The following is a 55824-nucleotide window of genomic DNA, read 5'->3' on the forward strand; positions in this document are numbered from 1 at the left end:
TTAATAATTAATCGACCGTCTCCATACCCTATTTAGTAATGGGCACCAAATATTACATCGCCTCAATACCCCATCCGGTATGAGGGTAAACCATATCTCCCAAACTTTTCCGGTGTGAGACTTTCCAACCCCGTCCATCCTTTTCCTAGGTACCCAGTAAATTTTCACATAAAGATTTTTATTAAGCAAGACAACCAATAAATGCATACCAATATCTCATATTATATTTACAGATCAATTATACTATATTTATGTAGACGATGTAGCTTATCATAATAGGGATTGAGTAACCGAATAACAGAATAAACAAGATAAATCGATAAGACAATTGAAACTATAAATTAAGAACATGCACAATACGATAACAAATAAATAGGACAGTACATTAAAATAAACAAAAAATTAAGACAATTGTGAGCTAACCAGTTCTGGCTCCCCTAGTGACCTATAATTATTTTTAAGATTTTTTTTTTAACTTTTCATTAAAACACAAAATGATATATCGTTAAGCCTCAATTTACCGTAACGGAGAGTAGAGTGAGGAATCCTTATCTGAATCGGTGTTTTGGAACGTCACACTGTCTACTACGTCTCTTAATCGAATTTTCTGAATTTTTTATGCGGAATCCAAAACAATCATTATGTATGTAAAAATACTCTAAAAATCTAAAATCAATGTCCAAAACTCTTTCCGACTAATTTTGAGGTTCCGGCACAACAGCAATTAGCCTCGACTAGGCTAGTTTCTACCAGTTTTTACCTATTTTACACGTGTCCCTGCAAAAAATGCATTAGAGCGCATTAATTGGCCAAAAAATTACAAAAAAGCCGAACCTACCAGCGAGGGGGGGGGGGTCTCTGAATGCGACGGCTTCGCCGGTCCTCCTTCGCAACTTGGGTTCATTTTTCATCTAACCTGCACACAAAAAGATGGTGAACACAATGATAAGAAAATCGCATGAAATGGGAAGCAGAAAGGGGTTCATCGGAGGGATTTTTGAGTTTTGTCTACGACAGCTTTCCTGGGCTTTGCTCGCGGTTTCCAGCTCACCTATCGTCCCTCTTACTTTGATTTGGCCACAAAATGCTCAGAGTCGAATTTCAAATGGGTAGGAAAAAATTTTATCTTTTTTGGCAGTCGCGGTGGCTCTAGTGCGATGGCAGTCGGCGGTCAGTCTCCTTCTCCGGCGCCTGGTTTTTCTTCTTCGGTGGGGGCTGGCGGCTAGGGTTTGGGTTCCCCTGCAATACAAGGTATTTATACATATCCCGCATCGATCTGGACCATTCATCACAACTGTTCTCATTCATCCAATTGTGGCTAAGGAGAAAATGAATATGAACTGTTCATTGCGATTGATTTCGTCTATCTGATAGCACCTAAGAAGGGAATGAATCTGAGTCGTTCACGCACGCGGGATCGAACCTGGACCATCAGATCGTTAGGCAAGTGGATCGCCTGCGTGGCCTCTCACGTGGCGCCAACATCAGCGTGTTTTGACATGCGGCGTGCTCTAATTCGTCGAGGCTACTGATTGAGCTATCCCACATGGCTGAATTTTCCCTTTTTGTACTTTAATATCCTGTTTCTAACTTTTCTGTCAAAAACATCCCACCGACCTCAAATTTTCACCCGTTTTTTTCAAAATTATTTTCAATATTGTCTTTAATTTATTTTTTCTCAAAATTTCTATTAAATAAAAATAAAATAAATAAAATAATTATTTTAATAAATAATTTAATAAGAAAAATTATCCCGGGTTGCTTTTCAAATCTAGGTATTACAACTCTCCCCCCTTAAGAAAATTTGGTCTCTCAAATTGGTCATTCTCTCACTCAGTCAAGCAGCTAGGAGTATTGGACCCTGAAGCTTGATTCCAGTTCCCAAATGGCATCTTCCTGTGTATGGTTTTGCCATAGGACCTTGATAAAGAGAATTTCTCAATTGTGAAGTACTCTATTTTTTCGGTCTACAATACCTACCGGTACTTCCTCATAGGATAGATCATCCTAAAGTGAAAGGGGCTCGTGGGCAAAGATGTGTGAGGGGTTCGAGTTGTACTTGTGTAGCATGGACACGTGAAACGCTTTATGAATTCTAGATAGCTTTGGAGGTAGTGTCAGTTTGTAGGTGATGATACCAATTCTGTCTAAAATCTCAAATGACCCAATGAACTGGGGATTTAATTTTCCTTTCTTTCCAAACCTACTGATTTTGTTAAAAGGGATGACCTTGAGGAACACTTGATCACCCTTCTTAAACTCTAAATCCCTTTTCGAGGTGTCCACATAACTCTTCTGCTTTCTCTGTGCCAATTTGAATGTTCTTCCTGATTTTAATTATCTTCGTTGTAGTCTCCTCCACAAGATTTGAACCGAACAATTTTCTATCACTCACCTCTTCCCAACAAATCGATGATCTGCATGAGCGGTAATACAATACCTCCTATGGAGCCATGCCAATACTTGTCGGATAGCTGTTATTTAGGTGAACTCTATTAAAGGTAAGTGATCATCCCAATGGCCTTCGAAGTCAAGAACATAAGCTCAGAGCATATCTTTTAGTGTGCGAATTGTCCTCTCTTATTGTCCATCAGTCTGAGGATGGAATGCGGTACTAAGAGACAATTTCGTTCACATAACTTGCTAAAAACTAGACCAAAATCGAGAAGTAAACTTGAGATCTCTGTTGAATACTATTGTTACTAGTACTCCATGTAACTTAACTATATCCCGGATATACATTCTTGCTAACTTGTTCAAAGGGTCTATCATCTTGATAGCTAAGAAGTGAGAAGACTCGGTGAGCCGGTCAATAATTACCCAAATGACATCATATCACGAAATCTATTGTAATATGTTCCCACTTCCACTCTGAGATCAGTAATGGTTGAAGTAGTTCGTCTGAATGTTGATACCCTGCCTTAACTTGTTGACATAGTAGACACTTAGAAACAAAGTTGGCTACTCTATTTTCATCCTGCTCCACCAAAATCGGAGTCATATACTTTGATATATTTTAGTACTTTCGGGATGTATGACAGCGTTGAGCTATGAGTCTATGTCATGATGTTCCTTTTTAGTTCACTGTTACTTGGAACACACACTCTGTCCTGAAATCTGAGTAACCCATCAGCAGAGACTCGAAATTCTAAATTTAATCTCTATTTTGCATCATTCCTGAGAACTGTTAGGGTGGAATCAGTGGATTGGGCTTCTTTTATTCTCTATATCAATTCGGGTTGAACAGTTATGCGGGTCAAACATGTAACTCTGTTCAAGACCTGATGTTGTATATGTTGTGCAAGCCCTATTACCCTACATTCAGAAACTATTAGGTGAACTAACATACTTGTATTTTTTCTACTGAGGGTGTTGGCTACCACATTGCCCTTACTCAGGTGATACAAAATGTTGCAATTGTAGTCCTTAAGGAGCTTTATCCAGCGCCTCTGATGCATATTGAGATCCTTCTGAGTGAATATGTGATTCAAGCTCTTATGGTCGATATAAATATCAAAAGTCTTCCCATATAGGTAGTGTAACCAAGTCTTTAAGGCGTGGATAATAGTGGAAAGTTCTAAGTTTTAAGTGGGGTAGTTTTTCTCATGACTCTTCAACTGCCTGGACCTATAGACTATGACCTTCCTATCTTGCATCATAACACAAGTTAACCCTAGGTAGGAAACATCACTATAAACTGTATATCCACATGTCCCACTAGGTAAATCCAACACGGTTGCAGTAGTCAACCGCTTATTGAATTCTGTAAAGCTCCTTTTCGCTGTTCTTGTTCTACTCAAACTTAATGTTTGTCTTTGTGAGCTGGGTAAAAAGAGCGGTTAGTCTAGAAAATCCTTCCACAAATTTGCGGTAATAACCTCTCATTCCTAAAAAGCTACGAATCTCCTTGACTGAGATTAATTTCTCCTAACCAAGCACTGCCTCAACCTTTTCGGGGTTTACTAATACTTCATCCTTTGATAGGATGTGTCCTAAGAAGGTAGTCAGCTCGAACTAGAACCCACACTTGCTCAATTTTTCATACAACTTTTTCTCCCTAAGAACTTGCAAAACCTGAGTTAGGTTGTGAGCATGTTCCTCTCTGCTTTTTGAATAGAGTAGGATATAATCGATAAACACAATGACGAACTAATCCAAGAATTGTCTGAAAATCCTGTTCATTAAGTCCATAAAAATATCTGATGCGTTGGTTAGTTTAAATTGCATGACCAGGAACTCATAATGTCCGTACCTGGTTCTGAAGGCTATCTTGGGAATTTAGTCAGTCTTGATCTTTACTTGATGATAACCCGAACGTAAGTCTATTTTGGAGAAAACCTGGTAAACTTACAACTAGTCAGAAAGGTCATCGATCCTGGGGAGGGGATATTTGTTCTTGATCGTGACCCTGTTCAATCCCCTGTAGTCAATACATAATTTTAACGTCCCATCCTATTTCATTGCAAATGTAACTCCACTATCCCAAGGGGATACACTATGTCAGATGAACCCACTATCCTACAATTCATTGATCTATTTCCTCAGCTCTTCCAACTCAACACGACTCATGCGGTAAGGGAAAACCAAGATAGGCTGGGTGCCAAATTGAAGATTTATGGTGAACTCAACTTTTTTGTGTACTGAAAGTTCAGGTAGTTAATCCAGAAACACATCCGAAAAGTCTCGGATTACTGGAATCTCTTGAATGCAAATTTTTTCCTTAGGTTTGCCTAATGTAGAGAAAACAACCAAGTTGAAGCATATTGTAATAAGGAAATTGCCATGAGGGAAAAATATTTAAAATTTTTATTAACTTGTAAATGAATCTTCATTAAGAGGATTGAATACAAGTTTTTTGTGGAAACAATCTATGATGATGTGATACGTCGTTAACTAGTTCATTCATAGGATTACATCAAAGTCCTCCGTGTCAATCTCTATCAGGTTCACACTCAATTTTTTATTTACTATGTCTATGATACAAGCTTTGTATATAACCTCTCCTAGTAGTGTCTTACTCCCATGAGTAGACACAAATAACACAGAATCAAGTTTTTCAAGTAATACATTCTAGTTTAGTATAAAAGTATGTGAGACAAATAAATGTGAAACACCAGTATCAATAAAAATATGTGCAAAGTGATTACAGATAGTGTACATACCCTGTATCATATATGAGTTGGCTTTAGTATCTTGTTAAGTGAGGTGTAAGCTATGCCATGGATAGGAGGTCTACCCTAGTTCTGATTTCAATGGCACTCTTTCACGTAGTGTTGGGCACTCCCACATATGCGACAGATATTGTTGAGGCGTAATAGGGTTGGTCCTCATGATCCTTGCCACAATACTGTCAAGTTTTACCGCGTCCTATTACCAAAGCCTGAGGAGGAGCTGAGTTATTAGCCTAAGTCTCTTGTTTTGCTGAACTGGTATAGTGGATGCTGGTTTGTAGTGTGAAAGTGGGGGTCTAGGATTTTCTACTACTGGAAAAAAGATGCGAATGTTCATCTTTACTAGCTGTGCCTTGGCCAGAATGACTGAGTAAGTACTGAGCTCAAATAAGAACAATTGCTGTCTAATCTTAGAACGGAGGCCCAATTCAAACTTCCTTGCCTTCCTGCCTTCATCCATCATGCTCTTAAGGGAATACCGACCAAACTCTAAGAACCTTTGGGTATATTCTGATACAATCATATCATCCTGGACTGGATGTGCAAACTCTATTTCCTTCAAATGCCGGAAGTGCTCTGAGCGTACTCTGCATTAAAGAAAATTAGGAACTATTCTTGAATGATTGAAATGGGCAGGGTGGCCTGCTTGAGCTGCCACCAGTGACCTGCCTCTCCCATAAGCATATAGGTGACAAGTACAACTTTCTGTTCGAGAACCACCCTAAGAGTCGCGAATGCCTCCTCTGTCTCAGCTAACCAATATTTGATATCTTCAAAAGAGGATGCCCCTGCAAAGGTAGATGAGTTTAGTCTTTTGTACATTTTATTATAGTTTGGGTCCATCATGGGTGGCATTGGGTTCCGTAGAAGAGGGACTGGATTGTGTTGGGAAGGGACCAGGTGGTCATGTGGTGGTGCCGGATGATACAGTAGAAGTACCAAATTGTATTATAGCGATGCTGGATGATGCAGTGGAGGCACCGGATTATACTGTGGCTGTACCGGATGATATGGTGGAGGAGCAGGGTTATATTGGGGTTGCTCCGGATTTTTTTACTGCAAGGGTGGCTTAAACTGTGGCAGCGGAGGAGGGTTAGACAACTCTCTCCTTTCTTTTCAGACATGTTAGGTAGAGATGACTTTTTTCAGCATCTTAAAGTGTAATGCCCATTTTTTTTTTCTTTCAACGGCGTAAGATAAAACAATCCTATGATCCAACACACAAATCCCATGCCAGTTTAATCACACATAAAGGAAACTTATCCACATTTCATTGTTCAAACCCAATGTAAACTTACAATTCTACATATACATCAAATGACAAAATCATATCATACATCTCCAGCAATCAGTATCCATACTAAGATAAAATTTTACATACTACAACCCGCCATAAAGAAAACCCTTTTCCTATGGTGTTAAAGACTAGGCTCAGCAACCAGCAACTCAGATCCCAGCTCCATTCCTACTTCATCTGTTAATGATAAGAAGTGAGTTCACATAACTCAATACGATAAAAATCAAGTTGCAGGTATAATATGCAATGATAAAAAATTCTGTATGTCTATTTGTATTTCTCCTACACAACCCAAGTCATTCTTTAGAACCACCCTACAATTAGCTGTCATTAACCTACCCCGAAAGACCAGTTATGGTTATCAATAACACATACAACAACAGCAAATCCAGTACCCCCATAGGTACCCTATCTATACCACCTACATCCTGCCTTAACACTACCCTAGTACAACACCAACCCCACCTATCCCGGTAGGCTATTCGTATTGCATATCAAACGTGACCCCCTGCCGAAGTCATATCCTGAGTACCCCTGTTCACATTCATCACCAATCGGTGACCCATACTCAATTCTCTACCTCTCGACCCTAATAGGCCACATACACACACAGATACCATTATCTCACATCACCAACATCGGCGACTCATACTCATTCCTCTACATCTCGACCCTAATAGGCCACACACACACACACAAAAATACCATTATCTCACGTCACCAACATCGGCGACTCATACTCATTCCTCTAGATCTCGACCCTAATAGGCCACACACACACACACACAAAAATACCATTATCTCACGTCACCAACATCGGCGACTCTACTCACTTCCTCCACCTCTCGACCCCAATAGGCCATACACACACACAAATACTATTATCTCACGTCACCAACATCGGCGACCCATACTCACTCCTCCACCTCTGAACCTTATTAGGCCACACACACACACAGGTACTATTATCTCACGTCACCAACATCGCCAACTCATACTCCCTCCTCTACCTCTCGACCTTATTAGGCCACACACACACCCACATTTCACACATACATCGGCGATGTTCCCTCGCAAACCTTTAAATTTACAGTAGCTATACCGACCTATATCCCCTCCACACACTCACACTACACAACTACCAACACGCCCCTACTCCCCCACCTTAAACCACACCTTACAATCCCCTCCTGTGCCATCCCAATCTCTAACAGCTACACTCTCCTCCCCCTCTAAACCTACCTCTCCCTACAGTTATAATACGCCTCTTCCCTCACCCGAATCTCTTAATACACACTGATCTCCTATTTCACAGTCCACTCCATCGAACAGTCCAGAACTCTCCTCTCCCTCACAGCCCTCACGCCCCGCTTCCCTTATTCTTCTGCCTCTCAAGGCCTGTTCGAAACATCCCGACTCACACCGTCACAATCACCAACACTCATCCCTTTCACGGGACAATCACTGAAGACACTCTTTTTTCTCTCTCCTCTCGCGACTCCCTCCGCTCACACACACAAACTCTCTTTGTCATATCAGATCTCCCATACACACCAACTTCCTCACTCGCTCTCCCAGTGACCTTCCCTATGTGATCACACTCACCTCACACAACCTCCACTCTCTCCCACGAATCTCTCGTACGCCCCAATGTCGCCATCCTCTCCCTTCCCGCGGCCTCCTCTGTGAACTTCTCTGCCATTTAAGCTATACTCTCCACCGCCTACCTCCACCTCTCAGTTCCGCCACACTACATACTAACTACCTGGCTCCCTCAACCTACAACCAATATTTCAAATCACACAACACCTACACAACCAAAATTTTTGCCATACCTCCCATTTCCATTTTCCTTCCTCTTGCCGATCGCACTGTCACCGTCTGCGGTCTTCTTCTCTCTCCCTTCTCGCTCCTCTCTGCTCTGACTCCCCTCTCTCCCTTTTTGGAACCTTCTTGTCTCTCTTTTTTTCTCCTTCCCACTCTCTTCCTTCTCTGTTTTTCTCTTTTCTTTCTTTTTTTTCTTATCTTTTCCTTTTTCTTTTCTTTCTCGACCCCTATTTATATCCCACTAGCTTCCTCAAAACAATGTCGTTTCTCCATTTTTAAAACGACACCATTTTTCCCTCTTCAAAACGGTGTCGTTTCCTTCATTTTTTTTTTCAGTTACTACATAAAGAGTCGGTCAACATCCTCTCAAAGTGAACCATCCCGGGCTACTAGGTTTAATTGGAGCATTCCTTTCCTCATTTTTTGTACCTTCATTTTATAAGGAATGGTTGAGTGATAGTTCGTATTTGGTTTTTAAGTCTCTATGTAAGGAATGGTTCCGAGGAACACAACTCTGATACCAACTGTAGATACCTGAAATCTTAAAGGAAATGAATTCATAATTTAAATGCAGAAGCGAATAATAGAGTTAGGGTTTACATTCATTACACAATAATTTAGAATACCCAATAAGATTACGGGAATGTCTCTTCTAAAAGTAAAATAGTAATTAAAAAAATGAATAAATAAACATCTAAAACAACCTTCACTAGCACTTGAGGAAATTCGAGTTGTGAACTACTCACAACTCTCTTATTGATTGGGATATGAATCTTAGTCTTTTTGATCTGAAATGATTAATGAAACGGTGAACTACACTAATCCAATCAGAATATTATACTAATCACATATATGAAAAACTGAAGATTGGTAACAATTAGAAAAAAAAATAACTAATGGAGCTCCCCCTTACAACCAGTCAAACCCAAGCTCTGTTGAAATATTGTTTTAAGCCCAACCTTCATTCCTTTGTATTTCTCTTTGGCATGGGCTTTTGGCCTTTTCCCCCCAAAACTGCAGCGTTTTGGGGAAAGTAATTAAAACCTTCCCTATATTTGGTTATTTAGAGATTAGTCATATATTTTTTTAAAAAAAATATTTTAGATCAAAGATTATATTAGATATATATATATTGATACTGTATCAAATTTGTATTAATGAACTGACAAAAATATTGATTTAGTAATTTCACTAAATAAAATTACTTTATATAATGATTACATATTGATAGAGTTTCAAATATGTATTAATGGATTGACAAAAATATTAGTTGGGTAATCAAATTCACTAGACAAATTAATTTATATAATGATTACATATTGATATAATATCAAATTTGTATTAATGGATTGATAAAAATATTGGTTCTAAGTAATCAAATTCACTAAACAAATTACTTTATATAATGATTATAGTATCAAATATGCATTAATGGATTAACAAAAATATTGGTCCAAGTAATCAAAATCGCTAAATAAATTACTTTATATAATCATTACATAGTGATATAATATCAAATTTGTATTAATGGATTGACAAAAGTATTAGTTTAATAATCAAATTCACTAAGTAAAAAATTCCAATAAGCTAATTAATAATAAAAATAAGATACGAAATAAAATATTATATTGAATATTTACATATTGTTAACAAATATATGTATCTGATAGAATCCTATAAGATAGACATTCTATAAAATTTATACATACACTAAAAATATAGATCATATATACATGATCCACATATGTACTTACATATAAACTATATTTGTAATGTATAGATTTAGTTACTATCCATATCTATATATGTCGCATATAGTGTATACATTTATCATATTGTATGGATGTATGCATAAATAATGATAACTTTAGTAAGATATAGATTTTTCTTTCTATTTTTAATTCGGATTTTATTTCCACCTTTTTAATTCATAATCACTATATCATTTTTCTTTCTAAAAATGCAAGAAATCTCCATTGATATCTCCACGAGTTATGCATATAAATATATGACATTGTGTTTCGAAAAAATACATCAGTAATTCAAACAGCCAAAGCGATTTACTAGTCTTCTTTCAAAGGTCACAACAATTTTAAATATCAACGAAACTATGGAGAAAGCTTTTAAATGGAGTACTCTTTTCTTGATCATGTGCTTAGTCATCCCATCCTGTAGGTTTTCCTCTCTCGTGTATTAAGTATTATCGTATTTACATATTTTTATTTATAGTTTACTTTTTTATAAATTAATTTAGTAATTATTTTAATTTACACAATTAATTATATTTTTTGATTGAGATTTAATAATTAAAACAATACTTTCAGATTTGTTGATGGAAGGTGAGGCAAGAGAAATCCCGACGAAATGCAATAATCATGGCGAATGTCAAGGATTTTGTTCACCTGGCTGCCCAAATTGTATATGTGATTCCGGTCATTGTACTTGCTCAAATGCGAAGCTATATGTGCCAAACATTGTCATCGAGAAATGCAGTATCGATAGCCAATGTCAGCGTCCTTGTGCGCCTGGATGCCAAAACTGTATTTGTGAAAATCACATATGTGTTTGCTCACGCAACAATCCACCTGTCGCAAAAACTATCCCTATAAATTGAAGTAGTAACAGCTGATGTCAAAGTAATAGTGCAGCTGTTGATTGTTGAGACTATATTTGCTACAATAGTTATTGTTTGTCCAAAAATTGAAATAAAATATTTTAATTGGTATATTTATTTTTTGTTCGAAGTGGATGAAGTATAATAATAAATTTTTATAAAAAAATAAGAATTTCTATTTTTTGAATATCAGTTAGCGAAATTAATACACTCAAATATAAAAATAAAAGATCATAAACTAGAAATAACATATTCGCCGTTACAAGTAATATAATTAAAATTAAAATAAGAATATGAACAAAAGACGCTTAAACTAAAATCGAATGATTCTAAAAATAGAATAATTAAAAACAAAATTAACACATTCAAATAATAGAATAAAATTGTAAAAATAAAATAAAATAGATGAAATGTAAATTTGAGCATTAAGAAATTTCAAAATTAAAATTAAAATATTTTTAATTGAATATTAATTAACACTAATATAATAATATTCAAAGGAAAAGACATGTCCTTTTCTTGCATGGTTTTTTCTTGGGCTTTGCTGGTCGCATGGCTACTTTTATCGCTGCATCAAACACGGTCGTCACATTCTGAGGATATCAAACAAATAAGATATTAACCCAAAGGCATATATATATAGCATTTCATTTTATATATAGGAAAAATTTATTCTATTTAAATAAAATTGTGCATTATTGTGGTTAATCTTTAATTTTTATAATTTCTAAACTTTATTAAAATCAAAATTATAGGTGAAACATAAATAATAGGTTGATTTTTGTCAAAATTTTTATAATTTCATAAAAAATTATAAATTGAAAATGATTTTATAAATTTTAAGTAGCAAATTATAATTAAAAAATTTAACCAAAATAAAATATTATGAATAATCAAGATTTAAAAAATAATTTTCATATTAATACAACTGGTCTAAATTTATGTACCTGCTGAGTTTTGGAACTGCATTCAACGTACGTAACTGCACCTATAATTTTCTTCAATTCCTCACCCTATCGTAATTAATTACTAAATCTCATCATTAAACCCACACTAAACATATTATATAATGCACAAATTAATCTTAATATATAAAAATCATAGTTTATTCATATTATAAATTGATAATTAATGTTGAGAAATTAACAGAAGACATGCCTGTGCAGTTGTAATTGGTGTTACTCCAGGATGCTCCGACAAGAAATGTTTATCCTCTCTTAAATCTGCATTTAATTTACATTATATTATATTATATTATTCTTATTTTCATTATCATTATATACAAATTTTATATAAAATAATTTATTAAATTAATTTACAAACACTGACACCATTATAATTTAATCTTTAATATTTTTTCATTACAATTTGGTTTTTAATATTTTTATATTTCACATGTTTAATTTGTTTTATTTCATAACAAAAATATATATATATAAAATCATTGGATCGTGTTTCAATATTTTAAAATATTTTTTTTAATAATTGAATTAATAATATTTTAAATTAAATTATAATAAATGTCAAATATTTTAAAAATTAATTTGATAATTTATACTATATTTAGATATTTAGAGGAGGGGAAAAAATATCTTACCTTGTTTGGTTCCAACAAGCACGATTGGAACGTTTGGGGCATACTGTTTTAGCTCGGGGACCCACTATTAATCCACCCAATTTAAATAATTAATTACTATTAATCACCCAATTTAAATAATTAATTAGTTAAATATACATATATATATATATATATATAGAAGTTTAATTATTAGTGTAAATAAATTTGTTAAGATGAATGTAAATTACCTTTTTGTGGATATTCTCATAACTAGGCTTACTAATAAGAGAAAAAGCTAAGAGAAAAACATCAGCTCCTCTGTAACTTAAAGGCCTTAGCCGATTGTAATCTTCTTGCCCTAAAAATTCACATCAACAAGATTAAACTTAATAATTAATCATACAATTCATTAGCATTACATATAAAACAAGACATATGCATATATATATATATATATATGTAAGTAAGCTGTACAAAATGATTAGCAGAACTTATAAATACATATAACCAGCGCTGTCTCAGATAACCCATTATTGAATTGAACTGAACTGTAACATTCAGATCATAAGTTAAAATTCTAACAACAGTATTATGTATATATAGATGTAGATATCGATATACCAGCAGTATCCCATAGGGCAAGGTTGACAGTGCTACCATCCACGACGACATTGGCGCTGAAGTTGTCGAAAACAGTTGGAACATAATCCTGCAACGATAGAAATCAATGTTTATCATTATAAATATTTAGATGAAAACTGATAATATATAGACACAGATATATATATATATGTATATGTATGGATATATATATACTGTAGGAAAAGTATTGCTGGTGTAGGAAATGAGCATGCAAGTCTTGCCAACAGCTCCATCTCCTACTGTCACACACTTGATAAATCTTGCTGTGCTCATATCCCCAGAATGTTGTTTATTCTCTAAAACTTGCGAGTGATTTTTTGGTGCATGAAAGATATGTATCGTATGTGTGTGTGTGTATATATATGTATGTATATATGTATATGATCAAACTGAGAATGATTGATTTGAAATAGAGGTGTTTCTTGAAGTGCAAGGCCAGGGGGTGGCTGTTGGTTGGTTTAAGTGTTGGAGAAGGGAACGAATTGTTAGTGGGAACAGGGTGTTTGCTTAATTAACCAACATATAATGATGGAATTATACAGCAAACCATATAAAAAAATATATATATTATATTATAGTTTTCTGTATAATTCCATCAACAAATAATAATTTTATTACCATTATGGTTTAAAATTGTTCATTCAGTACAATTTATAAAAAATAAAAATTCAAAATTTGCAATTAATACTTTATTTTAAGTGTAATTTTTAAATAATATTTTGTTTACTTTTTATTAAGTTAAAAGATTCCACTGCTTTAAGCATATGTCTTTCAGAAATTTCAAACATTAACTAACTTGTGGTAGTGCTTAGTTATTATTATTATTTTTTTTTTGAAAAAAGTAGGTTAAATATACAATATGATATTATCATTAATTAATTATATTATTATATTTTTATTTTGAAAATACTTAATTTATAAATTAATAAAATAAAAAGTTAACAAAATTACTTATCAAAAGTATTATTTACCACCTACAATACAATTTATATCTCAAGAGCATCTATTTTTAATTTTTAATTTTATTTTTATCAAAAAATTAAATAGAAAGTTGGTTGTCGTTGAAAATTATCTGTTTTTTTTTAATCCCAATTTCTAATTTTTTTGTTTATGTATTATTGTTTTTGTTTGATTAATTTTGTGTCAATTTACTTTTTATATTTTCAAAAAACTACACGAGTAATTCATCTTAGTTATCGGACTTCGATAGCATTTATATTTATTCTACCTAACTATTAATGTAATCATATAACTTAAGTTTTTTTAAAAAAAAACATTCATGTATCAACCGCCATAATTTTCAGGTGACATAAATATACAATATAATTTTTAATTATTTTATTAAAATATAAAAATAACTATTTTTTTTTTTTGTTTCGTTTCAACATGTAATTACGCTTCAACGTTCTTTGTTGATGAGAGAGTTATTTTGAGCGAACTCACTTTTTTTTTTTTGGAGTCTTCTCTCTATAGAAGTCTCTCTTCTTATTTTTCTCTTTCTACAACTTTTCTTTACCTTTTTATTTCTCTCTCTTAAGTGCTTTCTATTTTGAAAGAAAATAAGTGAGAATAGATGAGTTAATGCTATAAAGATATAAAAGAAACCCATTTGTCAAGGACTTAAGCCGCTTGACAAATGGAGGTTACAAATTTAAGTCGATTTATCTGGGTCTTGTCTTGACTTGCTCAAACAGGCCAATATACTACTGACTCTTTTTATGTCCATACGGTTATTGCGCGAAGTAGAATGAAGGTTGCTTGTATTGAAACTAAAGGAGAATAAAATAAGAATAAACTCAAATGAGAGGCAAAGTAGATGTTGATATGAATTTCTTGATCTAAATTTTCGGCTAATATATCAACTTTTAAATAAACAAGTTATAGTAAAAAGATAGTCATGAATTCTTGTATATTAAACTCAATATTTATTGGCTTCCCCATATAATAGGTAAAAAATCCGTATGTATTATATCCGACATTTATAAGCTTTGTAGATAATAAGGTAATTCAAATTAACTAATACGAAATGTAAAAAACATGCAATTTTTTTCAACATTCTCTCCCTCAAACTAAAAACTTTTAGATTTTAGTTTATATAAGTGCAACTTTTTCATTAATAAGAATTTTTTTAAGTGTAAAACACCCAGCAATTTTTTCAGATTTTTTTTTTTTTCCTTTTAAAGAAAAGAGGTTTGAGAAATTTTATAAATATATCAGTTACTTGATCTTTACTCCTACAATACTTCAAATAAATTACACTGTCATTCCTAAGAACTCTTAAAAAATTATAGTAGCTCATTTTTGTTTGAAATTCAACACTTCATTAATTTCCACTTTAATTCTCTTCATTAATTTCGGGTTTTTTTTGTATTTGGAGTAAGTCGATTTCATTTCAAATTGCTATAAATTATTGTACATATTTTAATATCAGTATGGATGAAATAAACATATTCTTCTTCTTGATTTTCAAGTAAATTATGGGTGATTTATATTCATATTTTATAAATTCATGTAAAGTTTTATAATAATTATCATAAAATTTTTTGAAATAATATATATAAATAATATTTTAACAAGAACACGCCGAAATGTAAACCCATTTTTCTTGAATTTATAATAATCCATCTGTTCGTTTAAACAAACAAACTCCAACGTACATATAACTTTTCCCCCTTTGCATTTGAAAAAGAGAGGCAATGGGTTTGAGGCATGCTCCGCGTCTCCCCTTCTCCACCTTCCTCAATGCACTAATCATGCCAAGTACCGTGTTTGGCAGCCATTGTCGTGTCTCAAACAATTCAAACTGATATCTTCTACTCTCCATAAATTCTCATCCAAACGAGTCCTAAGGGCAACTCCATTCTTACTTCAAGCAACAAATTAAATCTTCTCAAAAAGAAAATGCAGGTCAAAATTACGGACACCTCTCTCGTCCTCCCCTCCGTGCCACCGCCTCTCTCTTCTCCCCCACCTCGACAATGACCCCCAACCTCAACGTCACTTTCCGCTATCTCCGCGCTTACGTCAGCAATGAAGCAAACTCTGGTGACCTCCTACCCTTCGGCGTCATCTCCGCCGCGCTCTCCTCCGCTCTCGTCTCCTACTATCCACTCGCCGGCTCTCTCCGCCGCCGTGCTCTGGATAACCGCCTCTAGTTAACCTACGAGATCGGACAAGGCATCTCGCTGGTCAATGCTACGGCGGACTGCACGATGGAGTCGGTCAACTACCCGGATGGCTCGGACGTAGATTTGGTTGAACAGCTGGTGCCTGACCCGAGCAGGGAGGAGGGAATGGCTAAGCCGTGTATTTTACAGCTCACTGTGTTCGAGTGTGGAGGATTTTGTCTCGGCGCGGCGACACAACACGCGCTTTGCGACGGTTTAGGGGCCAGTCTGGTTTTCAACGCGGTGGCGGAGTTGGCCCGTGATGCGAACCGGATTTCGGTTGAGCCGATTTGGGAGAGAACGAGTTTGTTGGGTCCGAGAGAACCGGTCCGGGTTCTTGCACCGGTAGGAGAATTTTTGAAACTCGATACGGGATTTGAACCGTACAATGAGGTAGCTGGATGGGTTGGTAGAGAATGCTTTCATGTAGAGGAGGAGTGGTTGAAGCGGTTGAAGAGTTTGTTGTTTCAGAAATCTGGTTTGAGCTTTACCACGTTTGAAGCTCTGGGTGCATTCATTTGGCGCGCAAAGTGAGTTAATTTAAAATTAATTAAACAAATTATGTTAATTAATTAATTTAATGACAGAGTTGGAGCTTCGAGGATTCAAAGTGAGGAGCAGGTGAAATTTGCATACTCAAATCAACATCAGGAAACTACTTAATCCACCATTACCGGCTGGGTACTGGGGCAATGGTCGCGTCGCCATGTATGTCTCGCTCACAGCCAGAGAATTAACAGAGCAGCCACTATAGAAGACAGCAGAGTTGATAAAGCAGATTAAAAGCAATTCAACTGATGAGTATGTACGGTCGTTTATCGACTTCCAGGAGCTGCATTACAGAGATGGGATTAGTGCAGGGAAAGAAGTGAGTGGGTTCCCGGACTGGAGACACTTGGGTCATTCCACAATGGATTTTGGTTGGGGAGGTCCTGTGAATGTTTTGCCACTCTCGACAAATCTCCTTGGTAGTATTGAGCCTTGCTTTTTCTTGCCTTTTTCGTCTTCGTCGGTTGCAGGGAAAAATGATAGCTTTAAGGTGCTGGTGACTTTGCGCAAAACTGCCATGGATGGTTTTAGGGAAGAGATGGAAAAGCTAGGAAGGGGAGAGCTTGTGTTGGACTGATATCAATAGTTTTTGGTTGGAAACTGGGAAACCGGAGAGCTTTTCAATTGCTAGTAGAGGCTAATGAATAAATCGTTAATAAGCTTTCAAATGCTGGTTTGGTTGATTTTCAGAGAGAACGCCAAAATTCTGGAATGGAGCTGAACCCTAAACTAGAACCCTAGATTTTTGAAGTGGGATTTGCTTCAAAAATCTTTTTCCTTGGTTTACTTACCTCGTACATAAAACTGTAATTCCAGAATTTTCTATGAAATTTCAAGATAGAAAATAAATTTATAAACCGTCTCAAGGCTTCAGTTCTGCTACACACTCTATTCTTGCAGGCAAGTTTGCTTCTTTGAAGCAAGAACTAAATCCTGAAACTGGTAATTTTTGCAGGCGAGGCTGCTAAAAAATGACAAAGAAAAATCCTGAGAGGCCGGGGCAATCTTCAACTACTAACAAGGGGCTTGTCATGGATGTTTGAAGCCAAGGTAACCCATGATAGGCTACGAATCTTTCTCAGAGAATGACGATCTACTTTTCTTCTGTAGAACATCGAGGGTGAGGGAAAGTAGAGTTAAACCCCTGATTAAGTATATAAGAAGAGCAAAAGCTGTGAAGAGAAGTGACAGGAGGAGGGAATAAAGGGTTAAAAGGTTGAGCATCAATAAGAGATACCAAATGCTGCATCCATATCCAATTTCTCTTCTGGTTTATTAGAAGTCTCACATTATCATAAATCAAGGAAGTATACTTAACCAAATGGTAACATGAATATTGTCTATATTTGCAAAAATTGAGTGGAGTAGGAGGAGATCAGCAGAAAGAAAACCAGTTAAAAGGAATTACACATAGACCAGCAAAAATTGCACAAGTCAACTCTCTTAACTAAAAACCTCATAAAATTTCTCAATCACAAGAAGACCTGAGTCAATTGACTCCAAGGGATCCTTCCGGAGACGGTGTCTCAGACAGTTCGGAATGACAGTAGCAACATCTTCTGCTGTTACCTTATCTCTGCCTTTCAAAGCAGCAAGAGCTTTCGCAGCCCTATTAGTCACTATGTCTCCTCTCAATCCATCCACATTGAGCTCCGCACAAACTTTGGAGATTTTCACTTTTAGATCATGATCAATCTGCACTGAAGAGAGAAAACTTCTAGCTGAAGCAATTTGTTGCTGGAGCTTCTCTTGTTCAGCCTTGTAAGAATCTCGGAATTCCTTTGGATTTCTGTCAAATCTTGCTCTCTCTTCAACAATTTTCACTCTTAGTTCTGCATCCCTTACTGTCCCAACTTGTGCATGCATTCCAAATCGATCAAGTAGCTGTGGCCTGAGCTCCCCTTCTTCGGGATTGCCTGACCCAATTAGGATAAACCGGGCAGGATGCGAGATCGAGATACCTTCTCTCTCTACTGTGTTCCATCCTGAGGCAGCAGAATCCAAAAGAACATCCACTAAATGGTCATCTAAAAGATTAACTTCATCAACATAGAGAATTCCTCTATTAGCTTTAGCAAGAAGGCCTGGCTCAAATGCCTTTACACCCTCAGTTAGGGCTTTCTCAATATCGATTGTGCCACAAACCCGGTCTTCTGTAGCACCCAATGGCAAATCAACCATGTTGATCTTGGTCAGCATCACAGGCAGTTGATCCCCTCTCATAACACTCTCTCTAACCTCCATACCCATCGATTCTGGGTCTTCAGGATCTGAGTTGTAAGGATCACCAGTTACTACCTTGATTTCAGGCAGTAAATCAACCAAGGACCTCACTGTTGTGGATTTCCCAGTTCCTCTGTCACCCATGATCATAACACCCCCAATCTTGGGATCAATCACGTTTAGTAAAAGGCATAGTTTCATCTCATCCTGTCCTACTATAGCGGCAAATGGATAAACAGGTCTCTGGCTTTCCTTTGCTGAAGTCTTCTGGACCTGAAAATCACCAAGTCATAAAACCCCACTATTCTAATATCAAAACTGATTACTTATAGTTCTGTAAAACCATATATACTCATTGCTCAAGCTCCTCCAGGAAATCTATCCTCAAGGGACAAATTTCATTTTCTTTTCAAGTGACTTTACATGGTGATGATTAGTTGCATTTGCAAATTTAACAATAAACCCACATCAAATTAAATTTCAACAAACATCTAGAATAGACCAAATGCAGTCCAATCTGATGCAAACACCACAAAACTACTTAGTCATCAAGAAAACATTAGGGCAACAAACTATTGTTAAATCTTAGAACAATAAAAAAGATTACCCAAAAAAATTATCCAAAAATAACTTGAAAAAATTGAAATAAAAAGCAAAAGCGTCCATACCTGTTCCACTTCTGTTGCAACGTTGGTAACTGCAACATGGAATGGAGACCTCCCCTTTTTACTCTGTATCCCAATGGCTCCATAGAAGATTCTCCCATGGCACTGCCCTGCAAAATCACCAAACAGGGATGTCACCAAAACGATATTAACTATTCACTACCCCTTCTTGATATTCATCAACATCATCCCAAAAAGAATGGTGTACAACGGTGAAATGGGAGCAATGTACCTGGGCAGAAGGAGAAAGAAGAAATGGACTGCTTGGAGGTAGGAGAAGAAAGTGAACGAGAAGCTAAGATTGCAGTCGAAGAAGTTCCCAGTATGGACGCCATTGACATAAACTTTGAACGGGTGGCGTTCGGTCTGTCAAAATTCCATGGAAGTAAGTTGTTGGGGAGCTTAATATGGTTTTTATTGGTCTGTTTGGTTGTGGATAAGAGGATAGATTTCGGTCCCGTCTCCCAAATTATCTTTGCTTCTCTGCTTGGAGTTGGCGTTTTCTCTTTCTAAAAAGCTTTTAAATATTAAAAGAAAAAGGAAAAGAAAAAAGCAAAAGTAGCGGCTGAAATGAAAGTAAAATATTTGATTTTTGTTTCAAGGAGAGTTATCATATAATTGCAATTTTATGTTTATAAAAAAATGTTTGAAATGTATTTGAGTAAATTATATAATTAAAATTACTTATAATAGCTCAGCTTTGCATATTATTCCTCGTACATTGTTATTTATATATATTTTTTACTAAAAACTTTAGATTCAATCGTATATATTACTTAAGATAATAACGAGAGTTGTTATTTTTATTCTTTAAAATTGAACAATTTTGATTTAAAAGAAATAATTTAACAACCTCTCTCATGGCATACTAACTTTGAAAGAGTTTCTATTAAGGATTTTTCACTATCATACCATTTTTCAATAGCATGAACTATAACCATTTAAAGTATCTAATGAATATATATATATATATATTATCAAGAAGTAGAAACATGTGGAGTAATTTTGGATGGTGTGAACATCCTTATGGACATAGAAAATTGTGTTCAATTTCTTAAAACTCATAAGAAATAGACTAATGAAAAACAAAACTGTTAAACTAAAACAAAGGCAACGAATATGAGTTATTGCACTTCAGAATCGAAAAAGTATAAACACATCTATATGTATGCAAACACCAAAAAAAAAATTTAAAAAAAACTTTAAAGTAACATTCAAATGGACAATTTAAGTAAAATAATGCATAATGTTGAACATTTGGTAAATAACTATAAGTTGTTCAAAATATAGGTAAAGAAAAGTATTAAATAGATGTTCTAGGTTGACAACATAGTCAAAAATTTTAAATATATAGAAGTCACAACTAAAATATAAATTTAGTCCTTATAGTAATAATAATAATAATAATTACATAATTATATACTTTTCCATTATTACATCACCTAATTTTATAATTATTATTATATATCATTATTTTTACTTTTCTGTTTTATTTTAACCGAAAAAAAATAAATTAAGGATGAAACTGAAAATAATTTTGATAAAAATATGTAGAAATTTGGGTTCTGATGGTGTTTTTGAAAGCAAAATTAGAATAGGAGGGTCATAGTGCAAATAAAGAAAATTTGGCGACATAGGACCGCCCAGTCAGCAAGCACGAAAAATCAGAGTGCGCCATGTGGCAAGGCATGCTGACTCGGTGCCACGCGGGAGGTCACGCTGGTGATCTGCGTACCCCACGATCAGACAACCCATGAGCGATTCCGCGCGCGTAAACGGTCCAGATCCGTTTCCTTCTTAGACGCGATCAGACGGTCAAGATCAAACGCAATAAATGACCCATATTTATTTGTTCCTTAAGAGCGATCGGACGGATGAGATCAATCACGATGGACAACCTAGATTAATGCGAGATGGGTATAAATATTTTGCATCACACTGAACTCGAACCCTAGCCGTCAGCCTCCAGCTAGAGAAGAAGAACCAGACGTTAGACAAGGGAGTCGACCGCCGATCTTCGCCGTACCGGAGCCACCTCCGACTGCCAAAAAAGGTAAATATTCTCCTACCTGCTCGGAATTCAATTGCGAGCACCCATGTGGTCATATTGGAGCAAAATGAACGGTGGATGAGTTGAAAACTACGGGTAAAGCCCGGTAGAGTCGCTGCGGGCAAAACTCGCAACCTCCTCCAATGAGCCCCTTCTTGTTTCCCATTTCGTGTGATTTTTTTACCATTGTATTCATCGTTTGGTTTTTTGCAAGTTGACCGAAGAAGGAATCCCAGCGGAGTTGTCCCACCCGGAAACCCCACCACTGGTAGGTTTCTATTTTTTGATTTTTTTCAACCAACTGAGGTCCCCTAACATATTTTTCCGCAGGAATATGTATAAAGTCAGCTGAAACTGGCCAAAATCGGTCGAAAACAGCCTGGCTAAGGCAAACTGTCGCTACGGCAGTGGTGCCATTACCAGAGCACGGTGATGCCGCCGTGCTGAAATCTTAAAATTGGCCAAAAATAATTTTTAATACCGATTTTGAGTTTTTAGGATATTTTTAGGTACGTGAAACATGTTTAATCTCTACAGAAAAATTCAGAAAATCCAGAGACCATCAGTAGATGCAATAGAAATTTCAATATTTCATAGACCAATTCGGGTAATAATTCCTCACCCTATTTCCTGTTATGGAATTGAAGCTTAATAATTAATAATATGGTATTTTGTGAAATTTAAAAAACTTTGAGAATAATTATATGCCACTAATGGAGGCAGAACCGGTTAGTTATTTATTTATCATGTTTAACTGATCATTTAATTTTACAGCTTTAAATACATAATAATATATTGAAATTATTAAATGATTCAGTTGTACTTTCTTGATGTATATATCGCTTGTCTTGCGTGATTTACGGTTGATTTGTGAAATATGAAATTAATATGCAAATGAAAAATTGTTTGATTATATGATTAATAAATAGTTGTCTTACTGGATATCTTGAGAGATGGTGGACGGATCGGGTACTTAGGGAACCCTATCGTGAACGTTACCTCATACCGAATGGGGTATCGAGGGAATGTATTTTTAATGCTCATACCAAACGGGATATGGGAACGGCCCGATTCACCATCACATCGGACGGGATATCGATGGATGGTAGTTTTGACGCTCATATCGGACGAGGTATGGGGACGGCCGGTTAGTTGACAAGTTTGAATATTGGGTTTACGCGTAATGAGACATCTCTATGGATCCCCAGAGATACCAAAAAGCAGATAAAGAAAAATTGTTGTTCTTACTCACTTGAATATGATATCATAATGTTAATTGAGTTATTGTCTCTATATGTCGATTTTGAAAATCTTGTAATGGTAAGTATGCAATAAATAGTTTTCCTTATGATAAATAAACTTATTTAAATTAAGAGTTCTATTAGTCGTTTTATGATTTTTACCAACCTTTAATTTCTGTATCGGTGAGTAGTGTGATATTCTTATTGGGTTAGTGCAGCTCACCCCCTCCCCTATTAACCATTTCAGATCAAGATTCAGATTTTAATCAGTAGGAAGGCTGTGAGTAGGTGTCCCCCCCGCATCTTATCAATAACTAATGAAAGTTAACATCCCTACAACATTTATTTGCTATTTTATAAACTGATATGAAAGAGATATTTCTGTACCCTTATTGGGCATGCTAATTTATGTGTAAGGAATATAAACTTAAACTCTATTGTTTCTCTTCCGTATTTAAATTATGATTTTATTTTTATTTAAGTTCCATGTCTCTACATTTATCATGTCAAATAATAGAAACTTACCTGGTAATGAAAACTTATCTATTGAGTCTGCTTATTCTTTTCTTACTACTACTAATTTTTCAAGGGGTTGCTCTTACCTCCTCTCCCTAGATCTCCATTTTAATCCATTTTAGTTATGTATATCATATTTTTTAATTTATGTAAAATTCATTTTATATCTATTTTAATTACAAAATACAAAACTTATATATAAAATGATAAAATTGAATTCATAAAATACCATATCCTCCGCACTCCATCAAATTTGATTGACCTTGAAATACATTATTCTATTCCATATTAAATTGCATATGAACTCAATTTCCATAATCTTCTAACAAAACTTGGGATACTTCTAGCTTTATATATATATATATATATATATATATATATATTTACAATGTTTTGGGGTAGGCATCTTATACTCTCCCATTTTATATATTCTCTTTCTCTCCAATAAAGTAATTCTTTTATCCAAAAAAAAAAAAATTCCAATATTCTAGTCTAAATTATATCCAAGTAAGTCTACGAAGAACACTAAGAATTTTATCTATCCCCCTTTACTCAGATTTCTTAACCAGTGAAACAAGGCAATAAAATATACAAGTAACAATGAATCACCCTCAAAGAAACTCAAGAAACACCAACCAAGCTGATGATGCCACAAGTTTAAAAGAAAAACCAATTCAAAGAAAACATAACATTTTCATAAATGACTTTTTTTTAAAAAAAAAAAAAAAGATTGCAATTCCCAGTTCCACTTCTGAAAAATCAAATAGAATACAATTACTCAAATTCATCAGAAACACCATCACAGACTAAAACTTCTGTCTGTTAGGTACAGGCAACTTGCAGAAGCCGAACGCCGAAGTCAGTTTAACCGAACACGTTACAACTTTCTGTTTCTACATTCTCCCCTTAATAACCAAACGAAGAGACTTAGTCAAGAATAAGTTCACTCCAGATGTTGGTAGTCAACAGATCCAAGCTTTTACCATACAAAGTCAGAGATTTATAAAAATAACAAACTTAAAATTGAGAGTTAAACATAAAACAGAAGATTTGGGATCATTATATAATAGAGGGGCTGACCTGGTGAAGTAGACAGCTCCAATGATTTTACTTGCAATTTTTTTTTCAGCGAAAAATTCGTTGAAACTTAAAGCTAGATGTCTCCCTTTAAGACTGAGATTATCTGGCTTTTTAGTTTATGACATTTTATATATTTGAATAGGTTACATTATTTTTACAGGTATTGAAGAGTTGAGTCTAATTCAGAAGATTAATCCCAAATAATAGATAAAAAAAATTCAAGGTATAACAGTATCTTTGCTTACAACTGTAGGGAACTTGAACTTTGGATTCTGCTCCACGAAGTCAGGCGGCCGCTGGTAAACCACTGATGCTGCCCTAATTAAAATTCCAGCAGTTAAGCCCCATATCAAATACTTCTTATTCTCTGTTTCATAGTCAAAGAAGTGAATGAGATACTTTTCTCCCATCCACTCTCTCTCCTCTGAGCTCCTGTTTTCATCCTGCACAACATTTTTCATCCAAAATCTCTTTTAGAAAAGTGAAAAAGGTAACTAGAAGAAGGTGTTAAGAATTCCTCAAGAAATGTACTTAAAGCAGTATTTCTAAGTAATTCTTTAACATCTGAATGCTGATTTTAAAAAACAAAAATGGATAATTGGGGTTGTGAAAGAAATGTACGTGAAACACTACGTACATAAAATAACCAAGAACATCTAGGTGCTGATTTAGAAAATAAATGGATGTATATGATCAAAGTAGACCGTAAAAATAATAAGTATATGGTAGTATTTCTGCTGCATATATGAATGACGGTGCAAGAAACGTAAACATTAGAGATGTTTTTTTTAGATAAAAGAAAAAATATTATTAAAGAATAGAGAAAGAAAGAATACAAAAATGAGGATAAGATATCATCTAGGACTTCCTGGAAAAGGATAAACAGTAAGCATTAAACATGTTAAGAAGATAAATTCTTTAGATCAGTATACAAAAGGTTGGGAGAGATGCGTTTATTATTTTACTGCTTATAAGCACACAATAAGTAGACTAGCCAATGGATAATCACGCAAGTAAAATTGAATAGGGTGCTTATAAGTTGCTTTTAAGTGAAGCCAAAATTGTTTAAATAAGCCAAAGAGAAAAACCTTAATAAACATTTCCAAGGGTGCATCGAAGACTGCTTCTACTTCAGCAGGATTTGGGGATGGCCTGAATGCACTCTTGTCACTTAATATGCCTATTACAGGGACGACTCTCAGGAGATGCTGCAATGAAAAGCAGTGATTTGAGAACTCGTAAGCACACTAAACAAGGGTTGAATTCTAGTTATAAGGAGATACAGATATTTGATATTGCCCCGATGTATTTTTTTAGTTACAATTCCCTATTCAAAATTCTTATCACGTCTCAGACAGCTGGAAACAAAAAGCAAGTTTAAGTGCTTTATTACATTCAAGCATGACAACATGCAACAGAGAGAGAAATTCAGTGCTCAAAACATTCTTTCACAAACTACATTACGTTTGCAGCTGAAGAGCAAGTTTGGGCTGCATCAAAACAGTTGGGATGCCAAAGCTGGAGCATCTATTAGTCACAGAAGATCCCAAAAATATATTGCTTCTGGAAAGATCAATTGATGGGGTTAGTGCCCCTCGCCTCGATCTTTTCCTAAGATTTATAGATTTTTCGCGAGACATAATGCTCCAATGGCTTCTTTCTTTATTACCACAATGAGTAAATTTTTCTAGAAACCTTTTTCTTTTCAGAAATCCAATGATCTTAAACCATTAGAATTGAGATCTTTGATTACTTGTTAGACTCTTTTCTTCCCAGTATGATATCTTTCATTACTTGTTGGGCTCTTTTCTTTCCAATTCTAGTCCTGATTATAGATCACAGTCCATTTACTCTTCAGGAGTTTATACTTGCAAATCTTTTTTCTCTTTTCGGTTTCTTGCCTTAGTCCTGCCATAAACAATTTTGACTTTTGCCCTTCTAAAAAGTGAAAGTTCTCTTTAAAGTGAGACTGTGATTGCCAAATCAAGGTTTTCTTCTGTATGTTCCTTGTTTCTTTTTCGTGAATTTGACTTCTTTCCTTTCTAGTTTACTTCATTCCTTTTAGTTTGACCTAGAAATTCAGTTTCAGTAGCTATTGTTTCAGTACCACTTATCTTCACTTAGCTTTTCCAAATGTGACATGATTTAATCAAAAGATAGAAACACAGAACTAAATAAGAAAGCAATAGAAACGGAGTCCCCAAAACATTCCCTTTATGAGGAACTCCTCTTTACAGTAAAGGTAGGGGTTGACAGAAAATGTTCCTAACACGCTGGAAACCAGATTCTAATAAAACAAAATGCTTGTGAGCTTTTCCTTCCAATGAAAAAAGAAAGTATTACAAAGAAGAGAGAAAGGTACAAAAGTAGAGGAGAAAAGCTTTCCTAAATTAATGCAAGAAGAAAAAAGTAAAGAACAATGTAGGAAACAAAACCCAATACACCTCCTTCAAGGCGCTCTACAAAATAGTCATAGAAACATCCCCAAAGAACCAATGAGCCTTAACCCAGAAAAGAAATATGGAAAACCAATATCCCACAAGAAGACAAAGAAGTAAAAATCCTAGACAAGTCTAACACAGCACTCCATCTAACATCTATAAACCAACAAAGAAAACTCATCTTCAAAGAACCTTAGCTTCCTTAATTCGCCCCAAGCCCCTGAGAAATGTAGAGAGGGAACACCCAAGGGAGAGGGAAACAAGGAAATGATGAAAAAATATCAAAAACTTAAATCAAAGTCTCCATACCTCCTTATAATGCAAAAAGAGATGGCAACAGGACTCGGCTTCCCTAAAGCAAATCACACCCATACAAAGAAAGATCACAATTAAGTTTGCGAACTTCCACTAAATCATTAGTATTGAGTTTGTTCAGAGCAGTAGTCCAAACAAAAACCTTAATTTTAAAGAGAGTTTTAGCCTTCGGAAATACACTAGCATAAGTCTCATTATGAGTATAATTATGCTGGCATGGGTAAAAAAGGATATAAAAGTGAGCACTCAAAGAATCCAATGTCCAAATTCTATTATTGGGTTGTTAAAAGAGAGTAAAAGGCTCAAGGATATTAGTGAAGAGGGAATAACATTATACTCATGATCATTAAGATTCCTGAATAAGAACAAGTTTGAAGAGGTTTGTAAATCAAGTTGATGGATAAAGTTACAGATAGGAGTACTCGTAAAATAATAGTTTATGGAGGCATAGATAAAGGATAGCAATGGATAACCAATCCAAACATCTTTTCACAACAAAATATTGGAATTGTCTACCACTTAAAGGATTGTTTTTAATTTTCTATTACTTGAATTTGAAAAAAAAAACAATCAAGTTAGTATGAAATAAATGATATTTTCCATTATTCTATTAATTGTTTGACATTGTCAATCATATCTAAATAAGTAGAGCATTCGTAATTTTGCCAAACTGTATTGGTCTTACATTTTATACACATATCAACTTTCTCTGAAAGATTTATTCCTAAGAAGGGTGTTGAAATTTAATTTTAGATTTATTTTGCACTAACTAATTAGATAAGTTCATAAAAACTAATTAAGAAAGTAAATCATGGATAAACTTGAGTTGACATGTATGATATAAAACAAATGAATTTGCTAAAAGAACTAGTGTCAAATTTCTAGCTCAAATTCAGCCTACCCGAAACAATATTGTATATTATAGTGATGAGGTCCAACTAGGAACTATTCACTTAATAAACATGTATACTATTATTATCTGTAATTTGATATATTATGGTGTTATTTATGTTTCCAAAAAAATATATTATGGTGTTATTCAGTCACCCTTTTCCTTAACTGTTATATCACTTCCTCTTTTCGGGAGTTGAGGAAGAGGCAAAGGTGCTCTAGAGAGGCTTTCTATTTGTTGGGCTATCAGTGTTGTACTTGGAGAGAAACATTCTGCTTCCTAAAAATAGTTTTCAAGATTGTTTTTACCTCTTCCACTTCTTCGGGATAGATTGACCCTCTTGGCTTTTCTTTGGACTAAGGCTTGCAGGTCTTTGGGTATTTTACAAAGAAATGGGCCTGAGATGATTGTATATCGATGGTATATCTTCTTTTTGTTTCTCTTTCCCTTTAAAAAAGAATAATTGTTTAAGAGCATCTCTTACTTGCTGATGTTGTTCTCTTTTCTCTATTGATAATATTTCTTCCTTCATTAAAAAAATTATGACTTACAGCTGAATTCATGCAATTATACAGCAAATAATAATGAGGCTTACAAAAAACTAACGGTAGTACCTCTAAAGAACTTATGATAATAAATCAATAAATTTTTATGCAGTGTCAATTACTCTTATGGCTTTTATGTAATTAAGTAGAAATTAAATACATGACTTCAAAAATAACAATGATAATAATAATAATAATAATGAGGGGGTTAAAAAAGACAATGTAACGAGAGTAAAGATAGAGGGGCATGGCTAGCTAGAGTTCAGAGCCTAGAGGGGATTGAGTATGTTGACCATTATTAGGAGGGGAGAAAGAGACACGAAGAGGCATGCATTTCCCCTGTTTGCACTTTTGGAAAATATTTTTCTTTATCACAAATTGTCTTCTAAAATTTCATTTTAAGCAAATATGAGAAAGTTATAACTATTTTCAAGAACTAATTTTTTTTTTGCTTTCAAAACTGAAACATAGTCCAAAAATGAACAGGTGCTAAACGGTGCAAAATAGAGAAAGAAGTGACTATAAATTCAAATGTGGATGCAGCTCTCTGCTTGCTTAGAAGTTGCAATCTAAAAATTCTCAATTGCATAAATTTCTTCTCACTCCACTAATCCGACATGCATTTGATCGAATTTTCAAATCCAACCACCATCAACACTTTGGATAAGAGGTAGCAATGGTTTGAGAAACCACAAATTTGTAAGATACCCGGGAGAAAAATATGTCTAACCATCCAGACATGCAGCTAAATACTATTGCACAGCACATTGAAAGAAATTTTCTATTAGAGTTAGGCTTAGCAAATTTACTATATACTTGATTGCTACTTGCAATTAATACAAACAATCCTTAGGAAAAGATCGCCGAATACAAATTTGGTTTAGATTCACGTCAGAAACAGTAGCTAGTTCCTCCATGTTAAGATCAATATATATAATTCCAACCAAGCATCTTGTCATAAACAAAGGGTAAAACTTTCTTCTTAGACTAAATTTCACTCATCAAACGACAAGAAAGCATTGCACACTTGAAATTTTGGTGAAAGAAGTAAGCAAATGAAATAAAGTATTGACAAAAATACCTTAGACAGAAATGGTTCAAGCACAGTAATGACATTGACAAGTGAGGGATCCAATCCAATCTCCTCCTTTGCCTCTCTTGTCGCGGTCTCTCCATCATCCTTATCACCCTCCTCAGCTTTTCCACCTGGCAAGGAAACCTCTCCTGCAAACGAACACACCCACTAACTAATTGACATTGTTATCAAATATCCATTTGCTTGCCCAAAGGGGAGACCAAGGAAAATTTTAAATTTCAATCATTATATGGTACCATTAAAATCAATCACCTTAAACAAGCCTCCCCAATTTACTATTTCTTTTTAGAGATTTTTCACATAAAAGTAATCAACATCAAATTGTCTACGAGACGATTGATTTTTACCCCACTGACGTCTCTTTCATGTGCACTTAATACTAAGGAAGAAACCGAGAACTCGTTAATTGCAACCAAAATTAGCAAATGAATATTTTCATAACCAATCTTCCAAAGGCATAAAACTCAGTTCACCTGAACTATACCATTTTGTTTCCTTTTGCATTATAATCAAATAAAAAAGAGCGAATTTTTCCATTTGTTACACAAATTTCCAGAAAACCAAACAAAGGGGATCAGAAGCTGCTCTGAAACTAACCCGAGTGAGTCGACAATCCGGATGACCTCTTTGTCAGTATCACACGCAAATCCCCAGCATCTCCTTCGAAAAGACAGATCAAAACAGCAGCTCTCTTGGGTCTAAACTTTTCTAGGCGTTGGGCGATCGGAGTTACAGATTCCTGAAACCCAAGTTGAGAAACAATTTTCCCTGCATTTTCTTGCACGCGTTGCTCCTCGATTTCATCGTAAGAAGAAGGTGGAGCCTTGTAGAGACGCAGCTGTTGCGCCAAGGTCGATAGTCTACTTGATGCTGCAACACAAGTTGTGGGATCCATCAGCTTGCAGAGTGTTACTCTCTTCAAGATTGAGATCATAAGGAGCAATTGAATTGAAACTGGAGCATTGAAAAAGTAAAGAATGATTTTATGAGTCCCTTGAAGGATGTCATCAGCATAACTGCGCAGGAAGACACGAATGTTAATGATGCAAATTCCGGTAATTTCTTGGAAAGATTTGCTTTTAAATATATATATATATATGTATTAAAAAAGATTTGCTTTGAATATATCTTGCTTTACACGTGTTTACAGAATGTTTCAAATTTAATCATAAGTTTTTATATTTAATATTGAATTAACTGTATCTGCCTCAGTTTAATTATATTTGTGTTAGTTTAATTATAAATTTTGTATCTTTTTTTATGAAATTTTTTAAAAAATATTTTAAATGAAAATATTATTTTTATTCAAATTTTTATAATATCTTATATTGTATTATGGTTTTAATTCTATTCAAATGAAATTTAAATGAACCCTATTCTTTTTCTTTTCATCCTGAAAATCCCACAACATAGAAAATTGTTCTTGACAAACTGTAAAAGCATGCCTTGGATTTAATTTGTTCTTGACAAATTGTAAAAGCATGTTGATGTACAGAATACTAATGGAGAACTGTCATTTTATAACAAGCCAAATGTTAAGTTTGATTGCTAAGAAAAAACTAATTTTGTTACATTTCATATTATTCTTACATGAAATGCATTGCTATGACATGACAAAATCTTGAAGTAAACAGAGTCAAATGATCTTAAGTCAAGGAAACCAGGATGTTTAAATCTAAATACAATCTACTATTATTAATTATTAGTTCAAATTACAAGGGATAATCTACATATCAAAAGTTCCTTAACAACTTCGGGCATGCGGCGAGCTTGCTCCGAGACTTCTCAGTCTCAGTATCTGTCAACAGATCCTAAATCCGTCTACAGATTCCAGGCAAATTTCGAAGGGAGAAACAGCATTCCAACCATACAACGAATCACCCGACAAAAACATATATACATTATAAATATATTCTTTGTTTTCAGGATATACAGATACAAAATAGAAAAGAAACATAAAATAGTTTATCACTCAGACTTCAAATCTAGGTATGCTCACTGATGTATAATTATATGCTCAAAAGCAGGCATAACATTATTTTGATCATGCCTATGCACAAAATCAGATTTAATCATATAATAAATAAAATAAACAAAACGGATACAACCACTCATCTGCAACATAATTAACGGAAATAGATGGATGCTCTTTCAATCTGTTCCTCGAGTTTGGCTAGACAACTCAATCTGTTCTGTTGTGTCCTTAACTTCTTCTGCAGCTTTACTACTCCCTTCATGTTTAGCTGGCTTTTCAGCAGCTGGATATGATAATCTTCTGGCTGGCCTTGTTGTTCCTTTCCCATTTGACAGAGCAGCTTTTGCTGGAACTGGTGTCTTTGTTGTTGGTGAGTTGATGCTTTTGGCAGACTTGATTGTTGATCTATTTTGCATTTTCTTTGGACTGCTGGACTGGAAAGCTACACGTATTTCCCATGGACGAGCAGTAATCCACCTTTCTGTCCAGCTCCAGCCCCAGTTGGCTTTGCCAAGTTCGTAGTTACCGAGCCCATTGGGACTTGAGTTGGCCCTCCACTGCCAATCACAAGTTTGGGTTGACTACTTGATTCCTGATGGCAAAGTAAAAAGTATGATAGAGTATAGTAGCTTTTAGAAATAAAAATACCTGATGAGAAAAGGCATATGCCATGGCCCTCTCCCGCTTAACTGATGCTTCTTCTCTCTGGTATATCCTTGCAAGAATTTCATCCTTTGTTTCTGATCCACCGCACCATTCCACCTACAATCCACTTAAACTATCACCACGAGAATTGTTTTCAGTGTTTTGAAACAGGCCCTTACTTGAGTGGAATAATTTGTAGACATCAAGGAACTTCGAAAAGGATGAACAAATTCTAGCACTAGATTTCAGGACATGAAACAAATGAATTGCGTTGTGTTTTTTTTAGTTAAATCTTTAAGTTAAATCCTGAGTCAATGTTTAGATACTACCAGCATAAAAAGAGTAGTAGGATTCCAGTTAAGTGAATCCATTTCCCTTGTTTCATCTTGTAAGAGCTAAACTCTCTGGTTGAACTAAAATATCGGTATTTTAATAGCTATAATTAAATGCCAAGCTTCAGTCTATAGCTACAATTTTCTTATGCAGGCTAACCAGTTGAAAATGTCCAGGAATATTTAGTTAGTGGGTTACTTCACTCAATGGGAAATCAGAACTCTGAACTAATGCAAAAGATACATGTTAGAAAATAACAGGTGTCATCCGAAAAGATTCTATCTATAGGATTCAAATTACCACATTATGTATATACCAAAAAACAAATCTTACAATTGCTCTAAGATGATAGGAAGGTCAAAGGAACCATAACTTCTTTCAGTGTCACTTACCCTAACACTTCTCTAAGTTGAAGAAACAGAGAAAATGAACTCAAACATCATTTTTCACATAAAACAGAAAGAAACAAGACTTGCAGACCACTCATCCAAAGAGTGATTTTTAGATAGCAGTATAAAGGGAAAAAAGAAATTGTAATTTGGCAAGATAAATTGTTTTATAATGAAAGAGAGGCCATATCCAATCATTCTGGAGGCTAGGCGTGTAAGTTGTTTGGTGATGACCCTCCAAACTTTGGTTTGGATTGAAAACCAAAAGAAAACTTTTAATCTGGTTTCAAGTTTGATTTGGAAAAATTTTCAAACAAGCAAATCAAAATTCAAATCATATATAGTTGAAAATAATATAATATATATAATAAACTAGGAAAAGATATCCACCCTATTCGTCCTAAATACCTAAAATAGATTCTGTGTAACCTATTTTTCTTTTCTGTTCTTAGTTTTGCTATCATATATAGTAGTTGCTTATTTTGCGAGAAAATTTGTTTTCAGATACTCTGTTACTAATGTGGGCTAACATTGTAATGTAAGTTATAGAATTATAAAAAATACACATAAAAAAACAATTCAAACCAAAGCAAGCCAAACTAAACTAGATTACTTTGGTTCGGTTTCTATAGTAGAATGGTTCAATTTGATTTGAATTCTATAGAAACTAAGTAGTTTGGCTTGGGTATAGGGTGTAAACCAAACCAAAGTAATCCATCTGCACCCTGACTGAAGACAGTTAGTTCATTGTACAGGATTTTCTCCATAGTAGTTTTTCATTGGAATTCTGTAAACTCAAATTTGATTGGCATTCACTTTTAACAAAACAAAAGAACTGAGTCAAACAAACCGTCAACAACCCAAAATTTTTTTCAAACAAAAAAAGGTTAAATATGAACTTACAGGAAATGATGTCCTGAATTTCATTACATGCAAGGTATTCTTTTTATCATCTTATACTAATATTATGTTCATCTATTTGTTAAAAATTTGATAGCAACCAATTATCGCAAAAGCTTGAACTTACAGAAAAAAAAAATCAATCTATTCTTTATATCCTAATATCATCCATCATGCTAAAGCCCGCTGGGATGAATGTATGGATCATATTTTTTCAAAAACGATGTGAAGGTTAGGATTTGAAAACTAAATTTCAGGTTTTAATAACATGTTAAGAATTGATTTTGGATAAATATTCCAAGATGTAAACTTTATTAAATTGTTCAATCTATTATTCATATTATAATATTTGTTTTTATGAACATATCTTTGTTGTTCAAATTCTAACATAACAAATGCATGAGGCCTTCTAAATCAATTTGACTTCCTAATTATTATTAGATTAGTTTGGACATGAGTTAGTTTTGAGTTTTATCTTTAACCAAGTGCACGTCAAAATTTCAACTACACCGAGACTTGGTGGGTATACTAAAAAAATAAAACAGCCATAAATTCAATTGAAAGTTCGGATCTTGTGCACAAGGATTAACAAAGAAATTTTTAAATCTTATTTGTTGTTAATTTTAAAGCATGCAAGAACCAATGTTTTGATCAGCAAGAAGCACTTTTCTAATGACTCTAACCTCTAAATCATGAAGCTTTGCCTCAAGTTTCAACTGATTCTCCAATTTCTTCTGCTTAAGCCGGCCTTCTGTGACCATACAAAGTCGCCGATCTCTGATCTGAGATTTTATTCTGCTCCAAGCATGAAGATAGCTCAATGTAGTTGTACCTTGCTTTTTAACAGAATAATTTTGGGTCAGGTTCTGTAATCTCACTCTCCCTTTCAGACGACGTAAACCTTTTCTAGCCTGCATGATGAAAGAGTAGTCAGTAAATGCATACTTTAAGACGATGCTAGAACAAGAAAAATATATTTGAGAGCATCTAATAGATAAAGGAGAAACATCATAAGAGATCAAAGTATCAGCTCCATATCAATTTATTGTGAAACCCAGAAATGATGAAGGTGCTTATACATGGAAACATAAGTTAAAATGGAGACCTAAATCGCTCCTCTTCTAGAAAGGAAACTTCAGAATTCTGAAGGTTTGTGGAGAAAGGCTCTACAGGTTAATATTGGCAGTAAACAACCACTGACAACAATCAGCTAAAAACTTGGAAATATGTCTTTCTGAACAAAGTGGGGCTAGTTAAACTGCATCAGTGAAACTTCAATTTATTTGTCTCTTTTTTTTGTCATGCTGAGTCTCTTAGAATGCACACCCAAAAAAATCAAATTACAAGAGCTGTAACCTTGACACAAGCATGACCCTTTAAAGTTTTATGCTCTCTTAACAGCATTGTCTATTCAGAGCATGAGAAGCAGAATTATGGACAGTAGAAATGAACTGTCGTGAGAGTTAGATTACAAAAGCATCCTTGGAAGACTGAAAACCTTCTCATGGATTCATAACATCTTACTAATATTATGACCAAACAAGTTGTGGATAATGATAGAGACTTACAGCAGGAAGTCTCATTAAATTAGCTTTCTTAAAAAAAATACCACCAAATAACCACAGTTACTACTAGTCATTGATTGCATCGGGATCAAAGAAGTCTGTCAAGAGGAACATGTTGCATGCTATCTATCAGTTATAGGCCAAATGCCAGATAACAAATAATTCCAAAGCATACACATAAAGAAATCTAGTTAAGCAATATTTTTACTCCATTTGGTTTATCTATTAATTTAATTATTTATGGTAGTGGCTTGCTTTATGAATTCATTCAATTATCAAGGCCTAGAAAAGTGAACATACGTATGGGCTAAACAACTCTTGGCAGGCATGCTGGATCAAAAGCTGTTAACTTAAACAGAAACTTAAAATCTGAGTGTACAGGATCTAGGTTGGATAGAATCCATGTGTCTGTAGTGCACAATAAAACTGGATTTTATTATTTAAATCAAAGCATGGAATTGCAGTATGGAGTCACCGATAGTGGCAGCTAAACAGAGAAAAAATGGATCACACTGAAAGAAGCTGAATCAATATTGAACTATAAATTTCAGAACGTATTTGGTAAAACTTGTGACTTCACCTACCACATAGGCCCTGAATGCAGTCTGGATCCTGATTGCTGCTAGGTCCTCAATAGGCAAACCAAGAGTGCCAGGAATTCCACCAGCAGAACTAGCACATGCTTTAAGTGGGTTTTTCTTCCATTTGAAGCCATTTGATTTTCCAGGAGCGGCAGAGCCCTATCTCAAAGTATGGAAATGAATAAGACAATGATATGGACAAAAGATATCATAATAATTTTTCCAAATTAGTTAGACTTATTTCCATACAATCCCAAGGTTTTTTTCCCCTAATACTAACTCATTAAGGTAGCTAGAAAACGAATTCAAATATACTTGTTCAAATAGTTACTTTCCATAATCTTAAATCAATAAATAATTGTTTAGGAAGAGAGTCAAAGTCGAACCTATAAATTGGGAATGAAGAGAGTAATCACCTTGCATGTCATGCCAATTGAAAATATGTTCAAGATTAGTTGTTCAATTGGTAATCCAACTACCAAATGCTTAGATTCTTTTATTTCCCAAAGTAAAAGAAGAAAAAAAAATCAAATTTGAATCGCTAATCCTAGATTACAGTAAGCTGAGCAATGTTAAAGAATTTGCAGGGTACTGTACCTTGACATGTTTTGAATTCTCCTCCTTCCCTTTCTTCAAGCTGATTATTGTCTTAAGGAAATTTCCAGAACCCATTTCCAGATTTTCTCAGATGTCTAACTTCTCATTACCCTGGAAATGACAGCATTTTCAATTTGTTCAAGAATATGAGTGATATTTGAACATAGCAAAAAATTAAAGTCGAGCATTAACACCATTTTATCATCTTCGTTCATACACATATACATAATCACCATTCGATCTATTAATAAGAAATAATCTACAAACCACACAGCTAAGTTCATATCACCCTTAAAGGCACCACCTTTGTTCCCCAATATAAGTCACAACTGATGGGGAGCTTCCATATTTTATATGAAACAAATAGAATATGGGATTTGCATTTGCATACCAGACACTCAATCACACAAAGCAACTAACATTGGAAGCGTTGACCAAGAAGAAGGATAAACAAGTAGTAATTTGTGAATGAAGCTGATTTAGCAATCGATTTAAGTGTAATTTATTAGCCAAAAGCAAGCATCTAGATCCAAGCCAGCACATTTCCCTATCAAGAAAAGGGCATTCCCCAATCACACCAACTAACCCAAAAAGTAAAAGTAAACAGCACAAGAAAGCAAACAGTGACATATCAAGGAACAAGAGTGACATACCAAGGCAGAAGCTAGTTCGCAAAAGGAGTGGAAAGAAGAGGTCTTTTACAAAATGGGTAGAGGTAAATATTCTGAGAAGAAAAGGGCGATGATTGATTTCCCTGAATTGGTAGTTGTAGACTTGTAGTGAGGATTAAGGAAGAAGGAAAGAAGGAAAGACAGAGGTTGGGTATGAATAGTGGAAGAAAGAACAAAAGTGGGTGTGTGAAATGAAGATTGCCAATTTGCCATGGCCCATTTACCAGCCTTTTCTTTTCTTATATAAAAAAAATCAAAACCAAATCAAAAGATGATTTAAAAAAACCACGATAGAATAAAAATGGGATTTTTTTATTCGAGTATTACGAATGGGACAGAGTAGAACAACTCAGGAAGAGTTTATAATTTGCTTGTGTTTATTAGAGGTTGAAAAATGAAACAGGAGGAGGGGGGCCTTAAAAGAGACTAATGAACAATGACAAAAGCTTTGATGGAGATGGGCTGCCTATCTTTTACCAGACTCGAGCTCAAATTGTCTTCATCTGTTCTCTCAAAAAATAAAAGAATTGCTTTTATCTGTAATCTGTTTCTGATTATAATATATCTTATCTGATTGGGTGCTTCCCGCTCTATTTACCTAACCGGAGTGTAATATACTACTGGCCGTTGATCTTCATCAAAGTAGTCTCTGTTAACAGCGAGGTCAAACATTAGCTGTACCGGATCCCCGTCACCCGAAAGACACGAGAAGGAAGCTGAAACAAAAATTAAATATTGAATTGGTCCCGGCGAGGCTCGAACTCGCGACCTTCGGCTCATAAGACCAACGCTCTAACCAACTGAGCTACGGGACCTCCTTGATAGTAAAATTGGGTTACTTTAAATAATACAAGTAAACAACAATTAATCAATGGCCCATGATTAAAATTAACATTAACCGCTAATTTAGAATAACTTTGTATAAATTAGAGAATAAAATACTACTTGAGAGCATTAATTTTTAAGTATTATTAGTACTCAATTAATTAATCATAATTTTCAGAAAATCTAATTATATATGGGCAAACTTCCTACTATGTGTTATATCATCATTGTTATATAAATGTGAACTCAACAAAAAATTTATTTTGGATACATTATTTAATTTCTTATTAAGGTACTATGAAATTCACCCAAACATATATATATATATATATATATATATATAAGCAAGAAAGATCCTAATCCAGGCACATGTCAACATATCCTATAATCTTCTTCTGATCATAGCCCATAATCTTAGTCTTTTATTTTTTAATTTTTCTAAATTTATTTTCATTATATATAATAAAGAAGTCTCAGTCATATTCCTATCTTGTATTAAGACTGAATTTAAAAACAATGGTTGAACACCTAATAAATTAAACACCAAGGAAGTTAACAAGAAAAAGAAATCTCAAATCATAATTATTCAAATCTCAAAAGCTATCTGAAGCAACCTGATTCCACCACGACTAGTTCATACTATATATATATATATAATACATATCCTATTAAACTGTACATTTATCCATTAATTGAACTTGCAAAAATGGATGATTAGGGATTCAGTTTAAGCCAGAAGATTGTGGTGAGTGTTATAATCTCTGTGTTAGTGGTAATTATTTTCATAATTTCATTTTCTTTTTTCTTTAGATATTTTCTTCAAAATTATGGAAGACGATATTCTGTTCTGTATTATATAACATCTCTGATTGCCCCAACTACTGAACCTGCCGGTTCTGGACTCGATCCTCTGGTTATAGCCTCACTACCTGCTTTCACCCATAAGTCAGCTCAAGAACTGCACCGCACTGGTCATGGTGAACCCAAGAACGACTGCTCTGTTTGTTTGGGCTCCATAATCGAGGAAGCCGTGGTTAGGGTTTTACCAAACTGTAAGCACGTGTTTCATGTCGAGTGTATTAATGTTTGGCTTGGTTCGCACACGAGCTGCCCCGTTTGTCGGACCATCGTCGAGCCTAGGTTGCGTTCCTATGTCGAACCAGAGAGTGTTTGTCGCACCATCGTCGAGCCTAGGGTGCGTTCCTATGTCGAACCAGAGAGAGGTGCGCAGACTACTTGCCAGGGTTGATAAGTGTGGTCGGAGAAGGGAAGACTTCATAATCTCTTAGCAGACAAGGATATATATACACACACGCATATGTGTGTATATATATGTATAGTTTAGTAGAAAGAACTTTATATGTATCTGCTCATTTCTGCATTATTTCCTTATATTTTATCCTTTAAATTCCTTCAATTCGTTCTGTTTTTTTAGATATTTAGTAGTTAATGTAATTTTTTTATTTAAAAATATTACAGAAACCATTATTTACTTTAAAAACTGAAAAGAACTTTCATATTTAAACTTTGACGGTAAATATATCAGAAATAATAAAATTACTGTGTACCCTTTATTCAATAATAAATTTATTACAATACCCTTATTAATTTATATAAATAAAAATATAAAAACATTATTAAATAAATTAATACCATTTATTAATAAAAATTATTGCAAATTAAATTTTTTTTCCATCTTCACTGATATTTCCCCATGCAATTACGTAGTGGAAAATGAAGAAATCGGTTTTTTAGTACAAAAATGACATATGAATCCTCTAATTTTTTAAGTTGATTTAATTAAATATATTTTTATATTTTAAATAAATTATTAAAGATACTATGACAATTATTATTAAATAGAAGGGCATCATAATAAATTTTATTTTTAACAATTTAATAATCAATGTAAATTATATAATAGCTTATAAATTATGAAATTTTTATTCAATTTTAAAAAGTTGGTGATTTTCTCTGTATTTCATAAAATTCTAAGGACAATTTCTATAATTTGTCTTTTTTAATTAAATTTTAATTTATATATCAAATTTAACATTTATTATGATAAATAAAGCGAAATTGTTAAAATTACAAGACCAAGAAAACCATATTTCACTTTTTTTGAAAAATTACAAACAACTCATTAAAAGAAAATTTAAAACATAAAATTGGAGAAGTAAGCTAATCCAGTTGGGTATTTGATTTTTATATTATTTGAATTGTATACTCGGATTGATCTACTTTTAAAATAATGAACACCCTAATCAATATATTATTAATAAAATGACATAAAACCCATTCGAAAAAACCAAAATCCCAAGTGATTAATGAATTTAAAACTAGATCATGAGCCAAAACATATATATATCAATTTATAGATACATACATATACACTAATTCTTGACTTTTCGTTGGAAAGACTCATAACTTAAAAAAAAATATAACCAAAAAGTTAAATGCGGAAGTGAAATAATAGAATTTAGAATTCACATTTCTTACACAATAATTTAGAATGTTCAATAGAATTACGTGAATGACATTTCTAGAAAAATAAATGAAAATTAAAGAAATAAATAAAATGCAATATGCTGAGTATTTTAGGACGACCTTCACTACCTTTTGAAGGAAGTCCGAGTGGTAAACTATTCACAACCTTCTTGTTAATTGGGATCTAGATTTTGGTCATCTTGATCTGAAATAGTTAATGAAAGAATGAGTTACACCACACCAGTAAGAATATCACACTACTCACTGATACAGAAATTGAAAGTTAGTAAAAACCATAAAAACAAACAAATGGAACTCTTGATTTAATTAAATTCATTTATCATAAGGAAAAAATTTATTGCATATATTTACCGTTGTGAAATTTTTAAAATCGACCTACAGAAGCAGTAACTCAAATAACATTATAATCTCATATTCAAGTGAGCAAGAACAATAATTTTTTTTTTATTTACCTACTAGTATCTCTAAGGGCCCATAGGGATGTCCCATTACACGTGAACCAATATCTATCATTGTCAATTAACCGGCCGTCCTCATACCTCGTTTGGTATGAGCGCTAAAAATATCATCCCTCAATACCCCGTCCGGATTGAGGGTGAATCGAGTCGTCCCTATACCCCGTCCGGTATGAGCGCCAAAAATATCATTTTTTGATACTCCGTACGGTATGAAGCAACGTTCACGGGAGGGTTTCCTATGTACTCGGTCTGTTTACCATCTCCTAGGATATTCAGTAAGGTTACCATTTATTAACTCACATTACCAAATAATTTTTCGTTTTTCTATTAATTTTTAATTTCATAAATCAACCGTAAATCACACAAGACAAGTAATATATATATCAAGAAAGCACAATTGAATCATTTAACTATTCTAGTATGTCATCATGTATTTAAAATTATAAATTCAACAATCAGTTAAACATGACAAATAAATAACTAACTGGTTCTGCCTCCATTAGTAACTTGTAATTATTCTCAAAGTTTTCTAAATTACACAAAATACTATGTTATCGATTATTAAGCTTCAATTCCATAATAAAAAATAAGGTGAGGAATTCTTATCTGAATCGGTGTCGAAACACCAAATTTTTTATTGCGCCTACTAGCAGTCTCTGAGTTTCTCGAATTTTTTTGCAGAGATTAAAACATGCTTCACGTACTTAAAAATACCTTAAAAAATCCGAAATCAGTGTTAAAAACTTTTTTCAGCAAATTTTAGAATTCCGGCACTGCCGCCCACGACAATGGTTTGCCTTGGCTTGGCTATTTTCGGCCAGTTTTTATCAGTTTCGGCAGGTTTTTATATCCATCCTTGTAAGAAAACATGTTATGTAACGGCCTAAAAAATACTCAAAGGAAAAAGATAATAACTTAAGTGTGGAAGCGAAATAAAAGAGTTAAGGTTTACATTTCTTACACAGTAACTTAAAAGTACTAAACAGCATTACAGAATTCACCCTTTTGAAAGAAACACAAGAAATAAGAAAATAAACGGAAAAGAGAAAATATCTAGCATCTACTCACAATCTTCTTGCGGATCGGACTCTAGAACTTAGTTCTCTTTATCTGAATTGATTAAATAAGGAATAAGCTACACTAGTCCAGTAAGGATATCACACTATATCACCGACACATAAATAAATATGGGTATAAAAACAAAAACAACTAATGGAGTACTAAATTTAGCAAATTCATTTATCAATCATAAAATCATTTACCGTTCACTTACCACAGTGAAATTTATGAAAACAACTATGCAGACAATAATATCATACAGATCATAATTTCATGTGGGATCAGCAACATAGCACATATCATAAATTTATACACATCGTCAAATAACTAAACAATAACTGTCACCTTTTCACCAGCCTACTACTATTTATGGAGGTTCATAAGGATGTCCCCGCTACACGTGACCCATTTCCTTTAACAATCTCAATTACGAGCCGTTTCCATACCTCGTCTGGTATGAGTACTAAATTATTAAATCTCAATATCGATGAAGCGGACTGTCCCCATACCCGTTCGGTATGAGCGCCAAATTATCAAGTCTCCATATCCCGTTTGGTATGAGACAGCGTTCACAGTATGGTTCCCTATGTACCCGGTTCGTCCACCATTTCTCAAGATATTTAGTGAGATTGTCGTTCCATCTATTTATTTAATCACACAACTTCTCATTTTCTTTTAGTCTCCATTTTCTAAATCAACCATGATTAAATAAGTAAACAAACATGCATCAGAGAATGCAATCATATCTCAAATTTTTAATCAAACAGTAGTCACGTAAGGCAGCAATTCATGCATTCAAATCATAAAATTGATAAACAAGATGCCATCATACTTTTAGACTATAAAATAAATCACCAGAAATTAACAGAGAATAATTTTCGGTTCGAGCTCCATTAGCAATTCATAATTAATTATGCACATTTATTTAATTTGTACAAATGTCATATTATTATTTATTTAGACTTCAATTCTATGATAGGGAATAGGGTGAGAGATCCTTACTCGATTTGATGCCTGAAAAGGTAAAATGTTTGAAAGCGACTACAGACGATTTTCAAGTTCCCTAAATTTTTCTTTGAGAATTAAAACGCACTAATAATACCTACAAATATCCCAAAAAAACTCAAAATCAGTCTCGGGGCCCCATTGACCAATTTCAAAATTTTGGCACGGCGGCTCTGCCGTGCTTCAGCGACAGCGTCATCGCCCACGGCGACGGTCCACCTCGGATCCACTATTTTTGGCCGAATTTGGCCTATTTTGCATCGATCATTACGAGAAAACACATTAAAGGGCCTCGATTGGCCTAAAAATATAAAAAAATCGAAACTCACCAGCGGCGAGGCTCTCCGGTGCAGCGACTCCTCCGGGTCACGTTGCAGTTGGGTGTTTTGTTCTGGTCAACCTGTAGAGAAGGACATGATGATCACAACGGTGAAAAAATTACACATAACGAGAATACGGAAGGACCTCATCGGAGGCTTTTTGTGAAATTCTCCGTGGTGGCACCGCCGGGCTTCACTGGGGTTTTTCGGCCACTTGGCCTGTCTTTTTGCTCTGATTTGGCCATGGGTGAGCTTAAAATTGAATTTTGAGCAAAAAGAAAAGTTTTTACCTTTTTTGGCGGTCGGAAAGGGTTCCGATGCGGCAGCGGGTGGTGGCGGCTCCTTCCCGGCGGCCAGGTCTTCTCCTCCGGTGAGGGGTTCTGGCAGCTAGGGTTAGGGTTTGGTGCGAATGGAGGTTATTTATATCCGTCCGTTTTTTATCTAGGCCGTCTATCGTGTTTGATTTGGACCGTCCGATCGTAAATAAATAGAGAGTGAATCTAGACCGTTCATTGTGATCCAATCTGGATCGACCATCGCAATTCACTCTAAACCGTTCGATTGTGTTCAAATCTGACCGTTCGATCGCATTTGGGAGGGAACGCATCTAGGTCGTTCATGCACGCGAAAATGGATTTGGGCCCTTCGATCGCGGGTATGCGGATTGCCCGCGTGGCACCATGTCAGAGTTCGTTGCCACACGGCGCGTCTTAATTCACCGAGCCTGCTGACTGGGCGTCTGACGTACTGAAACTTTCTAAACTTGTATTTTAGCCCCTGTTTTCTAATTTTTCTATCAAAAATATTCACAGAACTCAAAATTTCACCCATTTTTTTCAAAATTATTTTCAATTTAATTCTCAATCAATTTTACTTTATTTTTACACTAAATTAAATGAAAATAAATTATAAAAATTATATTTATAAATTTTAAATTACATACAATTTATTTTGGTGTGCTACAACTCTCCCTCCCTTAAAGAAAATTTGATCCTTCAAATTTGTCTCTCACTCTCAATTAAACAATTGGAAATATTAGACTCTAAAGTCTTATTCTAGCTCCCACGTAGTCTCCCTTGGTGTGTGGTTCTACCATATGACATTTACAAAAGGAATTTCTCAGTTGCAGAGTAATTTGCTCTTTCGATCCACAATACCGACCGATATTTTCTCGTATGATAGATTTTCCTGGAGTGGAAGAGAATCGTGGGCCAAGACATGAGAGGAGTCCAGTCTGTACTTGCGCAACATGGATACATAAAACACATTATGTAGGTTGAAAAGTTCTGGAGGCAGTGCTAGTCTGTAGGTGGCGGTACCAATTTTGTCTAAGATTTCAAATAGTCCAATAAATCAGGGGTTTAGTTTTTCCCTCTTGCCGAACCTACTGATTCCCTTAAAATGAGTGACCTTAAGGAACACCCGATCGCCTTTCTCAAATTCTAAATCCCTCCTCCGGGTGTCTGTATAACTCTTCTGCTTGTTTTGAGCCATCTGGATGTTCTTCCTGATCTTAATTATTTTGAATGTAGTATCCTCTATTAGATCTGGGCTGAATAATTTTCTATCACCCACTTCTTCCCAACAAATCGGCGATCTGCATGAGCGCCCATATAAAGCCTCATACAGAACCATGTCAATACTCACTTGGTAGCTGTTGTTGTAGGCAAACTTTATCAGGGGTAGATGGTCATCCCAATGGCCCCCAAAGTCAAGAATACAAGCTCGGAGCATATCCTCAAATGTGCGGATTATCCTTTTTGATTGTCCATCGGTCTGATGGTAAAATGCAGTACTAAGGGACAACTTCATTTCTATGGCTTGCTGAAAGCTGTACCAAAATCGAGAAGTGAACCTGGGGTCCCTGTCAGACACTACTGTCACTGGCACTCTATGTAATCTAACTATTTTTCGGATATATATTCTTATTAATTTATCCAAGGGATCGGTTATCTTGATGGCTCAGAAGTGGAAAGACTTGGTGAGCTGGTCAATAATTACCCAGACGACATCATGTTCTGAGCGTGTGTTAGGTAATCCTATCACGAAGTCTATAGTGACATGTTCTCACTTATATTCTGGAATCAGTAATGGCTAAAGTAGCCCGTCTGGGCGTTGATGCTCTGTCTTGACCTGCTGACATACCAAATACTTAGAAATAAAGTCAATTATATCTCTTTTCATCCCATTCTCCCAAATTCAGGATTGCATACTTTGGTACATCTTAATGCTTCCGGGATGCATGGCAAACTTTAAGATATGGGCCTCCGTCATAATGTCCTTCTTTAACTCACTATCATATAGAACACACATCCTGTCTTGGAATCTGAGCAACCCATCAGCGAAAACTCAAAATTTTGAGTTAGCTCCATGTTCTGCATCTTTCTTGAGGGCTGCTATAGTGGAGTCAGCGGACTGAGCTTCCCTTATTCTCTGAATTAACTCAGGTTGAATGGTCAGGTGGCCCAAACATGTGACTCTCCTCAGGTTCTGAACTCGTACCTATTGTGCGGCCCCTATCTGCCTGCATTATGAAACCATCAATTGGGCTAATATACCTGTATTTTTCTTACTGACTGCATCGGCTACAACGTTGCCCTTACCCGGGTGATATAAGATGTCGCAATCATAGTCCTTGAGAAGTTTTATCCACATTCTCTTACGCATGTCGAGATCCTTCTGAATGAATATGTATTTGAAACTCTTGTAATCGATATAGATCTGAAAGGTCTCCCCATACAAATAATGGCGTCAAGTTTTTAAGGTGCGTATGATTGTAGTAAGCTCTAAGTCGTGGGTGGGATAGTTTTTCTCATGACTTTTCAATTGTCTAGACCCATAAGCTATGACCTTCATGTGTTGCATCAACACACAACCCATATCTAGGTAGGAGGCATCACTGTAAACTGTATATCCACCTGATCTGTTTGATAAGGCCAACACAAGTGCAGTAGTCAGCCGCTTCTTTAGTTCTGAAAAACTTCTTTCACAGTTCTCGTTCCGCTCAAATTTGACATTCTTCTTCGTGAGCCGAGTCAGATGAGCAGGTAGACTAGAAAATCCTTCCACAAACCTGCAATAATAACCTGTAATTCTCAGGAAACTACGGATCTCCTTAATTGATGTCAATTTTTCCCAACTGAGCACTGTTTCAACCTTTTCGGGGTTCACTGACACTCCATCCTTTGATATGATGTGTCCTAGGAAGGTGGTTTGTTCAACTCAGAACACACACTTACTCAACTTTGCATACAACTTTTTTTATCTAAGAACCTGCAAAACTTGAGTCAGATGGTGGGCATGTTCCTCATGTCATCAATGAACACAATAACAAAGTAATCCAGGAATTGTCTGAAAATCCTGTTCATCAAGTCCATGAAGATGGCTGGAGCGTTGATTAGTCCAAAAAGCATGACCAGGAACTCATAGTGCTCGTACCTAGTTCGAAAGGTTGTCTTAGGGATGTCTTCTGCGATGATTTTTACTTGATGGTAACCTGAACGCATGTCTATTTTGGAAAAAACCTAGACACCCTGTAACTGATTGAAGAGGTCATCAATCCTAGGGAGGGGATACTTGTTCTTGATTGTGATTCGTTCAGACCTCTGTAATCAATACATATCATCAACATCCCATCTCCCTTTATAGCAAATGTGACTTCGACGCCCCAAGGGGATACACTATATCGAATAAACTCATTGTCCTGTAATTCAGTGATCGGTTTTCTCAGTTCTTCTATCTCAACACGGCTCATGCGGCAAGGAGGGACCGAAATAGGCTGGGTGCCTGGCTGAAGGTCTATGATGAATTTGACTTCTCTGTCCACTGGCAGTCCAGGTAATTCATCCAGAAACACATATGGAAAGTCTCATATTACCTAAATCTCTTGAATACAAATCTCTTCCTTGGGTTTGCCTAGTTAGAGAAAACAGCTGAGTTAAAGTACTTGATAATAAGAAAATTTATCGTGAGGGAAAAAATGCTAAACGATTTTATTAATTTGTAAATGACTCTTCATTAGGAGGATTGAATACAACCTTTTTGCTAAAACAATCTACAGTGGTGTGTTACGCCGCTAGCTAGTTCATTCCTAAAATTACATTAGAGTCCCATGTGTCTAATTCTATTAGGTCCACCATCAATTTTCTATCTGTTATATCTATGACACAGGCTTTGTATATAGCTTTTTCCAATAGTGTCATACTCCCAACGGTTGACACAAACAACACATAATCAAGTTTATCAAGTAATACATTAAATTTTGATGCAAAAATAAATGAAACAAATAAATGTGATGCACCAGTATCAATCAAAATATGAGCAAGATAGTTACAGATAGTGTACATACCTTGTACCATAACTGGGTTGGCTTCTGCATCCTGCTGGTGAGATTGTAAGCTCTGCCTTAGATAGGAGGTCTGCTCTAATTCTGGTTCCTTGGGCACTTCCTCACATAATGTTGGGCACTACCACATATGCGACATATGTTGTTGAGGTGATAGTAGGGTCAGTCCCAATGATCCATGCCACAATGCTGACAGATCTTACCGCATCTTGCCATTGGAGCCTGAAGGGGAGCCCGGATCACTGGCCTGAGCCTGTCGTTCTGTTTAACAGGTGCAGTAGGTGCTGGTCTGTGGGGTAGAGCTGAGGGTTTGAGGTTCCCTATTGCTTGAGAGAATGTGCGGAAGCTCCTCTCCACCAGCTGTGCCTTGGCCAGAACATCCGAATAAGTCTTGAGCACCAACACAAATAAATGCTGTCTGATCTCTGGGCGGAGACCCCACTCGAACCTTCTAGCATTCCTGCCTTCATCCAACAATGTTTCAGGGGCATATCGGCCCAACTTTAGAAACTTACGAGCATATTCTAACACAGTTATGTCCCTCTAGACCAACTGTACAAACTCCATCTCCTTCAGATGTCAGAGATGCTCTGGAAGGTATTCTGCATGAAAAGCCGACAGAAACTGTTCCCAAGTAACTGGAACAGGCAGGGTGGTCTGTTTGAGTTCCTACCAGCGGTCTGCTTCTCTCACTAGCATGTAGGTAACAAGGGTGACTTTCTGTCTGGGAGTCACTCCTAGGATCTTGAAGGCATTCTCTGTCTCCGCTAACTAGTACTCAGCATCTTCAAAAGAAGATCCCCTTGTAAAAGTAGATGGGTTTAATCTCTTATACCTCTCTATGTAGCCTGGGTCCATCATGGGAGGAGCTAGGTCCTGTGGAAGAGGAACTAGGCCATGCTAAGGATGGACTGGGTGGCCCTGTGGTTATACTTGCTGATACGGTGGCAGTACCGGGTGGTACTGTGGCTGGGGCACCATATCATACTGTGGTGGTGCCAGGTGGTACTATGGATGAGCATGGTCGTACCAGGGTGGCTCAGGATCCTCTCGTTGTAGAGGTGGCTCAACCTGTGGTAGTGGAAGAAGGTCAAGTAGCTCCTTTATTTCCTCCCAGCCCTGTTGGACAGCAATGAGTCTCTTCAGCATCTAAAATATCCGGTCAACATCTTCTCTAAGTGAGCCATCTCTGACTGTTCAATTTAGTGGGGGTCTTCATTTCCTCATCTATCTGTACCTGTATTTCACAAGGAGCGATTGAGTGATAATCTATTGTTTTAGTGTTCCCTAAAAATTTTGTGTAAGGAATGGGTCCGAGGAACACGGCTCTGATACCAACTGTAATGGCCCCGAAAATACCCAAAAGAAATAGATAATAACTTAAGTGTGGAAGCAAAATAAAAGGGTTATGGTTTACGTTCCTTACACAATAACTTCAAAGTACTAAACAGTATTACAGAATTCACCATTTTGAAAGAAACACAAGAAATAAGAAAATAAACGGAAAAGAGAAAATATATAGCATCTACTCATAATTTTTTTGCAAATCGGGCTCTAGAACCTGGTCCTCTTAATTTGAATTAGTTAAATGAGGAATGAGCTACACTAGTTCAGTAAGGATATCACACTATATCACCGACACAGAAATAAAGGTGGGTATAAAAATAAAAATAACTAATGAAGCACTAAATTTAGTAAATTCATTTATTAATCATAAATCATTTACTGTTCACTTACCGTAGTGGAATTTATGAAAAAAACCTATGCAGACAATAATATCATATGGATCATAATTTCATATGGGATTAGCAACATAGCACATATAATAAATCTATACACATCGTCAAATAACTAAACAATAATGGTCACCTTTTTACCAGCCTACTAGTATCTATGAGAGTTTATAGGGATGTCTTTGCTACACGTGACCCATTTCCTTTAACAATCTCAATTATGAGTCATTCCCATACCCCGTCCGGTATGAGCACCAGATTATCAAGTTTCTATACCCTATTTGGTATGAGACAACGTTCACAGTAGGGTTCTCTATCTACCTGGTCCGTCCACCATCTCCCAGGATATCTAGTAATACTGTCGTTCTATCTGTTTATTTAATCACACAACTTTTCCGTTTTTCTTTAGTCTTCATTTTCTAAATCAACCATGATCACAAAAGTAAACAAACATGCATAAGGGAATGCAATCATATCTCAATTTTCCAATCAAACAGTAGTCACATAAGGCAGTAATTCATGCATTCAAACTATAAAATTGATAAACCAGATACCATCATGCTTTTAGACTGTAAAATAAATTAACAGAAATTAACAGAGAACAATTTTCGGTTCGGGCTCCATTAGCAACCTGTAATTAATTATGCATATTTATTTAATTTGTACAAATACCATATTATTATTTATTTAGACTTCAATTCTATGATAGGGAATAGAGTGAGGGATCCTTACTCAATTTGATACCCGAAAAGCTAAACTGTTCGACTGTGCCTACAGGCGATTCTCGAATTCCCTGAATTTTTCTTTAAGAATTAAAACGCACTAATAGTACCTACAAATGTCCCAAACAAACCCAAAATTAGTCCCGGCATGGGCAGCGGCGGTCCGCCTCAGGTCGACTGTTTTCGGCCGAATTTGACCGATTTTCTATCGATCCCTACGGGAAAATACGTTAAAGGGCCTCGGTTGGCCAGAAAAACATAAAAAACTGAAACTCACAGGTGGCGGGGCTCTACAGTGCGATGGATCCTCCGGCTCACGTTGCAGTTGGGTTTTTTTTTGCTCCGGTCAACCTGTATTGAAGGACACGCTTATCACAACGGTGAAAAAATTACACAAAACGAAAATCGGGAAGGGCCTCATCGGAGGCATTTAACGAAATTCTATGCGGTAGCGTCGCGGGGATTCACCGGTATTTTTCAGCCAATTGGCCTGTCTTTTTGCTCCGATTTGGCTATGAGTGAGCTTAAAATTGAATTTCAAACAAAAAGGGAAGGCTTTACCTTTTTTGGCAATCAAAAAGGGTTTCGGTACGGCGGCGAGTGGCAGCGAATCCTTCTCGGCGACCAGGTCTTCTTCTCCGGCGAGGGGTTCTGGCGGCTAGGGTTAGGGTTTGGTGTGGATGGGGGTTATTTATATCTATCCACTTTTAATCTGGGCTGTCCATTGTGTTTGATCTGGACTGTCCAATCGTGATTAAATAGGGAGTGAATCTGGGCCGGTCATCGCGATCAAATCTGGATCATCCATCGCGATCCACTATAGACCATCCAATCGCGTCCAAATCTGACCATTTGATCGCGTTTGGGGAGAGAACGCATCTGGGCCGTCCGTGTGCATGGGAAAACGGATCTGGGCCGTTCAATCGTGGACATGCGGATCGCCCACATGGCCTCCCGCGTGGCACCGCGTCAGCGTTCGCTGCCACGCGGCGTGTCCTGATTCACTGGGCCTTCTGACCGGGCGTCTAACATGGCAAATCTTTTCAAAATTGTATTTTACCTATATTTTTCGATTTTTCTTTCAAAAATACCCTCAGAATCCAAAATTTTGCCCATTTTCTCCAAATTTTTTTTAATTTAATCATCGATCAATTTTACTTCATTTTTACTCTAAATTAAATAAAAAATAAATTACAAAAATTATATTTAGAAATTTTAAATTACATACAATTTATTTTGGGGTGTCATACGTTAGGGGGTCTTAGTTAGTCGAAAAATGTCTAAAAATAGAAACCTACCTGCGGTGAGATTTTTCAGTACGACTGCTTTGCCGGCTCACCTTCGCGACTAGGTATTTTTCTTCGATCAACTTGTAGAAAACTGAACGATGAACATAATGGTAGAAAAATCGCACGAAACAGGAAACGGGAAGGGGTTCATCGAAGGTGATTGTAGATTTTTGCCTGCGATTTTCGGCTCATACGCTGTTCCTTTTGCTCCAATTTGGCCATAAGGGTACTTGGAATCAAATTCTAAGCGGATAGGAGAATTTTTACCTTTTTTGGCGGTCAAAGGTGGCTCTAATGTGGCGGCGGGCGGAAGTTGGCTCCCTTATCCGGCAACTGGTTCTTCTTCTCTAGTGGGAGGTTGGCGGCTAGGGTTTGATTCGGTGTGATGCAAAATATTTATACTTATATCGCGTAAATTTAAGTCGTTTATTGTGTTTGATCTCAATCGTCTAATCGTATTTAAAGAGAAAATGAATCTAAACCGTTCATCGCGTTTAATCGCAACCGTCCGATCGCACCAGATGAGGGAACGAATCCGGACCGTCCACATGCGGGAACGCTTTTAGGTCGTCTGATCGCGGAGCATGTGGATTGCCAACGTGACCTCCCGCGTGCCACCGAGTAAGCGTGTCTTACCACGCGGTGGGCTCCGGTTCGTTGAGGCTACTAACTAGGCAGTCCTACGTGGTGTAATTTTTCTTAATTGTGTTCTAATATCTAGTTTTCGATTTTTCTTCCAAAAACACCATCCGAATTCAAATTTTCACTCATTTTTCTAAATTTATTTTCAATTTCGTACTCAACCTATTTTTTCCATAATTTCACATTATATTAAATTTTATTAATTTTAAAATTAAATTTTTATATATTTTTACAATTTTAAAATTAATTATGGACCAAATTCTAAAATCGAGTATTACATTTATAGACACATACATTGTAATGGCCCTGAAAATTCAAAAGAAAATACATATAATAATCTGAGTGCGAAAGTGAAATAAAAGATTAAGGTTAATGTCTTTTACACAATAACTTAAAAGTACTAAATAACATCACGGAATAAGTTCTCTGAAAGAAATATGAGAAATGAGAAAAATAAAGGAAACTATAAAGTATCTAGCATCTACTCGCAGTCTTCTTGTGGATCGGGCTCGGGAACCAGGTCCTCCTGATCTGAAATGGTTAAATAAGGAATGAGCTACATTAACCGAGTAAGGACATCACACTATATCACCGCTACAGAAGCAAAGGCTGGTAGAAAATCAAAACAACTAATGGAGCAGTAGATTTAAACCAATACATTTATTTAAAATAAAACCATTTACCTTTTTTCTTACCCTTGGAGAACCTGTGAAAACAACATATAAAGACAATAACATCATACAAATCACAATTTCATGCATAATCAGTAACATAAAACATATCATAAATCCGTATTCATTAACAATAATTGATTATTACCGTTTCTCGTTTTCACCAGCCTATTAATATCCCATGGGGATCCATCAGGGTATCCCCGCTATATGTGAACCATTCTCCTTAATAATTTTAATTCCAGGGCCGTCCCCATACCCCGTCCGGTATGAGCGCCAAGACATTAAATCTCAATACCCCGTCCGGTATGAGTACCAAATGCCAAAGTCTCTATACTCCGTCTGGTATGAGACAACGTTCACGGTAGAGTTCCTTATGAACCCGATCCGTCCACCATCTTCTAAGATATCTAGTGAGACTATCACCTTATCTGTTTTCCTTTAGTCTCCGTTATCAAGTTATACATAATCACATAAACAATAAATATGCACCTGGTAATACAATCATATCTTAAATTCTAAAATCACGCATTGGTCAAGTAAGACAGTAATACATACATTTAAAACCATAGAATAGATAAACCAGATACCATAATGCATTTAAACTATAAAATAAATCAAACAGGAATCGACAGAGAATAATGTCCAGTTCGGGCTCCAGTAGTAATCTTAATTAATTATGCATATCTATTTAATTTGTACAAAATATAATATTATCATTTATTCAAACTTCAATCCCATGATAGGAAATAGGGTGAGGGGTCCTTACTTGATTCGACGCTGAAAACTAGATGATTACCTATGGGCGGTCCCTAGGTTCCCTGAATTTTCTTTCGGGAATTAAAACGCGCTTACGGTACCTACAAATGTCCCAAATAACCCAAAATCAGTCCTAGGGCCTACTCGACCAATTTCAAAAATCCGGCATGGCGGTTCTGCCGCGCTCCGACGACGGCGCCACCGCCCGCGGCGGCGATCTACCACGGGTTGGCTATTTTCGGCCGTTTTTGGCCAAATTCAGCCAAACTTGCATCAGTTTCTGTGAGAAAACACATTTAGAGCCCTCGGTGGGCCCAAAAAAATGTAGAAAACCGAATCTCACCAGCGGTGGGGCTCTCTAGTGCAGCAGCTCCTCTGCCTCACGTTGCGATTGGGTGTTTTGCTCCGGTCAACCTGTAGAAGAGGAAACGGTGATCACAACGGTAGAAAAATCACATCGAACAGGAATCGGAAAGGGCCCCATCGGAGGCAAAAATTAAAACACCCTGCGGCGGCACCGCTGAGCTTCGGCGGCGTTTTTCGGCCAATTGGCTGGTCCTTTCACTCCGATTTGGCCATGGGTGGGTTTGAAATCAAATTCTGAGCAAAAAGTAGAATTTTTACATCGTTTGGCAGTCAAAAATTGCTCCGGTGCGGCGGTGGCTGGGCTGTCTTCTCCGGCGAATGGCTCTATCGGCTAGGGTTAGGGTTTGGGTGCGGATGGGGTTATTTATACCAATCCGTTTTTTTATCTAGGCCGTCAATCACTTTTAATATGTACCGTCCGATCGCGATTAAATAGGGAGTGAATATGGATCATTCATCGCGATTCAATCTGGACCATCCGTACGCGATTCAATCTGAACCGTCCGTGCGCGATGCAATCTGGGTCGTCCGTACGCGTTTTTGATCTGGGCCGTTCGTGCACGCGAGAACGGATCTCAGCCGTTCAATCGCGCGCACGCGGATCACCCACGTGGCTCCCCCCCGGTGGCCTCCCGCGTCAGCACCTCTGCCACCTGGTGCACCCTGGTTGGTCGAGGCTGCTGATCGGGCATCTGACGTGGCGTGTTTTTTTCAAATTACATTTTGTCCCACGTTTTCCGATTTCTTCTTCAAAAATACTTCCAGAACCTAAATTTTTATCCATTTTTCACCAAATATCTTTCAATCTCACCCCTCTCTATTTTCCTCCATTTTTACACAAAATAATTTAAAAAAATTACTTTTATTAATTTTAAATTTTATTGTATTTTGGGGTGGGTGTTACATACATATACAATAATCATTCAATCAAAACAATCTAAATGATTTCCAACTGACGATAAATAGTCTAATAAATTTATATGATTATAGTTAGTTGTCGGAGAAATTATCGAAACTTTTAACTATATCAAAATATTTATATTATAATTTATAGTCACAGTATCCTCCCTTATTTCTTTCGTTATTTATTTTTGAGTTTAAAGATTAATTTTTTCAAGCAAAAAATTATTAAATGGATAATACTTAGAATTTTTAGTGTTAATATATTAACACTAAATTTCAAATATTAAAGCATCTATATAAATTAATTTTCATAATTAACCACATTAAATTGGAATAAATGTTTATTTAATAATGTTTGTATATATTGTTTACTAAGAACCACTAGAAAAACGATCCTCTAAAAAATATATTCAATGTTTATATATATATATATATATTGTTTTTAAGAAATATCATTCAATTATATTTACTCAAGGCTACCAAAAGAAATAAAATCGAAACCAATAGATGTAATATTCATTACTCGATTACCATGATAAAGCTTTATCCTAATTAACTTTCCAACTTTCTACCTTTGCATGCAAATCTCTGGCGTGTATATATATATATATATATATATATATATATATATATATAAATATTAGACTTTATTAATTAAGGAACATTAAAGATTT

At 35.5% G+C, this 55824-nt stretch overlaps 4 protein-coding genes, 1 long non-coding RNA gene, 1 other non-coding gene and 1 pseudogene across 10 annotated transcripts; 2 read left to right on the forward strand and 5 right to left on the reverse strand.

Annotated features, from left to right (window-relative positions):
• Nucleotides 1–10350: 10350 nt before the first annotated feature.
• Nucleotides 10351–11020, forward strand: LOC148252892 (uncharacterized). Its single transcript, XR_015813624.1, has 2 exons — nucleotides 10351–10466; nucleotides 10620–11020. It is a non-coding gene; the product is annotated as an uncharacterized LOC148252892 (long non-coding RNA).
• Nucleotides 11021–11319: 299 nt separating this feature from the next.
• On the reverse strand, nucleotides 11320–13437 carry LOC110822031 (rac-like GTP-binding protein RAC13). The gene is made up of 7 exons (XM_022052036.2): nucleotides 13284–13437; nucleotides 13089–13176; nucleotides 12716–12825; nucleotides 12507–12570; nucleotides 12068–12132; nucleotides 11857–11922; nucleotides 11320–11502 (listed from the first exon to the last, which is right to left on the reverse strand). The coding sequence occupies exons 1-7, from the start codon at nucleotides 13380–13382 to the stop codon at nucleotides 11404–11406; spliced, it is 591 nt and encodes a 196-aa protein (XP_021907728.2). The 5' UTR covers nucleotides 13383–13437; the 3' UTR covers nucleotides 11320–11403.
• Nucleotides 13438–15806: 2369 nt separating this feature from the next.
• LOC110821938 (tetrahydroanabasine acetyltransferase-like) lies at nucleotides 15807–17698 on the forward strand (annotated as a pseudogene). The gene is made up of 2 exons (XR_015813378.1): nucleotides 15807–16806; nucleotides 16864–17698. The product of XR_015813378.1 is annotated as a tetrahydroanabasine acetyltransferase-like (transcript).
• Nucleotides 17699–18150: 452 nt separating this feature from the next.
• On the reverse strand, nucleotides 18151–20204 carry CHLI1 (P-loop containing nucleoside triphosphate hydrolases superfamily protein). Its single transcript, XM_088207733.1, has 3 exons — nucleotides 19946–20204; nucleotides 19717–19823; nucleotides 18151–19321 (listed from the first exon to the last, which is right to left on the reverse strand). Exons 1-3 carry the CDS (start codon nucleotides 20052–20054, stop codon nucleotides 18269–18271), a joined length of 1269 nt encoding a protein of 422 aa, XP_088063859.1. The 5' UTR covers nucleotides 20055–20204; the 3' UTR covers nucleotides 18151–18268.
• Nucleotides 20205–24557: 4353 nt separating this feature from the next.
• LOC110821940 (nudix hydrolase 15, mitochondrial) lies at nucleotides 24558–30961 on the reverse strand. The gene is made up of 4 exons (XM_022051917.2): nucleotides 30487–30961; nucleotides 29875–30017; nucleotides 25689–25808; nucleotides 24558–25043 (listed from the first exon to the last, which is right to left on the reverse strand). Exons 1-4 carry the CDS (start codon nucleotides 30821–30823, stop codon nucleotides 24819–24821), a joined length of 825 nt encoding a protein of 274 aa, XP_021907609.1. The 5' UTR covers nucleotides 30824–30961; the 3' UTR covers nucleotides 24558–24818.
• An 805-nt stretch (nucleotides 30962–31766) lies between these two features.
• Nucleotides 31767–37803, reverse strand: IQD9 (IQ-domain 9). 4 transcript variants are annotated; one of them, XM_088207117.1, is made up of 6 exons: nucleotides 37507–37803; nucleotides 36875–36985; nucleotides 36281–36436; nucleotides 34815–35042; nucleotides 32513–32626; nucleotides 31767–32421 (listed from the first exon to the last, which is right to left on the reverse strand). In XM_088207117.1, the coding sequence occupies exons 2-6, from the start codon at nucleotides 36947–36949 to the stop codon at nucleotides 32041–32043; spliced, it is 954 nt and encodes a 317-aa protein (XP_088063243.1). In that variant the 5' UTR covers nucleotides 36950–36985; nucleotides 37507–37803; the 3' UTR covers nucleotides 31767–32040. The 4 variants fall into 4 exon arrangements, with proteins under 4 accessions (XP_088063243.1, XP_021907809.1, XP_021907810.1 ...); XM_022052117.2 differs by having other exon boundaries at nucleotides 37528–37798; XM_022052118.2 differs by lacking the exon at nucleotides 37507–37803 and adding an exon at nucleotides 37266–37412.
• A 483-nt stretch (nucleotides 37804–38286) lies between these two features.
• Nucleotides 38287–38360, reverse strand: TRNAI-UAU (transfer RNA isoleucine (anticodon UAU)). Its single transcript has one exon. It is a non-coding gene; the product is annotated as a tRNA-Ile (tRNA).
• Nucleotides 38361–55824: the final 17464 nt, after the last annotated feature.

Source organism: Carica papaya, chromosome 7 (genome assembly GCF_054855325.1).
Source record: "Carica papaya isolate Zhongbai chromosome 7, ASM5485532v1, whole genome shotgun sequence".
NCBI lineage: Eukaryota > Viridiplantae > Streptophyta > Magnoliopsida > Brassicales > Caricaceae > Carica > Carica papaya.

Excerpts from the sequence above, each read along its gene's own strand:
- LOC110822031 (XM_022052036.2), bottom strand. The coding sequence starts at position 13,382 with ATGAGCACAGCAAGATTTATCAAGTGTGTGACAGTAGGAGATGGAGCT. Across the intron at positions 12,133-12,506 it reads GCTTGTTGGAACCAAACAAG|ATTTAAGAGAGGATAAACAT; the intron begins GTAAGATATTTT and ends AATTAAATGCAG. Across the intron at positions 11,503-11,856 it reads GCAGTTCCAAAACTCAGCAG|AATGTGACGACCGTGTTTGA; the intron begins GTACATAAATTT and ends TGATATCCTCAG.
- CHLI1 (XM_088207733.1), bottom strand. The coding sequence starts at position 20,054 with ATGTCAATGGCGTCCATACTGGGAACTTCTTCGACTGCAATCTTAGCT. Across the intron at positions 19,824-19,945 it reads TTCTTTCTCCTTCTGCCCAG|GGCAGTGCCATGGGAGAATC; the intron begins GTACATTGCTCC and ends GTGATTTTGCAG. Across the intron at positions 19,322-19,716 it reads TTGCAACAGAAGTGGAACAG|GTCCAGAAGACTTCAGCAAA; the intron begins GTATGGACGCTT and ends GGTGATTTTCAG.
- LOC110821940 (XM_022051917.2), bottom strand. The coding sequence starts at position 30,823 with ATGATCTCAATCTTGAAGAGAGTAACACTCTGCAAGCTGATGGATCCC. Across the intron at positions 30,018-30,486 it reads CGGATTGTCGACTCACTCGG|GAGAGGTTTCCTTGCCAGGT; the intron begins GTTAGTTTCAGA and ends GTTCGTTTGCAG. Across the intron at positions 25,044-25,688 it reads CCTTGGAAATGTTTATTAAG|GATGAAAACAGGAGCTCAGA; the intron begins GTTTTTCTCTTT and ends AATGTTGTGCAG.
- IQD9 (XM_088207117.1), bottom strand. The coding sequence starts at position 36,949 with ATGGGTTCTGGAAATTTCCTTAAGACAATAATCAGCTTGAAGAAAGGG. Across the intron at positions 36,437-36,874 it reads AGAATTCAAAACATGTCAAG|GGCTCTGCCGCTCCTGGAAA; the intron begins GTACAGTACCCT and ends ACTTTGAGATAG. Across the intron at positions 35,043-36,280 it reads CTGCATTCAGGGCCTATGTG|GCTAGAAAAGGTTTACGTCG; the intron begins GTAGGTGAAGTC and ends TTCATCATGCAG.